This window comes from Equus asinus, chromosome X, assembly GCF_041296235.1.
Source record: "Equus asinus isolate D_3611 breed Donkey chromosome X, EquAss-T2T_v2, whole genome shotgun sequence".
NCBI classification, from domain to species: Eukaryota; Metazoa; Chordata; class Mammalia; order Perissodactyla; family Equidae; genus Equus; species Equus asinus.
This window is the reverse complement of record NC_091820.1, coordinates 37,085,024-37,145,971: the sequence shown is the minus strand read 5'-3', so window position 1 is coordinate 37,145,971 and position 60,948 is coordinate 37,085,024. Positions and strand designations below refer to the sequence as shown.

The following is a 60,948-nucleotide window of genomic DNA, read 5'->3' as shown; positions in this document are numbered from 1 at the left end:
CTGGGTTATAGAGAATGCACATGTTCAGCTTTAAGAGCTAGTACCAAACAGTTTTCCAAAGGGGTGGTACCAGTTTACACTCCCACCAGCATTAGGGGGTTCCTCCGTATCCTCACTAACCCTTGCCACTGTTAGTCGTCTTGGCTATTCTGCTGGACGTCTCATGATATCTCACTGGGATTTTAACGTGCGTGTCCCTGGTGACTGAGGTTGAACAGCTTTTTATTTGTCTGTTGGTCAGTTAGTTGGATGTCCTGTTTTGTGAAGGTCCTGTTCAAATATCTTGCCAATTTTTCATTGCATGGTCTTTTCTTCTTCTTGATTTTGGGAGGTATTACATTCTGTACATAAGGCATTTGTGGGATATACATGTTGCAAATATCTTTCTCCCGTTCTGAGGTTTATCTTTTTGCTCTCTAAATGTGTCTGTTGGTGAACAGAAGTTCTTATTTTGGCAAAGTCCAAATTATCCACGTTTTCCTGTATCGTTAGTACTTTTTGTGTTCTGTTGCCCATATCCTCATCTACTCCAAGGTCATAAAGATATGCTCATACATTATTTTCTATAAGCTTTAACTTCTGGAATTGGTTTTAGTGTAGGCATAATTTTAGGGGTGAAAGTCCCTTTTTTCCCCCATATGGATGGCTATCCAGTTAGTCCGGCTCCACTTATTTAAAAGACTCTCCTTCCCCCGGAGCACTGCAGTGGCACAATTGATGTAAATGAGGTGAGCACGCTTGTGTGAGTCTGAGTACGGGCCTTCTCTTTGTTCTCTTTGTCTATTTGTCCATTCCTGTGCCCACCCCACACTATCTTAATTATTCTAGCGTCATAGTTGGTCTTGCTCTCTGGCTGTAAAAGTCCTGGAAAGTCTTGTTTTGGATGACTGTTCTTCGGCTCTTCTTGGATCTTTGTTATCCATACATAATTCGGACACAGCTGCCCATTTCCATTTTCAAAATCTCTGCTGGGAATTGGATTGGGATTGCATTGAATCCATGGATCATTTTCACGACAAGTCTCTCTTCAGTTCACTCTTGATATATCTCTGATTTACATGGGTCTTCTTCAAGTTCCCCCAGAAACGTTATGTTATGTGCGGGCAGAGGTGTTGGGACTCCTTTGTTAGATTAGTTCCCAGGTGTTTGCTGTTTTCTGATGCCGTAATAAGTGGCATTTTAAAATTTTTCTCTTTGCAATTTTAATGCTAGTATATAGAAATCCAATTGAATTTTGTGATATTGACCATATGTCCAGCAATCATGCTGAATTCATTCATTAACTATAATATCAAATATATACATTCTTTTAGATTATTAATGTAAACAATCTGTTGTGTCTCTTGTATTTTTTGAAGAGCTGAGAAAATGTTCCACAAAGACTCCAGGCAGACACGTATCCATAGCTCATCAACTACAACTGGGGAATGCCCATTCCTAAGCCAGTCACTGGAAGGGTAATGAGATTACCATGACCTGGTTAGTCAACCACACTGCCCTGTATAATCAGGTACGTGGCGTTATGGGCTGCAGTCTTCCTTTATTTTAACCAAATATGTTAATAGTTGGAAATGAAACCTTTGATCAGAAAGGTGAAAATCAGTAGATAGATGATGATGGATTGATACTGGTGGAATCTCTCTCCACGTAAATGAGTTCAAATTGCAATTCTTAAGGTACTTCATTTCCTTTTTTTTAATTGAAGGATAGGTGACGTGCAAGGTACATCATTTCTTAAGCAAAGACTAAGATGTTTAATATTTGAAAATCATCTGTCGATTGCGGAGGAAGAATTAACTCTAAAAATGAGGTAATTCACTTCACACATACCCCTCTGGTGACTATAAAATACAAAATTCTCATAGAAAATCTAACACCTACACATATCAAATTTTTAACAGTAGTTATTGATCACTGACGGGATTGCCCATGATTTAAATTTTGTTTAAACTTTTCTGAACTATCTACATGCTCTACTGCAGGGTTTGCCAACCTGGACGCTACTGATCTTTTGGACCAGATCATTCTTTGTTATAAGACGCTGCCTTGTTCACTCAGGGAGTTTAAGCAGCATCCCTAGCTTTGATCCACTGGATGCCAGTAGCACTTCCCATTTACCCCAGTTGTGACAAACAAAAATGTCTCCAGACTTTGCCAAGTGTCCGCTGGAGGGCAAAATGCCCCTGGATGAGCACCATTGCTCTAGTGAATGAGATTTCAATATACATAGAATGCTAGGTATATAGAAAGATGGATAGATAGATAGATAGATGTACATACACATCAGTATATTATTTTTTATTGGCATAAAATAGCCATTTTCCAATAGCATCAAAAGTTCTTCAAAAACATCCTCTAAAATCTGCTTAAGTTTATCCTATGGACATCCAGTATCCTGCTGGAAATTTAGGTGGTTTCAAATTTTTCAAAATAAATGACATTAAAATAATCATGTTCGATCATGTAACATTGTGGTCATATATATATATATATATAGTATGTGTGCATATACATACATATATATATATAAAATATAATGTATTTCTTTAGAATCAATGCCTACAAGGCGAATTGTAGTGTCAAATGGATTTCGTGTTTATGACTTTTTATGTCTCACCAAATTTCCATCTGGCAAGGTGCTATGAATGTATAACCCCATCCAGCATCACACAAGAGAGCCTGGTTTCTTAAAACAGCTTAAATCATAACTGAACATTAAAAATTAGCTACTTTCCAAACTGCAAATAGCTGTATTTTCCTGAATGTAAGAATACTCTATGTTCATTGAAAACATATAAACCACGAGGCAAACAAAACTTACTCTTCCAGAATTTATTTTCCCCATGAGAATCAGTGATTCCCACTGTGTCCCCAGTCTGCAAGTCTTCCCAATTCCAGCAAGTGGCACCACCATCCACCCAGATACTATGTCCAAAAATCAGAGTCATCACTGATTGCTGTCCTACCCTCACGACCTCACAGCCATTCAAGTTTTGCCAGCTGAGGCCTCAGACAACGACATCCTAGAGCAGAGACAAGCCATCCCCCCTCTGCCTGTCTGAGTTCCAGCTCTACAGGATGCCTGAGCAGGATCAAATGGTCATTGTCCCAAGACACTCGGTTACAGAGTGGTAGATGACTGGAATGCATTCTATCCATTTATTCTTTAAGTATATCCTCTACTTCATCAGTATCTGTTTTCCATATTCCACTCCAGTTCATTTTTATTGTCTACTTCATCCTTCATAACCTTGTATTCTAGATATTTTTTGTGTATTCCATATTTCATTCGAAATTTCATTCCGTTTGTTTCTACTCCATTCCAGTACTTTTAAATCTGTAGTGCAAATTTCATAGCATTGACTTCAGGACATTGCACATTCTGTTCCATTCTATGATTCCTCCCCATTTAATTCTGATTTCCTCCTATTTTCTTTAATATTTTATTTCACTGTATATTCCATTCCATTCCTTTTCTCATGTAACATTACATATATATTTTTTGTTCCACGTGCCATTATTTATTTCCAGTCCCCCTTCCACCCTGTTTTCCCATTCTATTCTATTCAATTTCCATCCCATTCAATCTTCCATTCCATATCCTGTTCAAGTCCGTATTCCACTCCCCATTTCATTGCACTTTCCACTTTAATCAGTCTCCATTGCATTCCACTTCAAATCCCCATACCATTCCATCTTATTTAACACTCCAAATACCGTTCCAGTCTTTTTTGCATTGTGTTTCACTCCAGTTTCTCCTTCAGTCCCGGAAACATTCCATTCCATCCGGCCAAAATGGTTAGAACAATGACTTTCACGAGAACATCTTGCTAATATTTCAGGCAAAGAATTACAAATGTGCAGGGCCTGTACCAAGAATTTCCCCTTCTGGGAATTTATCCAAAACAAGGTCAGATTTGGGGGTATGAACAATTTTTAGCCAAAAGGCTATGTCTCACATTTATGTGTCAGAGACAGTGAAAAGTCAGAAACAATGTTGATCAATATAGCAGTGTTTGAAAGTGTAAGCTTCCTCCATAAAAGGAATGTTTTGCAGTTACACGATGATCTTGTGGAAATTCATTTACTGACACGGAAAGAGTGTTTACTGGACCCAAAAAGGTGGTTAGAAAACAATATGTATGCGTAAATAATTTCATTTTTACATAACAAAAGAACTCTGCATTATTTATGACTGGCCATTGTACCAAAAAATTATTAAACATTTCCAGTACTTGCCTGTGAGAATGTGGGAACTTAGGTTCTAGCTTTCCTGCATTTGCTTTTCTGTTTTGGGCACTAAACATGCAGTAATAATGACATTTGTGACAGTGACTAAAACTCAGTGTCCAAATATTGAACTTCACGCCTGTGCATCACAGCATATTTATAGTCACATCAAAGGCAGAACGGGAACCAAGAATGGAGACTAGGTCAAACGAATTAATGCACATTCATCAATGGACAACTACACAGCTCATACAAATGAGGACGCATATTTAAGGACAGTATCACCCTTATTCCCAGGCAACCCCAGTGTGTATTCAGGGGGCAAGGCAGGGAGACACATCTTACTGGAAAAATTCTAAATCCCCCTCTGGCGCATGGCAGGAGTGGTGAACATTCCGAAGCCCATCCCTTTTCTCACCTTCCGGCCGCCCTCCGACCCTACGGCCGACCAGACCCCGGTGCGGCGTCACCCAGATGCCCCGAGGAGTTCCGGGGCCGTCCCCTCTGGGATCCCACACGGGCCCAGTGTCCTGACCAGATTCCAGGAGGGACACCCGGCTCAGGGTTAGCTCCTGTTGGCCAGCACGGTATTTCTTTCAAGCCATGGCTTGAGGTTGAGCCACCAGATCAGTGCTGACAAGCTAAGCTGATTTGAGGTGACGCAAACGGTTTATATACACAGCCTTCCTGCCCCGGCCTGTGCCTCGAAACACACCCACCCCCACACCCCCACACTCGTAGGAGCCCGGGGAAGGACAGGCCATTCAGACCATTGACCTGGCCAGGCCAACGGCTGGCGGGCAGAGCACACCCTCCAGCTTGGCCCCAGAGGGAGCTGGGTTGGTGCGCTCCGGGAAGACGAGAGTCACGTGGTACCCAGCTCACCAATCAGAGGCGAGGACTCTACCGGGCTGGCCCCGCCCCTCCAGCTCCGGGCTCCACCCAGGCAGCGTCCACGGGCCAAGCTCTGCCGTCTCTGAGGGAAAACTGGGCGTGATGGCCACCCAGTCGTGCTGGGAGAAGGAGCAGAAGCAACAGCAGGGTGAGGAGAACCAGGTCGCCCCTGCCCCTGGCGGCGCCCGCGGGACTGGCAGTCCCCGTGCGTCGGTCCCCACAGTCTGCAGCGACGGGTCTCTGCCGGACGGCGGCGCCCCACGCGGCGGCACAGCAGGTTCCTCCTCCTCCTGCGCCACGGCCGCCGGCGCCATTTCGGTCACTGCTGACGCCCCGTGGCTGCCCTCCATGGACTGTGCGCAGGAGAGGGGGCCTTCTGCCCTCCAGGCCGGCCGTGGTCCCCACGCAGAGCCGAGCCGCGTGGTGCCCGAGACGGGCCGAGGTATCCAGGCCGCGCACGTGGGCAGCGCGGCCACCATGGGGCGGGCCACGAGGGGCGCTGGCCAGGCCCGCGGGCGTCCGACCCACACCACGAGCCCAAGGGACGGCCGTGGGAGGAGGCAGCCCAGCCGCCACCGCGACGAGGCTGCCCGGGCTCCGAAGCCTCCAGAGCGCTGTCTCTTTCCTGGGGCTCCCGGGCCTCAGTGGTCCGAGCCCTTGCCGCCATCTCCTCCCAAGTCGCAGCCCAGCAGCAGCCGCCCTTCTCGGGCTTCTCCGCCGAGTCACGCACCGCCGCCTGGCCCTGCCCTTCCAAGCCAGGCCAAAGCAACCGGCCCCGCTCTGCGCAGCCGCCGCACCCCACCCGGCCCTGCTCTGCGCAGCCCTGCATCTGAGCCACGCGATGCTGTCCTCCGCCGTCGCCCTGCACCCGCGCCAGGCCCTGCAGTCCGCCGTCGCCGTGCACCCTCGCCCGGCCCTGCTGTCCGCCGTCGCCGTGCACCCTCGCCCGGCCCTGCTGTCCGCCGTCGCCCTGCACCCGCGCCCGGCCCTGCTGTCCGCCGTCGCCCTGCACCCGCGCCAGGCCCTGCAGTCCGCCGCCGCCGTGCACCCTCGCCCGGCCCTGCTGTCCGCCGTCGCCCTGCACCCGCGCCAGGCCCTGCTGTCCGCCGTCGCCCTGCACCCGCGCCAGGCCCTGCTGTCCGCCGCCGCCGTGCACCCTCGCCAGGCCCTGCTGTCCGCCGTCTCCGTGCACCCTCGCCCGGCCCTGCTGTCCGCCGTCGCCCTGCACCCGCGCCCGGCCCTGCTGTCCGCCGTCGCCCTGCACCCTCGCCAGGCCCTGCTGTCCGCCGCCGCCGTGCACCCTCGCCCGGCCCTGCTGTCCGCCGCCGCCGTGCATCCTCGCCCGGCCCTGCTGTCCGCCGCCGCCGTGCATCCTCGCCGGGCCCTGCTGTCCGCCGCCGCCCTGCACCCGCGCCAGGCCCTGCTGTCGGCCGCCGTGCACCCTCGCCCGGCCCTGCTGTCCGCCGTCGCCATGCACCCGCGCCAGGCCCTGCTGTCCGCCGCCGCCCTGCACCCGCGCCAGGCCCTGCTGTCCGCCGCCGCCCTGCACCCGCGCCAGGCCCTGCTGTCCACCGTCGCGGTGCACCCTCGGCCGGCCCTGCTGTCCGCCGCCACCGTGCACCCGCGCCCGGCCCTGCTGTCCGCCGTCGACGTGCTCCCACGGCCGGCCCTGCTGTCTGCTGTCGCCGCGCATCTGTGCCTGGCCCTGCTGTCCACCGCCGTGCTCCTGGGCCAGGCCCTCCTCTTCGCAGCCGCGCATCCGGGTCAGGCCCTGCCCTCCAAAGCCGCGCATCCGGGCCAGGCCCTGCCCTCCAAAGCCGCACCGGCCGGCTAGGCCCTGCCCTCCGCAGCAGCAGCACGACTCCAGGCCTTGTCCCTCGGAGCCGCGCCACCCAGAGAAGATCAGCCGCTTGCAGCCGCCCCTCTCTGCCTGGGCCTGCTGGCCAGGGTCCTCCTTCTTCCCCGGGCTTCGCCCTTCGAAGGCCTGCCCTGCACAGCAGCTCAAGCTTTCCTGATGCTGAGGTCCCAAGCCTTGCTCCCCAGCCCCGTTGGCGTGCAGTCCGTATGCGCGCCTCCTCACCCTCACCTCCTGGTAGGTTCTTTCCTTTACCTGCGCAGTGTGGTGAGAGCTCCTCCTCCTCCTCCTCTCCCCCCTCCCCCGCCTCTTCACCTTCCCCCTCTCCCCGTCCTCCTCCCCCCTCCCCCCTCCTCTTCTTCTTCTCCCTCCCTCCCTGGGTCTTCTGGCCAGAGCCCCTCCTCTTCCCTCATTAATTTTTTTTGCCAGAGAGCCTTGTCCTCCTCCTCTAAGGTTTCTGGCCTAGGCTCCATCTCCACCGCTGGCCCTGCTGCCTTAGGCGTGCCTTCATGCCCCAGCTTGATTCCCTGAGCCCTGTCTCTCCAGGAGACCTGTAGAAATAGGGAAACCTCTCGCCCCCCTACACCTCCTGTGAGGTGACCCTCCATGAGCATCCTCCTAAGACCTACGAAAAGGAGTCACCATGTACCCACTGACCTGAACGGGCTGCCTGCTCCCCAGTTACCTCTGAGGTTTCTAAGAGTTCTGTGAGCCAGTGAGCAACATCATGAGCAGTTTTAAATCCACTGTTTGGAGAGGCAGTTTTGAAGCTTCTCTTCCCCATAACCTAGCACTTACCTGCTGTTGGCCCTTGATTCAAGGCCCCATTCTCCCTCAAAAATGCCTGATTTTGCCGCTGAGTTGATATTTCCTTTTTTCCACGTTGCCTTATATCACGAAATTTTTAAATGAATTAAATAAAAATCCTGATTCATTTTAATAATATAGGCTTATTTATTGTCCATAAAAACTGTTCATCCTGTCTTATTTAGAGGATTAAAGAAAACTTAGCATGCTAGGTGACTCATTGGAAGGGAGAGGGAATAAAATACTATCCTAGCAATAATTTATTCCCACTCTCTACAATGGAATTCTGTCCAGGAAATTCCCATTTAAATGCAATATACCATCTTAGCATAGGTGATTTGCAACTTGGACAAGAAAAGGGAGCAGAGTTTAACCCAAAGTGGCTGGAGGAAAGGACCACTGATGGAGATATCCAGGGTCAGGAAAGAGCAGAACATGACCCTGTGAGTGTAGGAGGTACTTCCTGACCAGATGGGAGTAGGGAATGCTGGAAGGAAGACTCAAAATCAGGAATGGAGAGATCAACAGGAGTCAGGAGCCCATGGGGGAAGGGATCAGTTTTTAAAGGAGGAAAAAATGTATATGTTGGGAACAGGGCCTCCTGAAGTCTGTGGTGGGGACGGGAAGGTCTAGGAGGGTGATTCAAGGTTAATGGCTGATGTGAAAATGGTCAGATATTTGGTGAAAAAATGTTATTGGATAATCCTATTTAAAAAAATAATTGACTAAGTTTGTGAGCAGGTATGCAAGGGTGAGTGTGTGTGTGTGTCTGTGTGTGTGTGTCTGTGTAGACATACTTGGAGCGAGCTGGATGGTCATACTCCATGCTGTGGACAGATACATATCCAATTTTTGGAATAACTGGTGATATAGTCTTATCGTCTATGTTCTACATTTTCCACCTTCACTTGTAATGAAACTCAACTCAGCTGTTTTTTAAGATGTTAAGTTGTGGAAGCATGTTGGGAGACCACATTAAAGGAATGAAGTGAACAAAATATAAACCAAACCAGTAAAAGGAACTCCATCTTCCTACTTTACTCATTTCTCTTCTCTTTGCTTTTCTAGTATGTGTCTAGTACTGGCATAGACCTGGTCCAGATGGGCCCTGTGCCTGGACCCCACATTTTAGAGGTTTTGCTCAGGCCCTCTTCCTACTGTATTTAGATCACAGAGCTGGAAGTCCACAGGGACAAAGGAATGTACCTGCCAGGTCCCAACACTCTGCAACTTTTGAAGCAAATGTTTCAGGTTCCTCATTCCCCAAGGCTGCTTCCATGTCCTGTAAGGCCCTGTTTTCAGGGTCCTTCTTATGGAAGGAAAGTCTAGGCCTATGATATCACCAAAGGGTGGCCAAGCAGCCACTGTTTGTAGAAGCGGAGGGTAGACAAAGCTGGGAGGTGTAGGCTGAGGTGTTCTCAGGGTTAGGTGTGAGACGTCTCTTGGTGGAGGACATAGCTGGCTCTGGGAAGAGATCAAGGACAGGGACCAAGGGCCTTCATTTGTACTTTTGTCCCAAACACAGTGCAAATGTTAGCAACTGGCCTGCATGTATAATTAGCTCTGTAGCCCAGCCCCAGAGAGTTACAGACACCCAGGGATATATATCTAGGAAGCCACATCTCGTCCCTGGAGGTGGCTCTGACCACACAACACCTGTCTCATATCTTAGATGTTGAGAGAGGCAATAGTTTAGGTCCTAGGCCTGGTTCATGCACTGAGCCAGCATTCAGCGGCCTGGATCAGAGATGCCACCACTGTACTGCATGCTATTTTAGTCTCCTGGGCATTTGACCTGCTTGGGAGTGGATCTTAATCCAATGTCCTTAACTCAAGCCCACCATACTAAGATCTACAAAGTCCCTATTGACCACAAGCTCTTTTTCCTTCTATTGACCTTTGGTCCTTCTAATACTCCCTCCTTATGAAAGTACCAAATGCTGTCACACAGCACACCTCCATACTGCAGAATCCAATGGATAGTTCTTAGATTTCATCTTACTTGACCTTTTGGCAATGTTTGACACAGTTGATCACTCCTTTTTCCTTGATACCTGTTCTTCCTTAGTCTTTAAAGACTGCTTTCTTTGTGTTCACCCCACATGCTCCTTGACCTTTCTCATTTTCCACACCTCTAAGTGTTGGATTGCCCAAGGCTTCAGTTTTTGGCCTTTTTTTCCATATACACATTTACTTCCTAGGAGATCCCATCTAGTTTCATGTCTTTAAATTTTGGTTTAAGATGGTGAATGAAAATATTGTATATCCACTTCTACCCATTCCCTTGTTCTCCAGTCATGTATATCCAGCTAACTAATTGACTTTTTCACCTGAGATGTCTAAAAGGCATCTCAAACTTCAGTAATATGGAGTTCTGTCCTGTAGAAATATAATGCTAGCCACACATGTAATTTACCATTTTCTAGTAGCCAAATTTAAAAATGCATAAAGAAACACATGACATTAACTTTAATAATGTATTTAATTCCATCTATCCCAAATATTATTTCAACATGTAATCAATATAAAAATTATTAAGGAGATATTTTATATTTTTTCCTACTAAGTCTTCAAAAGCTGGTGTGTAATACACAGTTACAGCATATGTCAATTCTGACTAACCACATTTCAAGTGCTCAGTAGCCACAAGTGTGGACATATGTGTACAGCACAGTTTTAGACCTTCTCATTTCCTTAGTCTCTCTCATTCATTTCCTATTGAATTGTGATTCTGCTTCCAGCAGTTTCTCATAACTGTGGGCTCCTGTCCTAGAAGGGACCCCTAAGGTGTCAGTATTGAGAGTTCACAGGGGCTGTGATGCTCCCAGCACCTTTAGTGCCTCTTGAGCTAGGCCCCTTGCACTCACCTGGTATTGAAAAGGGCAAAAACCCTACCAGTTTCAGCTGCTCTTTCCAGTGAGTTGTCTAGTTTTTGGTTCTCCTATTATCATTAGTCAGATGCTGTGCCGTTACTTCTTTTTTCTCCTGCACAGACACTGGTACCACGTAGGTAATGTGACTATTGGTGGTTTGTCCTCATCTACTTGAATTTGGGGGATATCTTGTAATGTAGATTTCTTAAAAATATTATCCATGCATTTTTGCTTTTGCTCTCTAGTTTCTCTGTTTTTATGTGGCTGTTTTGAGAGACTGAAAAGCTATACATATATATATGTGTGTATATATATATATATATACACATATATATATATGTGCTGCCACCACCATCTTCTCAGAATTTCTACCACCAAGTATCCTTACTCCTTGAAAAATGTGCCACCTGCTTCTTAGGTGTTGCCCTGGTGTCTGCTGATAACAACAGTGTGTGTAGTCAACCCTTTGGCACTTCTTGAAGGAACGCAATGGGATCCATCATCTGTACTAAAATGGAAAAAAATTAAATTCAGAATCAGAACAAAAACATATTAGGCATGCAACTAAAAATCTTTAGAACTAGAGAAAATATTTCTGAGGACATATTTTGAAAACTTTTACTTTATTGGTTCACAAACTGGCCCTGGTACATTAAGGGCAAGGAGAGACCAAAGAAAGAAGCAGACCACTCCAGATTAGTAGGTGGCAGGTTTGATAAGCAAGGGAACTTACACAGGAGGCTTATCTTGGGTGGCCACAAGATGGATAGATCTCCTCACTGCCTACCAGAATCTTAAAAGTTTATGTAGTGGCTGTAACCGGGTTCAGTCACATATACCATCCAGGTGGTTCAGTCACACATACCATACAGATGGTCTCAACAACACATTGCTCTCTAAAGGCTACGTCCTTGGAACAGCTCCCTCTGTGGGGATGGTGAGCAGCACATACATCCCAAGGACACGGGCAAGCCTCCGATGGCCCAGGTCCAGCTCACAGGTCAACTGGCAGTCATGTCCTCTCAAGTGCTTCCTCCAACATACTTATTCTTGAATAATTCTACAAATGTACACAGACAGAACAAGAAGTAGACAATTTTAATGCAGCAAATATCAACCTCCCGATGGCAGAGAGCCTACATTTATTCCCCCTTTATAGATGTGGAAAGTGAGGCTCAGAGCAATTTCGTGGCTTTTGAGATCTCATTGTTAGGAGGGCTTGGTGCTGGAGTCAGAATTCCTGGGTTTGAATTCTGGTTTTCCTGTTGGCTCATTGTGTGTTCCTGGACAAGTTCATTAACCTGGGATCTGAAGTTTCCTTATTTGTCAGTTAGGCACAATAAGAGTGCATGCCTCCTAGATTGTCGTAAAGATTAAAATGGATGGTGCATGTTAAGTGCTTACAAGAGTGTCTGGCACGGTAAAGATGGTTCTTATTCTGATCAGGATGTGATCATGTACCCAGATATTTCTGACCTCAACAGCTAGATTCTTAACACTTTACTGATCTTTTCCAAGCAGCAGTTCTTTAAAATCAAATTAGCCTTTTTGAAAATGGAAATGACAATTTATTATTGTACTTACTTTATAATATGAATGCATTTCCAGACTATTGAGAAAAACAAAAACAAAAAACAAAATACAAGCTCATAGATACAGAGAACAGCTTGGTAGTTGCCAGATGTGGGGGTGAGTGGTGTGAGAAATGGGTGAAGGGCAGCAAGAGGTACAAGCTTCCAGTTATAAAATAAGTCATGGGTATGTAATGTGCAACATGATGACTATAGCTAATAATGCTGTATTGCATATTTGAAAGTTGCCAAGAGAGATTTTGAAATTCTTATCACAAGAAAAAAATTTTTTGTAGCTATGTAAGGTGACAGATGTTAACTATACTTATTGTGGTGACTATTTTGCAATGTATACAAACATCAAATCATTGTGTTGTACCCTTGAAACTAACATAATGCTGTATGGCAGTTGTGCCTCAATTAAAAAATAATTAAACAATATTTAAAGGAAAAAAGAAGAAAAGACAATTCATTATTGTACTTACCTTATAATATGAATGCATTTCCACAGGCTATTGAGCAACATTTTTGCCAACACCAGAAGCCGCTCTATAAAAATGTAAAAAGCAAAGGATTTAGCCTCCAAGGTACAAACTCAAGGAATATAACAAATTCGAACTTGAAGTAGTTATGTATATACTTCTGAGAAGAGTAATTTTCTTCCAGGTGTTATTTGCTTCCTAATTCATTTTAATGGATGGATGGAATGTGCCTGGGATTAATATTATTGACAGCAAGTTGCTTTTACACATTACGTAGCCTGAAGATATAACAGGTAACAATTATGGTATATTTATATGTGTTAAGTACTGTTTTAATGTTTATACATATCCTAACTACTTCATAGAATAATCTTAGTAAATAAGTGTTCCTATTGAGCCCATTTTTAAAGATGAAGAAATGCAGGAACAGAACACAAGTTATATAATATATGAAGGAAACACATTGCGTTGTGGACTCCATTATGGTCTTTTGCAAAGTTATAATCTTCCTTTGCAAAGTCAAGCTGCATGATATGCCCCTGCACAGAGTACTACTGTTCTGCCAAGTGTAAAGGTGATGGTTTGGACACACTGATCTACTGCTGTTTGTTTTGAGGAAAGGTATTATTTTGGTATGTATAAAACTACTCTAACCACTCAAACTTTGTGCAGAAGGTGAAAAATTCTGGCTCAACCACATTAACTCAAAGGCACACATGCAAATGATCATAGCAAGCTGTCAATGAAAATAATCCATAACCAATCTATAAATGAAAATTTGGGTGAGTTTATTCTGAGCTTAAATCTGAGGATTATAACCCAGGGCCTTTCTTCCCGAAGGAACAAAGGGCACCAAAGAAGTGGGGTGCACAGAGTGGTTATATACCCCCAGAGAGGATGTTTCACATAGGATTGAAATGGCGCTTTTACAATAGTCGCGAGACTGCTCTGTCGGCACAGCGATTGATGGAAACAGCAGGTAGGTCTTCTGTCTCAGCGAACACAGCAGGATGACAGTCTGTTGTCTCTAGCTGAGTGGTCACAGGTGAGCTGGGTGGTCAAAGGTGAGTGCAGCAATCAGTTCCTAGCCTAAGGAAAGATGCTTATCCCTAAGGAAATGCCAATGTGGGAGGAAGTTGCACCTTTATCTCAAGGGCCTTTGTTCTGGCCATAGGAAATGTCTAAGCAGAAATACAATGCGTGCTCAATAGCCACAGTCAGGCCCTTTTGGAAAAAACAAAGTCAGGCCAAATTAGGTTTATACCAAATATCTTCCTCATATACTCCAATATATCCTGTTGCTTGCCATTTTTATTTGTCAAAGCGATTATAATTTATTGTGCATGGAAGAGTAATCTACCTAGAATCAGGAGCACGGCATTTAGAATGTGACGGCAACATGACAGGTCTCTTCTTGGGAATTTCTGTGCCCTCTCTATTAGGATGAGAAGACATAGTCTCCTTTTGTGTCCCTGCCATCTACGTGGTGTGCAGTCCCCAGAAACAGCTGTGAACTGGGAAAGAGGAGGTGTGTGGCCTATCTCAGAGGCCGGCATCACTCACTGCTGGACAGAGCTTTCACCCCAGGGTTTCATGGTGGTGAGGGACCAGGAAATAGCAGAAAGACCTTCCACAGTCTTTCCCTGGAAGCTGCCTGCTGATCAACTGCTATAGGGTACAGGGCTGGCGTTAGAGTCATGTGACCTGTGCAGTTGCACTGGCCCTTGCTTAGTTTTATGACGCATGCTGTTGCCATCTTGATATTCGTAAAGATTTTTGAACAAGGGACCCCGTATTTTCATTTTGTACTAGGTCCTGCAAATTATGTAGCCAGTCCTGATACTCTACTTAGTAGAATTTTAAAAATTTCTGGGCACAGTCCCAGGAAATGTAGCTGGTGGCTGTGAGTTAAAACAGATGACATTGTCATAACAGTGACCACAAGGTTGCATTAAGCATATCTTTTTACTCTGATGCTTTGCCATCTTGGGGCCTTGCTGACACTGCAAGAGACTGCCTCCTCCCAGGGTTAGCTCATTCCTAGGGATAGTGCTCTTTCCATATGCAAACCAACCAACCCAAGGCCACACCCAAACAACTTCTTTTATCAGGCTCCCACAGGGCTCTCACACTTGAGCTGCTATTTCCCTGCCCTTATCACCTCAGGGCCAGCTACCAGACAAATAGGGACAGCCTCTATACCTACTGAAATTATTAAAATTAGCCAATCCTAAACCTGCTTAATCTGCCTTGCCTGTTCCTTTCCAAAAAGAGCACAGTAAAGGCTCTTGACCACATTTTCCCCACTCCCTCTGCCTCCTGGCTGACCCTGGGGCTTCACTGTGGACCTGCTTGACATGGTGTGCTCTCTCCTCTTAGGAACTTTGAGTAACAAACTGTCTTTTCAATGGTAATCATCTCTTGATCTGTTGGCCTCACCATACCTGAATGATAATAAAACCTACATTTAGAACAAGGGTAATGTAAACTGCAGAAGGCACTGGGATCCCACAGTCCTAGGTTTGAAAACCAGCCACACTTCTGGCTTATTGTGTGACTTTGAGCAAATTACATAAGCTTTTTGACCCTTGGTCTTCTCATACATAAATTGAAGATGATAAGGGTCTGTACTTCAGAATGCTTCCTCTGAGTTGTACCTATCCTGCTCCTGCCCACTCACCCCTCTGACTGTGATTTAGAATTCTTCCTCTCTCTTCCCAGAGCCCCTTGTTCTTAACCTTGTCAGAGCCTTCATTACACATTTTTAGAAATTATATTTTTGTATAACCATCTTCCTATTAGACTATGAGAACTTTGATAGCTTAAATGGAGACTGGATTTTCTGTGTCCCAGAGCCCAGCAAAGTGCCATTAAGCCTGGTGTCCAGAAAGAATTATCTATTGAATTAATGATGATAGCACAGCAATGTGCTTAATAAGAAATAAAATTAATTTATAAAATATTTCCTTGTTGAAAATAATAAATAAATGTCGACTCAAAATAACCAATAACAATTCTATAGGTAAGAGAAATAAGGTGAGTTTTACTTAAGCCAGACTGAGGATTATAACCCAGGAAGGCCTAAGAAAGTGTTCCAGAGAAGCATGGTTTTCAGTACAGTCTTATTTCTTTTTAGAACTAAGAACATAGCATTAAACACACCCAGGATACATTTTCATGAAAGTTTCAAAGAGGTATTTAGTTACAAATTAGCAAGTCAACATGACCCTGATGTAAGGAAAGGGATTAATTCAGCCTTACCAACAGGGTGTAGGAGGGAAAGTATGCATTCCTAACAGAGTGCATTCTTTAGTTTAATGGTTAAAGTAGATGTACAATGTATTTTTTTTAAAGATTGGCACCTGGGCTAACATCTGTAGCCAATCTTTTTTTTCTTCTTTTTCCCAAAGCCCCCCAGTACGTAGTTGTATATTCTAGTTGTGGGTCCTTCTAGTTGTGCTATTTGGGATGTTGCCTCAGCATGGCTTGACAAGTGGTGCCATGTCTGCGCCCAGGAGCTGAACTGGTGAAACCCTGGGCCACCAAAGCAGAGCCCATGAACTTAACCACTCGGCCATGAGGCTGGCCCCAATGTATGTTTGATAGGCCATTAGTCAGGCTTTTTTAGTTCAAGCCAAATCAGTTTTGAACTCAAGTAGTTACCCTATATAAGTGAAAATCTCTTGTCATTTTCCCCTCTTGATCAATAGTCTTTCAATAGAAAGCATTACTGATCAAAACATCATACCTTGGTGCCAGCATGGTTGCTGCCTGCCCTGGGTCCATCATGACCCTTGGTGCTAGGCTTCTATTTCTTTAATTTCCCAATTATCTACCTTGGGGGGAAATTGTTGGATATAGTGGAGAAGCATAGAAATATGTATTAACAGGAGAAGCATTTCATAGGTTATGTAGTTAGTCAATTATTTTTAGATTATAGCACAAACATTGTACATGTGTTTTTACTTGACTTCCTATAGTTACATTGTTTATAACAATTATATAAGAGGTAATCCAATACTTGAAATGCTTAGCTTAAAAATGAATCCTTAGGCATAGCCTTAATAAGAAAAGGAGATTCATTCAGGGTTGTAAGATTGATCAGTCACCTCAAGTCACTGAGTAATCATTACTCTATCTTGCATGCCAGTCTTACAACACTGAGTAAAGAAAACAGTAATTAGTTTGAATATTATGACTAATATAAGAATTCCAAGGAGTAATAGAAATAGGAATTGCAATCCTGGCCACAAATGGAAGCCAATACTGGAAGGGAGTCAACTAAACAAATCAAGACTGCTGGTGTAGGGCTGCTTAGGGCATTCACCTACTTTTTCATGTGCTTTAACAGAGATTACACATTGGAAGATTCATCAAGTATAAAAACACAGCATTCAATTTGAATGATTACACACATATCACCTTAGGATGCAGTTAAAATATATAAAGCCATTCTATTTTAAAGGGCAACCTTTCTCATTAGATACATTTCAGTGTTTAATAAGGCTATTCCTGCTTGACTATCATTAAAGGCTTTTTGAGTAAATTTAGTCAGGGCTTCTGTATGTGAAATATGACATCTTCTAGCCCCAAAGAGGAGAAAATTTAGCCACCAGGTGGCCATACCAGTGGAACACTGAATGAGTTCATTTGTCTTTAAGGAGAGGAAGATTGGCAAGAGTTGTTACTTCAGGGCAAATCCTTCCCTGCATCCAAGAGAAAGCCAAAGTGTAGCATCCTAGCAATCCAGGCAGTAGCCAAGACCAGAGGTTTACTCCACATAGCCAACAAGTGCCATTAAGAGTCACCCAATAAATGCTTGGCCTTCAAGACCAGTCTGTTCCAAACCAATCACTTTCTTTAAGTCCGATAGTATTAAGAAAATCATAAATGGAACAGTTATAAAATGGTATATCGTTTCAGCATTAAAAGGGTTAAATGAGGAGATATAAGATTGGGAATACAGACCTGGTCTGGAGTCTTCAGACAGCTGTCTACAACAGATGCCATCTTCTTTTCATTCTGTTTGGAGGTATTTGTCTTGGTCAGTTGAAGTCAGGTGTCGGAAACAGGAGTTGAAATCTACTCAGGAGGAGCAATCTTTTTTAATGAGAAATGTGTATCCATGAGTCTATGCCCTTTAATTTTTCAGTGCATGGATTGATTAAAAGTACCTCTAGTTGTTCTTTCCAACTGGGCCACAGAGAGTCCTTTATTTGATGTCTCTTCCAATAAATAAATTCTCTAGGTTATAGTCCCTAATCCTTAAGGTCTTCATCTTCTGAGAGCTCTTTGTGAAAGAAATCAGCTACCAACCTTTCATTTCTTTCAAGCACCTCAATGAGATCCTGGCAACAGCGTGATATATCTCCTTTAAGCAAAGTTCGTTCATACATTTCCTCATCTAATTGCATAGGTTGTCCTGTTATTGTTTCAAAAGGAGACAGCTGGTTTACCAAAAGGTGTAGATCAAAGATTAAAGAGTACTAGCTGAAGAACTTTTGGCTATGAGAGATTAAATGCTTCTGAAAGCTTTCCCAATTTAGTTTTGATTGTACCATTAGTTAAAATGTTGCATTATTGGTCAAATGTTGCAAATAGATTTAATCATTTGTCTGTTGGGATGAGCTCCCCAGACACTGAATAACTTTCGCTGAATATCTCAATAGGAATTCCCAAAATAGGAGTTATCCTTTCCAATAATTTATCTACTACTAAAGTTGTTGCTCTTTTGCAAGGAAAGGCCTCAGTCCAATGTGAGAACCCAAAGGTCATTACTAAGATGTTTATATCCTTGAGATGGTGGCATTTGAATAAAGTTCAATTGCCATACCTTAAAGGGTCCCATAGGAAGGGGAACGTGACCTTGTGACCCATGATGTGTTTTCCCAGGATTATATTTAGGATGTATAGTACAACAAGCATATGCTTTTTGAGACACTGTGGAAGTTTCCAAAAATATTGTTTTCCCCACAAAATCATCTTTTCAGGTGCCCAGTGGGTAATCAATGCATATACTGGAGCGGTGTCAATTGTGCTCCAATAGGTACTATGGTTGGTTATCAGGCCAGAACCACATCTGCATGGTGGTGTCAAAAATTCCCCCTCTTTGTTGCTACCTTTGTTTCTCTTTCTCCGTGTCAATTTCTTGAGCCTGTAGAAGGAAATCTTTTACTGGCTTAGCAGAGTTAATAGAAAGTAATGGGCATTCTTGACGTTGGACAGCATATCCAACTTGATAACGTCCTTGCTTATCCTCTGATTAAGATGCATCTGTAAACCAAATTAGATAATAGAAGGCAGTCATGATTGTTTTCCTCCTCTGGTGCTCAAAGCAAGGTAGCAGAGTTAAGGTAGTGAATAGTATTTACCTATGCAATATCACTTAAGAAGGTTTATCATCATCTACTTGACAATGCTTCCCATGCAATTAGCATACCAAACAAACCTAATTAGTTTAATATCTTCTTCTTTATAGGGAGAAAAATTTCTTTGGGAAATCCCAAGAGCCCTCTGAAAACTCTCAAAGAAAAGAAAACTTTTTTCAGGTCAAAAGAAAGATTTTGTTTAGGATGTGAATTTTAGGGTAAGCTTGTAAAAAATATCAAAAGGTTTAAAAACACTTGGTAAAATAGGAAACAATGCTCACTGTGAAACAGTGTTCAGTTATCCATTTAACCAAAGTGAGATTCACTCAAAAGTAAAGAAAATCTTTTATAATCTCTTATGAAGAGCAGACTAAAAGTTTAGGAAAATTAGCCTTGTAAGAGAAATTAAAACAAACTGTAATTTTGCATCAGCTTACCTTTGATATTAAAGCTCATTTACTTGTTCAGCATCATGGTGGAGTGTGCTCTCTCAGTGAACTCTCCCCTCCACGATAAAATGAAAAGGACATTTATAATCCAACAGAGGACATCCACACAACACAAAAGACGTGTGAGAGATGCATGCAGCCATATATCGGAAAGTGGAGGTACTGGAGCCCCCCTGGGAGGAGGTGGAATGTAGTAAGAGAAAGCTTCACTCCCTCCCCAAAAGACTGAAATTCAGGGTTTGTGCATGGCCTCCAAGAGAGAAGGAAGTGGGGAGGGGGTGCCCCTTTGTGGGAAAATCATAGATCCCTAAAGTCACTCACAGCATAAATATGTCAATGTAAACAAGACCTACTGCAAGGCATATAGTAGTGAAACTGGCAAAAAGTTAATGACAAAGAAAATATGCTAAGGGCAGCAAGGCAGAAAAAAAAAACAACTTATAAAGGAATCCCTATCAGACTATCAGCAGATTTCTCAACAGAAGCCATACAGGCTAGCAGGGACTGGAATGATATATTCAAATCTTTGAAGGACAAAAATTTTCAGCCAAGAATATTCTATCCAAGCAAAAATATGTTTCAGATTTGATGGAGAAATAAAAACTTTCCCAGATAAACAGAAGCTAAGGGAGTTTGTAGCCACAAGATCCCCTCTACAAGAAATCCTCATGGAGGCCCTCAACACCCCCCCCAAAAAAGGGAGAAAGGGGTTACAAAGCCCAGAGTAAGGAGATAAATATGTATACAATATAAGAAAATTGGAGCTATACATCAGAACAGCTTAGCAAATGGTCAAGTATAACATTAAAGATAAAGGGAAGGAAAACACCAAAAACAAAGATAATCTTGTCATTTTAACCACAAACTCAGAACACAAGATGGAATAAGATATGACAAAAACAACATAGGAGGGGAAGAGGGAGGGGACTGAATTTGTTTAGTCTAAGGAAATAAGAGGCCATCAGAAAATGGGCTATCTTATCTATGATATTTTGCATGCAAACTTCATGGTAACCACTAAACAAAAAAGCTGAACAGATTCACAAACAATAAATAAAGGAGAAAAATAAGAAACCCAGCATAAAACCTACATAACCCAATTGATAGGCCAAAAGACACGGGACAAGAAACAAAGGAAATGCAGGAGAACCAGAAAACAAATGATAAAATGGCAGCATTAAGCCCTAATACATCAATAATCACCCTAAATGTAAATGGATTGAATTCTCCAATAAAAAGACACAGCATGACAAGATGGATTAAAGAACAAGACCCAACAATATGCTGCCTACAGGAAACACATCTCAGCTCCAACAACAAACACAGACTCAGAGTGAAGGGATGGAAGATGATACTCCAAGCTACTGGCAAGCAAAAGAAAATATATGTTGCAATACTCATAGCAGACAAAGTAGACTTCAAGATAAGACAGGTAAAGAGAGACAAAGAGGGGCAGTATATAATGATCAAAGGGACACTCCACCAAGAATACATAACACTTATAAATATCTATGCACCCAACACAGGAGCACGAAAGTACATAAAGCAACTATTAACAAGCCCAAAAGAAGATACTACCAATAGCAAAATAATAGTAGATGAACTCAACACTCCACTCACATCAATGGATAGATCATCCAGACAGAAAGTCAACAAGGAAACGGTGGAATTAAATGAAAAGCTAAACCAGTTGGACTTAATAGACATAGAACACTCCATCCAAAAACAGCAGAATACACATTCTTCTCAAGTGCTCATGGAACATTCTCAAGGATAGACCATATGTTGGGAAACAAGGCAACCCTCATTAAATTTAAGAAAATTGAAATAATAACAAGCATCTTTTCCAATCACAATGCTATAAAGCTAGAAATTAATTACAAGAAAAAAGCTGAGAAAGGGACAAAGATGTGGAGACTAAACAATATGCTATTGAACAGCCAATGGATCATGGAAGAAATTAAATCAGAAATCAAAAAATATCTGGAGACAAATGAAAATGAAAATATACCATACCAACTTATGAGGCATGCAGCAAAAACAGTACTGAGGAATTCATCACAATACATACTCACCTTAACAAACAAGAAACATCCCAAATAAGCAATCTCAAACTACATCTAATTGAATTAGAAAAAGAAGAACAAACAAAGCCCAAATTCAACAGAAGGAGAAAATAATAAAAATCAAAGCAGAAATAAATGCAATTGAAACAAAAACAGCAGTAGAGAGGATCAATGAAACAAAGAGCTGGTTCTTCAAAAAGATGAACAAAATTGACAAACCCCTAGCCAAACTTACAAAGAAAAAGAGAGAGAAAGCTCAGATAAAAAAATTAGAAATGAAAGAGGAGAAATTACAATGGATACCACAGAAATACAAAGTATTATAAGAGGACACTATGCAAAGCTATATGCCAATAAAATGGACATTCCAGAAGAAACAGATGAATTCTTAGACTCTTACAACCTCCCAAAGTTGAATCAAGAAGAGATAGATAATCTGAATATATCAATCAGAAGTAAAGAGATTGAAAGAGTAATCAAAAACATCCCTCCAAAATAAAAGTCCAGGACCAGACAGCTTCCCTGGAGAATTCTACCAAACTGTCAAGGAGGATTTAATACCTATCCTTCTCTAGCTATTCCAAAAAATTAGGGAATACAGAATGCTTCCTAACACATTCTATGAGGCCAACATTACTCTGAATACCAAAGCCTGACAGGGACAACACAAAAAAAGGAAAACTACAAGCCAATATTGCTAAAAACATAGATACAAAAATCCTCAACAAAATATTGGCAAACCGAATACAACAATATGTCAAAAAATTCACACATCATGATCAGGTGGGATTTATACTAGGGACATAAGGATGGCTCAACATCTGCAAATCAATCAGTGTGGTACACCACATTAACAAAATGAGGAATAGAAACCACATGATCATCTCAGTAGATGCAGAAAAAGCATTTCACATGACCCAACAGTCTTTTCTGAGAAAAACTCTCTTAACAAAATGGGGATAGAAGGAAATTACCTCAACATAATAAAGGCCATAAATGACAAACCCACAGTCAACATCATACTCAACGGGCAATAACTGAAGGCCATCCCTCTGAGAACAGGAAAAAGACAAGGGTGCCCACTCTCACCACTCCTATTCAACATAGTACTGGAGGATTTAGAGAGAGCAATTGGGCAACAGAAAGGAATAAAAGGAATCCAAATAGAAAATGAAGAAGTGAAACTCGCTGTTTGCAGACGACATGATCTTATACATAGAAAACCGTAAAGAATCTATCATAAAACTAATAGAAATAATTAACAACTACAGTAAAGTTGCAGGGTAAAAAATCAACTTACAAAAATCACTTGCATTTCTATACTCTAATAACGAACTTACAGAAAGAGAACTCAAGAATACAATCACATTTACAATTGCAACAAAAATAATAAAATATCTAGGAATAAATTTAACCAAGGAGGTGAAGGACTTATACAATGAAAACTATAAGACATTGTTGAAAGAGATCGATCATTACATAAAGAAATAGTAAGGTATTCCATGCACATGGATCAGAAGAATCAACATTGTTAAAATGGCCATACTACTTAAAGCAATCTACAGATTCAATGCGATCCCAATCAGAATCTCAATGATATTCTTCATGGAAATAGAACAAAGAATCCTAAAATTCATATGGGGCAACCAAAGACTCCAAATAGCTAAAGCAATCCTGAGAAAAAAGAACAAAGCTGGAGGCATCACAATGCCTGACTTCAAAATGTACTACAAAGCCATAGTTATCAAAACAGTAATCAAAACAGTGCTGGTGAAAAAACAGGCACACAGAACAATGGAACAGAACTGAAGGCCCAGACATACAAACCACACATCTACAGACAGCTAATCTTTGACACAGTTGCCAAGAATGTTCATACAATGGAGAAAAGATAGTCTCTTCAATAAATGGTGCTGGGAAAGCTGGACAGCCACTTGCAAAAGAATGAAAGTAGACCATTCTCTCACACCATACACAAAAATAAATTCAAAATGGATCAAAGACTTGAAGGTAAGACCTGCAACCATAAAACTGCTAGAAGAAAGTATAGGTAGTACACTCTTTGATGTCAAAATACAAAGGATCTTTTCAAATACCATTTCCTCTCAGACATGGGAAACAAAAGAAAAAATAAGCAAGTGGGACTTCATCAGACTAAAGAGCTTCTGCAAGGCAAGGAAACTAAGATCAAAACAAAAAGACAACCCACAAATTGGGAGAAAATATTTGCAAATCATATATCCAACAAGGGTTTAATCTCCATAATATATAAAGAACTCACACAACTGAACAACAAAAAACAAACAGCCAGATCAAAAAATGGGCAGAGGATATGAACAGATATTTTTCCAGAGAATGTATACAGATGGCCAAAAAGCACATGAAAAGATGTTAAACATCACTAATCATCAGGGAAATGCAAATCAAAACTACACTAAGATACCACCTTATGCCTGTTAGAATGAGTATAATCACTAAGACTAAAAATTACAAATGTTGGAGAGGATGTGGAGAAAAGGGAACCCTCATGCACTGCTGGTGGGAATGCAACCTGGTGCAGCCACTATGGAAAACAGTATAGAGGTTCCTCATAAAGCTAAAAATAGAAATACTGTATGACCCAGCTATCTCACTACTGAGTGTCTATCCAAACAACTTGATATCAACAATCCAAAGCGACCTATGTACCCCTATGTTCATTGCAGCGCTATTCACAACAGCCAAGACATGAAAGCAATCCAAATGTCCATCGACCAAAGCTTGGATAAAGAAGGTGTGGTATATATACACACACACACACGCACACACAATGGAATACTACTCAGCCATAAAAAAGACAAAATCACCCCTTTTGCAACAACATTATCTTAAGCAAAATAAACCAGGCTGAGAAAGACAAATACTGTGTGATTTCACGCATATGTGGAGGATAAACAAACACATGGACAAAGAGAACAGTTCAGTGGTTACCAGGGGAAGGGGGCTAGGGGTGAGCATAGGGGTGAAGGGGAGCACTTATATGGTGACAGACAAGAAATAACGTATGACTGAAATGCACAATGATGTAAACTATTGTGAACTCAATAAAAAAAAATCTCACTTACTTAAATTTATTCCAGTCTTACCCAGCTTGACCATGCATGAAACTCTTCTCTCAACGTTCCTTTTTCACAAACCTTCTATAACTTTCATTTTGCATTCAGAATTTGTCCCATGCCTTCCTTTTTGTTCTAGTACTTTAGAACAAATTTATCTTTCTTAACAAAACAAACAAAAATATTTCCATTCTTTATACTTTCTTTACTGAGAATATACATCTTGCTTTCCTTGAATACAAAGACGTTTTCCTTACTAGTCTTTAGCAGCTTTAATGGCATATATTAATTAGAATTCTTAACCCTTACAGACCTTAATTTTTAGTGAAAACTAAGAAGTAAGCAATCATAAACTGTCTTTTACGTTAGCATTCTGTGGCTTGGCAAATTCATAAACACTTTTTATAATTTCTAGAAACATGCTACCTCATAGTAAAATCTCTTAATAAAATATAAGATATGTTTACTAATAGATCCAAACATCTTTTAGTTTCTCTGTAGTAAGAAGCCAAAAGTAGATAAACGTGTATTTTGTAATTAATATCTAATATTTTATCTTATGTGGAAATGACCTAGATACTCAATAAATTTTTATCATTTAACTTAATTTAACAAAATTCTAAGGTTTCAAGTCATCAAAAGTTTTTGAAGTTATGTACACCATAACATATAATTATTGTTAAAAAGTTCTCCCAAAAACATTTATCTTTCACATCTATTTAATTTACTTGTTTCTGATAATTACATTTAGATGGCCTACAAAATTTCATGGGACATTAGATAAAATCAGCTATCATTCTAAGCTATTTTGCTGACAAATTTTGTAACAGAGATACGTGAACTTATTTGACTAATAAGCCCAAACCGCATATCTGCATCATATCCAGTGCTGATAATTTGGAGGGCATGCCTATTTCAATCAAACCAACAAATCTAAACAAGATTTGGTTTACCACAGATTATTTCGTATCATGTTAACTTAAAAGACATTTGGGTCTATCTTTTCCTTTCTTCCTTCCTCCTTCCCTTCTGTCAGTCCCCTTCCCTTCCCCTCCCCCTTTTTCCCTTCCCTGCCCTTTCCTTCCCTTCCCTTTTTTAGGTTTTTTTTATACCTTAATTGAGGTATAATTGGGACAAAATAAATGAACATATTTAATGTATAACATGTATGATTTGATAAGTTTTCATATCAAACTTATCAAGTATATTCCCTTGAAATCATCACCACAGTCAAGTTAATAAACAAATGTTACCCCCAAAAGTTCCCTCATGTCCTTCCTCACCTGGTCCTATCCATGGGCAATCACTGACCTGCTTTCTGTCATTTTATACTGCTTTGCATTTTCTGGAGAGTTTTATATAAATCAAAATACATAATGTATACTCCTGTCTGATCTCTTTTACTCAACATAATTATTTTAAGATTCATCCATGTTGTGTGTATCAATAATTATTTTTATTGCTGAGTGGTAGTCCGTTGTATGGATAAACCACAATTTGTTTATTCAAACATGTGTTGATATATATTTGAATTGTTTTCATGTTTTGGTATTACAAATAAAGCTTCTGTAAACATTTGTGTACAACTCTTTGTTTAGGCATACTTTCTTTTCTCTTGGGTAAATATCTAATAGTGAAATGGCTGGGTCATATGATAAATATGTGTTTAATGTTTTAAGAAGCTGTGAAATTGTTCTTCAACAGTTTATACAATTTTACATTCTCACTGGCAGTGAGAGTTCAATTCCTTTGCATCCTTGCCAACATTTGGTAGGGTTAAGACATTTAAATTTTAGACATTCTAATAGGTGTGTAGTGGTATTTTGTTGTGTTTTTAATATACATTTCCGTAATGACCAATGATGTTGAACATCATTTGATGTGCTGATTTGTCAAAACTTTTGGTATTTATTTATTGTGGTGTTTGTTTAATTACTTTGAGTTTTGAGAGTTCTGTGTATATTCTGGATACAAGTCTTCTGTCAGATACGTAATTTGCAAATATCTTCTCTCACTCTATGGCTTGTCTTCTTCTCTTGATAGTGTCTTTTTTTTTTTTAAAGATTTTATTTTTTCCTTTTTCTCCCCAAAGCCCCCCAGTACACAGTTGTATATTCTTCGTTGTGGGTCCTTCTAGTTGTGGCATGTGGGATGCTGCCTCAGCGTGGTTTGATGAGCAGTGCCATGTCCGCGCCCAGGATTCAAACCAAGGAAACACTGGGCCGCCTGCAGCGGAGTGCGCGAACTTAACCGCTCAGCCACGGGGCCAGCCCCTCTTGATAGTGTCTTTTGAAGAGCAGAAATTCTTAATTTTATTGAAGTCCAGTTTATCAATTTCTTCTTTTATGGATCATGTTTTTGGTATCATATCTATGAAATTGTTCCCTAACTTAAAATCACAAAGATTTTCACCAATTTTTTTCTAGACATTTTGTACATTTAGCTTTTGCTTTTAGTTTTATGATCTATTTTGAGTTAATTTTTGGATATTGTTCAAGATATAGATCGACATTCACTTTTTATATTTGGACATGGATAACGATTGTTTCCAGGACCGTTTTTTGAAAAGACTAACCTTTTCCCACTGAATTTCCTTTATACTTTCATTGAAAATCAATTGACCATGTATGTGTTGATCTATATCTGGACTCTTTCCTATTCCATTGAATATCCAAAAGCCAATACCACACTATCTTGATTACTGTTACTTTACAATAAGTTTTAAAGATAGTTTCTTCTTCTTCAGAGTTGTTTTGACTATTCTAGCTCTTTAATAATTTTATATGAATTTTAGAATCAATTTATCAATTTCTACAGAAAACCCCTCAGCTTTATTGAAGTGTAATTTGAGATACAATAAACTGCATATATGTTTTGACATAAGTATATGCCTAAAGACCATCACCAGAATCAAAATTTTCCTCCTACTTAATTATAATCCCTCCCTCCTTTCTTCATCTTCTCACCCTGTCCCTAGGCAATCAATCATCTGCAGTCTGTCACTACAGATTAGTTTGCGTTTTCTAAAATTTTATATAAATGGAATCATATAGTATGTACATTTTTTTGGTCTGGCTTCTTTCACTTGGCATAATTATTTTGAGATTCACCCTTGTTGTTACGTGAGTCAATATTTAGTACCTTTTCATTGATGAGTAGTCTTAAATGTATATACCAAAATGTATCTATTTACCTACTGAAGGACATTTGAGTTCTTTCCAATTTTTGTCTATTACAGGTAAAGCTACTATGAATATTTTTGTATGTCTTTAGATGGACATATGCTTTCATTTTTCATCGGTGAATACTTAGGAGGTGAATCACTGGGTCATATGGTAGGCATATGTTCAACTTTGTAGGAAACTGTCAAAATAATTTGCAAAGTGGTGGTATCATTTGGTGTTTCCACCACCAGTCTATGAGGTTTCCATTTCCCTTATATTCTTGCCAACACTTGGTGTGGTTAGTCTTTAAATTTTCATATTCTAGTAGCTGTGTAGTAGTATCTAATTGTGACTCTAGTATGCATTTCCCTAATGACTGATGATATTTATCATTTTTTTCAATTGCTTATTTGTCATTAACATATTTTCATTTGTGAAGTACCTGCAGCACTTTGCTCATTTTTGTGGGTGATTATTTTCTTATTGTTGAGTTGTGAGAATTCGCTGTATGTTCAGAATAGAAACTCATTATCAAATATGTGATTTTCAGATACCTTCTCCCAGTTTGTGGCATGGTTTTTGATTGTCTTTACAGTGTCCGTCAAAGAGTAGTTTTTAATTATGATTAAAGCTTATTTATCAAAATTTTCCTTTATTGGTCATGCTTTTGGTATTTTATCTAATGAATATTGTCACGAAGATCTCTCACATTTCTTCTAGATGTTTTATACTTATAGGTTTTACATTTAGATCTAAGATCCATTTTTGTATAGGCTATAAGGGTTGAAGTTGTTTCTTTTCTTTTTTTTTGCATATAGATATTCAATTGTTCCAGTACCATTAGTTGAAGTCTATCCTTTCTCCACTGAATTCAATTTGAATCTTGTTGAAAATCAATTGACTGCAAACATGTTAGTATATTCCTGGACTTTCAATTGTACTCTGTTGTTCTAGCTTGAAGCCAATAGTATACCTTCTTGGTTACTATAGCTATAAAATGAGTCCTGAAGTCAGATAGTATAATTCTCCCAAGTTTTTTCATATTTTCAAAATTATTTTGGCTAGTCAAAGACCTTTACATTTCCACGTGAATGTAAAGAATTTTTAATGGAATTATGATTAGTTATGATTAATCTATAGATCAATTTGGAAAATATTGACATCTTAACAATGTCTTTCAATCCATATGCACTTTCCTGTTTACTTAAGTCTTTAATTTCTTTCAGCAATGTTTTATAGTTTTTTTTTTAAGATTTTATTTTTTCCTTTTTCTCCCCAAAGCCCCCCGGTATATAGTTGTACATTCTTAGTTGTGGGTCCTTCTAGTTGTGGCATGTGGGACGCCGCCTCAGCGTGGCTTGATGAGCGGTGCCATGTCCGCGCCCAGGATTCGAACCTACGAAACACTGGGCCGCCTGCAGTGGAGTGCGCGAACTTAACCACTCAGCCACAGGGACAGCCCCCTGTTTCATAGTTTTTGCTGTACAGATATGTCCTACATGTCTTCTGCTGTAGTTCTTTCCAGGTATTCCACATGTTTTTAAAGTCTACTATAATCTGAATTTTTATTTCATTTTTTGATTTTTCTGTTACTAGAATATAGAAATACAATTGAATTGTGTATGTTGACCTTGCATCTCTTGAACTTCCTAATAAATTCACTGATTTGTTCTAGTAATTTTATTTTGTTGATTCATTGGGATTGTCTGTTTAAATGATAATGCCATCCTTCAATAGTGTTTTAATTCTTTATTTGCAATGTGGATAGCTTTTATTCCTTTTTCCTACCTGTGTGGGCTGGCTAGAACCTCTAGTACAAAGCTGAACGGAAGTGGTGAGAGCAGACATCCTTGTACTCTTCCTGATTTTAGGGATAAAACATTCAGATTTTCGCTATAAACTATAATATTAGCTGTTTGTTTTTGCATAGGCTCTTTATGAGTTTGAAGAAGTTCTTCTCTACTCCTAGTTTTCAGAGAGCTTTTCTTGGGAAAATTTGTTGGAGTTTTGTCAGATGTTTCCCATCTCTATATTTTGATGAGCATATTACTTTTATGTTTTAATATGTTAATTTGGTAAATTATATTAACTGATTTTTAAATGTTAAAATTAGCTTGATAACCTGGGATAAACTTAACTAGGTCATCATATGTAATCCTGTTTGAATTATTACTTTATTCGATTTTTAAAAATTTCTACATCTATATCATGATGGATATGTGTCTGCAGTTTTCTTTTTTAATATCTTTGATTTTGTATAAGAGCAATACTGGCATCAGGAAATGTGTTGTGAAGTATTATTTCCTATTGAATTTTATGGAAGAATTTAGTAGAGTTGGTATTATTTCTTACTTAAATATTTGGTAAATCACAACATTAAAATCATCTGGTCCTGGAGTTTCTTTGTGGGAAGGTGTTTAACTACAAAGTCAGTTTTAAAAATAAATACAATGATGTTCAGATTATGTATTTCTTCTTGAGTGAACTTTGATAGTTTAAGACTTTCAAAGGATTTGCACATTTTTTATAAGTTGTCTAATTTATTGGCATTGAGTTTTTCTTATTATTCCCTTATCATCATCTTAATATCTGTAGAATCTGTGATGTTTCCCCTACCATTCCAAATATTAATAATTTGTGTTTTCTTTCTTTTTCCTGATAATTCTGACAAGAGAATTATCTATTTTTTTCTGATCTTCTCAGAGAATCCATTTTTACTGTTTTATTGTAAAAAAGATTTTACTGTAAAAAAATATTTTACCTCTGCTGTTTTACTACATTTTATTTCATTGATTTTTGCTGAATCTTTTTTTCTCCCAGCTCTATTGAGATATAACTGACTTATAACATTGTGTAAGTTTAAGGTGTACAATGTAATGATTTGATATCCTTATATATTGCAAAATGATCACAACAGCAATGTTACTTGACACATCCATCACCTCACATAATTGCCAATTTTTGTTGTGATGGTGGTGAGAACATTAAAGATCTACTTTCTTAGCAACTTTCGAGTATACAATACATATTGCTAACTAATGTCCCATGCTGTAAATTAGATCCACAGAACTTGCTAATGTTATAACTGAAAGTTTGTACCCTTTGATCAACATCTGCCCATTTCCCTCATCCCTCTAGCTCCTGACAACCACCATTCTACTCTCTGTTTCTAAGAGTTCTATGTTTTTAGATAACACATATAAGTGAGATCATTCAGTATTTGTCTTTCTTTGTCTGAATTATTTCACTTAGCATAATACCTTCAAGGTCCATCCATGTTGTAGCAAATGGCAGGATTTCCTTATTTTTCATGGCTGAATAATATTCCATTGTACATATGTGCCACATTTTCTTTATCCGATCATCCAACAGTGGACACTTATGTTGTTGCTGTCTCTGGGCTAATGTGAATAATGCTGCAATAAACGTGGGACTGCTGCTATCTCTTTGAGACAGTAATTTTATTTCCTTTGGAGATATACCCAGAACTGAGATTGTTGAATCATATTGTAGTTTTATTTTTAAGTTTTTGAGGAACCTCCATACTGATTTCCATAGTGGCCGTACCACTTTACATGTTCACCAACAGTGCAACATGGTTCCCTTTTCCCTACATCCTCGCCACCATTTGTTATCTGTTGGCTTTTTGATAATAGCCATTCCAATAGGTGTGACGTGATATCTCATTGTGACTTTGATTTTCATTTTCCAGACGATTATTGATTTGAGCACCTTTTTCTGAACTTGTTGCTCATTTGTATGTCTTCTTTGGAGAAATGTTTACTCAGGTCCTTTGCCCATTTTCAAAATTGAGTTATTTACTTTTTGCTATTGAGTAATATGAGTTCCTTACATATTTTGGATATTAACCCCTTAACAGATATATAGTTTGCAAACACTTTCTCACATTCCATAGATTGTCTTTTCATTTTTTTGATTGTTTCTTTGGCTGTTCAGAAGCATTTTAGTTTCATGTAGTCCCACTTGTTGATATTTGTTTTCGTTGCTCATGCTTTTTGTGTCATATCCAAAAAATCATTGCCAAGACCAATGTCACGGAGATTTTGCTCTATGTTTTCTTCTAGGAGTTTTATGGTTTCAGGTCTTATATTTAAGTTCTTAAAAAATTTTGAGTTAATTTTTGTTACTGGTGTAAGATACGGATCCCATTTCTTTCTTCTGCATGTTATTATCCAGTTTTTCCAACACCATTTATTGAAGAGACTATCTTTTCCCCATTGAGTATTCCTAACTTCTTCATCAAGTATTAGTTGACCCTATATGTGTGGGTTTATCTCTGGGCTCTCAATTCAGTGCCATTAGTCTATGTGTCTATTTTTATGTCAGTTTCATAGTATTCGATTACTATAGCTTTGTAATATAGTTTGAAATCAAGAAGTGTCATGCCTCCAACTTTGTTCATTCTTAACATATCTTTGGCTATTTAGGGTATTTTGTGATTCCATAAAAATTTTAGGATTTTTTTTTCTATCTCTGTGAAAAATACTACTGGACTTTTGATACATATTGCATTGGTTTTGGGTAGTATAAATATTTTTACAATATTAAATTTTCTGATTCATGAACATGACATATTTTTCCATTTCTTTGTGTTTCCCTCAATTTCTTTCATCAATGTCTTATATTTTCAGAGTACCACTCTTTTACTTCCTTGGTTGAATTTATTCCTAAATATTTTATTCTTTTTATTGCTATTGTAAATGAGATTGCTTTATTTCTTTTTCAGGAAGTTCATTGTTTGTGTATAGAAATGCAACTGATTTTTGCATCTTGATTTTGTATCTTTAAACTTTACTGAATTTGTTGATTAGTTCTACCAGTTTTTTGGTGGAGTCCTTTGTTTTCTATACATCAAATTATGTTGTCTGCAAACAGAGACAATTTTAGTCCTTCCTTTCCAATTGGGATGCCTTTAATTTCTTTTCCTTGCCTTTTTGCTCTGGGTAGGACCTTCAGTACTATGTTGAATAGGAGTGGTGAGTGGATACCCTTGTGTTGTTTAGAGTAAAAGAGTAAAATCTTAGAGTAAAAGCTTTCAAACTTTCATCATTGAGTATGATGTTAGCTGTAGATTTGTCATATATGACCTTTATTATGTTTAGGTACATTTCTTCTATACCCACTCTGTGAGAGTTATCACAAAAGGATGTTGAGTTTGTCAAATGCTTCTTCTGCATCTATTGAGATGATCTTATGAGTTTTATCTTTCATTCCATTAGTGTAGTGTATCATATTTATTGATATGCATATGTTGAATCATTCCTGTATCCCAGGAATAAATCCCACTTGATTGTGATGTAGGAAACTTTAAATGTGCTGTTGAATTTGGTTTGGTAATATTTTCCTGAGAATTTTTGTATCTATAATAATCAGGGATATTGGCCTGTAGTTTTCTTTATTTTTAGTGTCCTTATCTGGCTTTAATATCAGGGTAATGCTGACCTTGTAAATTCAGTTTGGAAGTGTTCCTTTCTCCTCATTTTTGGGAAGAATATGAGAAGGATTGGCATTAATTTTTCTTTAAATTGTTGGTAGAATTCATCAGTGAAACCACCTGGTCCTGGGCTTTTCTTTGTTGAAAGGTTTTTGATTGCTGATTCAATCTCCTTACTTGTTATTGTTCTTTTCAGATTTTGTGTTTCTTCCTGATTAAGTTCTGGTAAGTTGTATGTTTCTAGGAATTTATACATTTCTTCTAGGTTATCCAATTTGTTGCTGTATAATTGTTCACTATTGCCTCATTGTTTTTGTATTTCTGTGGTAGCAGTTGTAATGTCTTCTCTTTTATTTATAATTTTATTTATTTTAGTTCTTTCTCCTTTTTTCTTCGTAAGTCTACCTCAAAGTGTCAATTTTGTTTATCTTTTTTTAAAAAACAATTCTTAGTTTCATTGATATTTTCTACGGTTTTCATATTCTTTATTTCATTTGTTTTTTCTCTGGCCTTTGCTATCTCTTTCCTCATGCTAACTTTGGGCTTAGATTGTTCTTTTTATAGTTCCTTGATGTGTGGTTTATTTGATATCTTTCTTTTTTCTTATTATAAGTGTTTATCTCTTTGCCAAAACAAGACCAAGAGCAGATTGTGGTACTGACCACAAACTGTTCATATCGAATATAAGAGTAAAGCTAATGAAAAACACTAAAAGAATTGTAGTGACAATATAATGTAAACAGCATTCCTGACAAGTTTAAATTCTGCATAAAAAACTTAATTGACTGAGAACCAGAAGAACTGTGGATTGAAACCAGAAATATTATTAAGGAAGAATGTGAAAAGACAATGCCTAAAGAAAGACGAAAGGAAAATCAAGATGGATGACAGAAGAAACACTAAAAACTGTCAAGGAAAAGTGAGAAGCAAAAGTAAGAAGTAAAAAAGTAGGGTCAGAATCCTGAATGCAGGTTTTCAGTGACTATTACATAGAGATAAAGAGAACTACTACAATGACCAATACAAAGAGATAGAAGAAAACAACAAAAAGGAAAACAATAAAAAAGGAAGAACAAGATGTCTCTTCCAGAAGATTCAGAAATCAAAAGGAAATTTAAACCTAGATTAGGAATGCTAAATGACCAACAGAGAAGCACACTATCTGATCAGGAGAAAATAAAGAGAAGTTGGAAACAGCATACTGAAGATCTAGACAGAAGTGACAAAAGGATGACAAATTCCTTTGAAGGAGATCCCTATGAGGCAGAACCCATAATCACAGAAAGTGAAGTGAAAGCTGCTCTCAAAGTGCTGGGAAGAAATAAGTCACTAGGGGTAGATGGGATATCAAAAGAATTATTTCATGCCATAGAGACTGAATCTGTCAAAATTCTAACAAGAATATGTAAACAAATATGTAAAACAAAACAATGGCCTACAGACTGGAAAAGTTCAATGTACATCCCAATCCCCAAGAAAGGAGATGCCAAGGAGTGCAGTAACTATAGGACCATTACTCTAATTTCCCACACAAGTGAAGTAATGCTCAAGGTGCTGCAACAAAGGCTTTTAGCTTATATGGAGCAAGAAATGCCTGATATGCAAGCTGGATTTCGATAAGGGAGAGGCACACAAGATCTAATTGTGTATATTCATTGGCTACTGGAGTGCTCCAAAGAATTCCAGAAGAAGGTGAGTCTGTTTTATACACTACAGTAAAGCCTTTGGCTATGTTGGATCATGAAGAGCTATGGGCTGCTCTGAAAGAAATGGGCATACCTCATCACTTGATTGTTCTGATGTGTAACCTATATTTTGGACAAAAAGCCACTTTCAGGACAGAATATGGAGAGGCAGAATGGTTTCCTATAGGCAAAATTGTCAGACAACTCTTCTCCCTATCTATTTAATCCAAATACAGAACATATCGTACAAAAAACTGGGGTACACTCAGCTGAAAGAATGAGAATTGGTGTAAGACATGTCAACAATTTAAGATATACTGATGACACCATCTTACTGGTAGAAAGCAGCAATGACTTGAGACGACTTCTGGCAAAAGTGAAAGAAGACAGTGCCAAAGCAGGACTGCATTTTAACATCAAGAAGACAAAAATTGTGACTACAGAATAACTACACAACTTTAACACAGACAATAAAAACATTGAAATTGTTAAAGATTTTGTTTATCTTGATTCAGTCATCAATTTAAATGGAGACTGCAGTCAAGAAATCAAGAGAAGACTGAGACTTGGAAGGGCAGCAATGAAAGAATTAGGAAAGATCATCTAGTGTAAGGAAGTATCACTAGAGACTAAGGCCAAGATTATCCACACTCTCATATTCCCAATTACTATGTACAAGTGTGAAAGCTGGACAATGAAGAAGGCTTCCAGGGAAAAAATAGACTCATTTTTAATATGGTGTTGGAGGAGCACTCTACAGATATCCTAGAGTGCCAGGAAGACAAACAAATGGGTCCTAGAGCAAATTAAGCCTGAGTTATTGCTGGAGGCAAAAATGATAAAACCGAGGTTGTCCTACTTTGGACACATCATGAGAAGGCAGAATTTTTTGGAAAAGACAATAATGCTTGGCACAGTAGAAGGCAGCAAGAAAAGAGAAAGACTAAATATGAGAGGAATTGACTCCATAAAGGAAGCCATAGGTATGAGTCTACAGAAGCTGCATAGGGCTGTTGAGGACAGAACGTTGTGGACATCACTCATTTATAGGGTCATGGGGAGCTGGAGTTGACTTGACAGCACGTAACAAGATGTTTATAACTATAAACTTCCTTCTTAGATTTGCTTTTGCTGCACCCCATATGTTTTGGTATGCTGTGTTTCCATTGTTGTTTTTTTCAAGATATTTTTTATTTCCTTTTTAGTTTCTTCTTTAACCCATTGGTTGTTCAGAAGGGTATTGTTTAATTTTCACCTATATATGACTTTCTTATTTTCCTTGTGTTATGATTTCTAGCTTCATCATACTTTTGCTGTCAGAAAAGATATTTAGTATGATTTCAATCTTTTTAAATTTTCTAAGACATATTGTGACTTATCACATGATCTACCCTGGAGAATGCTCCATGTGCACTTGAGAAGAATGTGTATTCTGCTGTTGTTAGATGGAAAGTTCTGTATATGTCTAATAGGTTCATTTGGCCTAAAATATGGTTCAAGTACAATGTTTCGTTATTGACTTTCTGTCTGGATGATCTATCCGTTGTTGAAAGTGGAGTATCAAAGTCCCCCACTATTATTGTATTGTTGTCTATTTCAGATTTGTATTTCTTTAACATATTTAGGTGCTCTAATGATAAGTGCATATATATTTACAATTGTTATATCCTCTTGATTAATTGACCCCTTTATTGTTATATAAAGACCTTCTTTGTCTTGTGTTAGCATTCTTGGATTAAAGTCTATTTTGTCTTTTATAAGTATAGCTACCTCTGGCCTCTTTTGGTTTCCATTTGCGTGGAATATCTTTTTCTGTCCCTTTATTTTAATCTATATGTGTCCTTAAAGCTGAAGTGAGTCTCTTGTAGGAAGCATATAGTTGTATTTAGTTATTTATTCATTCAGCCAGTATATGCCTTTTTTTTTAGGAAGATTAGCCCTGAGCTAATATCTGCTGCCAATCCTCCTCTTTTTGCTGAGGAAGACTGGCCCTGAGCTAACATCCATGCCCATCTTCCTCTACTTTATACGTGGGACGCCTGCCACAGCATGGCTTGCCAAGCGGTGCCATGGCCGCACCCAGGATCTGAACCAGCGAACCCCAGGCCACCGAAGTGGAACATGCAAACTTAACTACTGTGCCACTTGGCCAGCCCACAGTATATGCCTTTTGATTAGAGAATTTAGTCCATTTACATTTGAAGTAATTATTGATAGATAAGGACTTACTAATGCCATATGAATGATTGTTTTCTGGTTGCTTCATAGTTCCTTTCTTCCTCTTTTTTTCCTTACTTTGTGAATTGAATATTTTTTTTTGTAGTGGTATGCTTTGATTCCCTTCTCTTTATCTTTGTGCATCTAACAGATTTTTTCTTTCTGGTTACCATGAAGCTTACATAAAACATCTTATAGATATAAGTATATTTTAAGCTGTTAACACTTTGCATATAAAAACAATATCCCTTTACACCCCTTCATTTCATGTTTTTGATGTCACAATTTATATCTTTTTATATTGCTTATCCATCAAAAATTATTGTAAGTATAGTTATTTTTAGTATCTGTCCTTTAGCCTTTATACTAGAGTTAAGTAATTAAGGCAACACCATATTACAGTATTGGAGTATTCTAATTTTGACTATGTACTTACCCTTACCAGTGTGTTTTATATTTTCATATGTTTTCATGTTAGTAATTAGTGTACTTTTATATCATCTGGAAGAGTTCATTTCAGCATTTCTTGTAAGGGAGGTCTACTGATGATGAACTCCTTCAGCCTTTGTTTGTCTAGGAAATTCTTTTATCTCTCCTCCATTCATAAAGGACAACTTTCCTGAGGAAAGTATTCTTGGTTGACTTTTTTTTTTGTCTTTCCCACATTTTTTTTATTAAGGTTATAAAAGTTAACATCCTTGTGAAATTACAGTTGTACATCATTATTAGTCATGTTGTAGATACACCACTTCACACCTAGTGCCCTCCCCACACCCCCAGTTCCCCTGGCAACCACCGATCAGTTCTCTTTGTCCATATGTTAACTACCACCTATGAGTGGAGACATACAGAGTTCGTCTTTCTCTGTCTGGCTTATTTCACTCAACATAATACTCTCAAGGTCTGTCCATGTTGTTGTGAATGGGACGACTTTGTCATTTTTTATGGCTGAGTAGTATTCCCTTGTATATATATACCACATCTTTTTTTATCCAATCATCAGTTGCTGGGCACTTAGGTTGGTTCCATGACTTGGCTATTGTGAATAATGCTGCAATGAAATTAGGGGTGCATGGAACTTCTGGAATTGCTGATTTCAGGTTCTTAGGATAGATACCCAGCAGTGGGATGGCTGGGTCATAAGGTATTTCTATTCTTAACTTTTTGAGGAATCTCCATACTGTTTTCCATAGTGGCTGCACCAGTTTGCATTCCCACCAACAGTGTATGAGGGTTCCCTTTTCTCCATGGCCTCTCCAACGTTTGTCACTCTTGGTTTTGGATATTTTTGCCATTCTAACAGGTGTAAGGTGATATCTTAATGTAGTTTTGATTTGCGTTTCCCTGATGATCAGTGATGATGAGCATCTTTTCATGCGTCTATTGGCCATCCGTATATCTTCTTTGGAGAAATGTCTGTTCATGTCCCCTGCCCATTTTGTCATTGGGTTGTTTGATTTTTTATTGTTGAGTTGTGTGAGTTCTTTGTATATTATGGAGATTAACCCTTTGTCGGATAAATAACTTGTGAATATTTTTTCCCAATTAGTGGGCTGTTTTTTTGTTTCAATCCTGTTTTCCCTTGCCTTGAAGAAGCTCTTTAGCCTGATGAAGTCCCATTTGTTTATTCTTTCTATTGTTTCCCTCATGTGAGGGCTTATGGTGTCCGAAAAGATTATTTTGAAGCTGATGTCAAAGAGTGTGCTGCCGATATTCTCTTCTAGAAGACTTATTGTTTCAGGCCTAATCTTTAGGTCTTTGATCCATTTTGAGTTTATTTTAGTAAATGGTGAAAAAGAATGGTTGATTTTCATTCTTCTACATGTGGCTGTCCAGTTTTCCCAGCACCATTTGTTGAAGAGACATTCTTTCCTCCATTGTAGGCCCTCAGCTCCTTTGTCAAAGATTAGCTGTCCATAGATGTGTGGTTTTATTTCTGGGCTTTCAATTCTGTTCCATTGATCTGTGCATCTGTTTTTGTACCAGTACCTTGCTGTTTTGATCACTGTGGCTTTGTAGTATGTTTTGAAGTCAGGGATTGTGATGCCTCCAGCTTTGTTCTTCTTTCTGAGGATTGCTTTAGCAATTTGGGGTCTTTTGTTGCCCCATATGAATTTTAGGATTCTTTGTTCAATTTCTGTAAAGAATGACATTGGAATTCTGATTGGGATAGCATTGAATCTGTAGATTGCTTTAGGTAGTATGGACATTTTAACTATGTTTATTCTTCTAATCCATGTGCATGGAATGTCTTTCCATCTCTTTATGTTGTCATTGATTTCTTTCAAGAAGGTCTTGTAGTTTTCATTGTATAGATCTTTCACTTCCTTGGTTAAATTTATCCCAAGGTATTTTATTCTTTTTGTTGCGATCGTGAATGGGATTGAGTTCTTGAGATCTTTTTCTGTTAGTTCATTGTCAGCATATAGAAATGCTACTGATTTATGTATGTTGATTTTATACCCTGCAACTTTGCTGTAGTTGTTGATTGTTTCTAATAGTTTTTCTATGGATTCTTTGGGGTTTTCTATATATAAGATCATGTCATCTGCAAACAGTGAGAGTTTTACTTCTTCGTTGCCTATTTGGATTCCTTTTATTTCTTTTTCCTGCCAAATAGCTCTGGCCAAAACCTCCAGTACTATGTTGAATAACAGTGGTGAAAGTGGGCACCCTTGTCTTGTTCCTGTTCTGAGAGGGATGGGTTTCAGTTTTTGTCCATTGAGTATGATGTTGGCTGTGGGTTTGTCATATGTGGCCTTTATTATGTTGAGGTAGTTTCCTTCTCTACCTATTTTATTGAGGGTTTTTATCATAAATGGATGTTGGATCTTGTCGAATGCTTTCTCTGCATCTATTGAGATGATCATGTGGTTTTTGTTTCTCATTTTGTTAATGTAGTGAATCACGTTGATTGACTTGCAGATGTTGAACCATCCCTGTGTCCCTGGTATAAATCCCACTTGATCATGGTGTATAATCTTTTTGATATATTGCTGTATTCGGTTTGCCAAAATTTTGTTGAGGATTTTTGCATCTATGTTCATCAGTGATATTGGCCTGTAGTTTTCCTTCTTTGTGTTGTCCTTGTCAGGTTTGGGGATCAGAGTGATGTTGGCTTCATAGAATGTATTAGGGAGTACTCTATCTTCCTCTATTTTCTGGAACAGTTTGAGAAGGATAGGTATTAAATCTTCTTTGAATGTTTGGTAGAATTCTCCAGAGAAGCCGTCTGGTCCTGGACTCTTATTTTTGGAGAGGTTTTTGATTACTGTTTCTATTTCTTTACTTGTGATTGGTCTATTCAGATTCTCTATTTCTTCCTGATTCAGTTTGGGTAGGTTGTATGAGTCTAGGAGTTTATCCATTTCTTCTAGGTTGTTCAATTTGTTGGCATATAGTTTTTCATAGTATTCTCTTATGATCCTTTGGATTTCTTTGGTATCTGTTGTGATTTCTCCTCTATCGTTTCTAATTTTATTTATTTGAGACTTCTCTCTTCTTTTTAGTGATTCTGGCTAAGGGTTTGTCGATTATGTTAATTTTTTCAAAGAACCAACTCTTTGTTTCATTGATCCGTTCTACTGTCTTTTTTGTTTCAATATCATTTATTTCTGCTCTAATTTTTATTATTTACCCCCTTCTACTGACTTTGGGCTTTGTTTGTTCTTCTTTTTCTAATTCCGTTAGGTGTCCTTTGAGGTTGTTTATGTAAGATTTTTCTTGCTTATTGAGGTGAGCCTGTATTGCAATGAATTTCCCTCTTAGGACTGCCTTTGCTGCATCCCAAATAATTTGGTACAGTGTTTTTTCATTTTCATTTGTCTCCACATAATATTTGATTTCTTCTTTAATTTCCTCAATAATCCATTGTTTGTTCAATAGCATGTTGTTTAGTCTCCACATTTTTGGCCCTTTCCCAGCTTTATTCTGGTAGTTAATTTCTAATTTCATAGCATTGTGATCAGAAAAGATGCTTGATATTATTTCAACCCTCTTGAACTTATTGATGCTTGCTTTGTTTCCCAAGATATGGTCTATCCTTGAGAATGTTCCATGTGCGCTTGAGAAGAATGTGTAACCTGCTGTTTTTGGATGAAGTGTCCTATGTATATCTATTAGGTCCATCTGATCTAATTTTTCATTTAATTCTATAATTTCCTTGTTGATTTTTCCGTCTGGATGATCTGTCCATTGGTGTTAATGGGGTGTTGAGGTCCCCTACTATTATTGTGTTGCTGTTGATATCTCCTTTTAGTTTTGTTAATAATTTCTTTACGAATTTTGGTGCTCCTGTGTTCGGTGCGTATATATTTATAAGTGTCACGTCATCTTGGTGGAGCGTCCCTTTTATCATTATATACTGCCCCTCTTTGTCTTTCTTTATCTGTTTTGCTTTGAAGTCTACTTTGTCTGATAAAAGTATGGCAACATCTGCTTTCTTTTGTTCATTATTAGCTTGGAGTATTGTCTTCCATCCCCTTCACTTTGAGTCTGTGTTTGTCTTTGGGGCTGAGGTGTGTTTCCTGGAGGCATCATATTGTTGGATCTTGTTCTTTGATCCATCCTGCCACTCTGTGGCTTTTGATTGGAGAGCTCAATCCATTCACATTTAGTGTGATTATTGAAACGTGGGGGTCTACTGTTGCAATTTTATCACTTGTTTTCCGGTTCTTTTTCCATTTTGTCCTGATGGAGAGCTGTTACTTTGTGTTATTGTCCTTCTGCTTATCTCCTTTGTTCTGGATTTTGTAACTCCTTTCCTTTTTTTGATTTTTCAGGAATGAGTTTCTTCCTGAGCAATTCTTGAAGAGGAGGTTTTGTGGTGATGAACTCCCTTAACTTTTGTTTATCTGGGAAAGTTTTTATTTCTCCATCATATTTGAAGGATATTTTCACTGGGTGGAGTATTCTTGGCTGCAGGTTTTTGTCCTTCAGAGTTTTGAATATTTCATTCCAATCTCTTCTAGCCTGTAAGGTCTCTCCTGAGAAATCTGCTGATAGCCTTATGGGGTTTCCTTTGTAAGTTATTTTCTTCTGCCTGGCTGCCCTTAGTATTTTCTCTTTGTCGTTGACTTTTGCTAGTTTCACTACTATATGCCTTGGGGTTGGTCTTCTTGCGTTAATAAAGTTTGGAGATCTATTGGCTTCTGTCACATGAAGTTCCATCTCTCTTCCCAAGTTTGGAAAGTTGTCAGCTATTATTTCTTTGAACAGGCCTTCTGCCCCCTTCTCCTTCTCTTCTCCCTCTGGGATACCTATAATTCTTATGTTGCATCTCCTAAGTGAGTTGGATAATTCTCAGAGAGTTTCTTCATTTCTTTTTAGTCTTAGTTCTCTCTCCTCCTCTGCCTGCAGCATTTCTGTATTCCTATCCTCCAAATTGCTAATTCTGTCCTCCATATTATCGACCCTCCTGTTCAGAGAGTCCAGATTTTTCTTAATCTCCTCCATTGTGTTCTTCATCTCCAATATTTCTAATTGGTTCTTCTTTACAGTGTCAAGCTCTTATGTGACATAGGTCCTGAACTCATTGAGTTGTCTATCTGAATTCTCTTTTAACTCGTTGAGTTATTTTTCATAATGGCAGTTTTGAAATCATCATCATTTAGGTTATAGATTTCATTGTCTTTGGGATTGTTTTCTGGGTGCTTATCATTTTCCTTCTGTTCTGGTGATTTAATATATTTTTTCATACTGCTTGATGGCGTGTATTTGTGCCTCCGCATAGAGATAGAGTTTAGTCGCTGCTTCCGCTTGTTGCAACTGGTGTGTGTGTGGGGGGGGGGCAGCTGTTTAGACTGCACCAACCAGGAACCCTGTCAGCTGTTACTGACTGGGCCTGGACCCCTCCTCATAGTCACAGTGGTCCTGTGGGGTCCCTCGTCGGTTGTGGGGGCAATCGCAAGGGGGCCTCAGGCTGCTGGTGCCTACTGCTGCAGCCCACTTAGACGCGCTCCCTCCTTGTGGTCTGCAGCGGTGTTGTGGACTTTCCCATCAGCCAGGAGCAGGATCACCTATAATCGCCAATTTGTCCCTAACAGAGCCCACCAGATCACACTTGTCCACTATAGGTCCCAGCAGAGCTATGGGTATCTTCTGCAGTCTGTCGTTAGCTCACCTAGCTGTGCTGCTTTTGCCCCAGGGCCTTCCCACCTTGTGATTGCCAGTCGGGACCTCTCCACTAGTGCTGTGCAGAGGCTTTCGCTGAGGCTGCTATAGGAACCTGGTGTTCCCCCCTGGGCTACGTAGCCATTTCACCGGAGCTCTACTCTGCCCCACTCCACTCTCATGGGATCTCTGGGAGCCCCTTGCCTCGTCTTGGACATGGCCAGAGTCTGTGGGCCTGGCGGTGGCTTGTAAGCTGCTGCCTTGTGGGGAATTCTGCTCTAGTGAGCTTCCTGGTGTTCTGAATGCTGGGCGGGGCCTCCCTGCCAATGGCGAGCAGAGGCCCTCCCTGCTGGGGGGTGTGGGACCCTGGAGCAAACCCCAGGGCCGCAGAGCCGGGTGTTGAAGCTCCACCCAGTCCCCAAGCATGTCCACGGGAAGTCCGGGCACCCCCTGCACCGACCCGTGCACTGGAGACCGTGAGCCCAGCAGCAGCTTACAGTCTGGTGCCGTGCCGGGGAATCCACCCACGGGGAGCTTCCCTTTGTCCTGGATTCTGGGCGTGGCCTCCCTGCTAATGGCAGCAGAGGCTTTCCCTGCTGGGGAGGTGAGGGACCCCAGAGCCTTCCCCTGCGCCACAGAGCCAGGTGCTGGAGCTCCAACTGTGTCCCCAAGCACGTCTATGGGAAGACTGGGTGCCCCCTGCACCAAGCCGTGTGCCGGAGACCATGAGCCCAGCGGCAGCTTGTGGTCTGGAGCTGCGCCAGGGGATCCGCCCACCGGGAGCTTCCCTTTGTCCTGGATTCTGGGCGTGGCCTCCCTGCTAACGGTGAGCAGAGGCTTTCCCTGCCAGGGAGGTGCGAGACCCTGAAGCCTTCCCTCGTGCCACAGAGCCAGGCACTGGAGCTCCAACCGTGTCCCCAAGCACATCTACGGGAAGTCCAGGCACCCCCTGCACCGAGCCGTGTGCCAGAGACCGTGAGCCCAGCAGCAGCTTGCGGTCTGGTGCCATGCCGGGCCCACCAGGAGCTTCTCTTTGTTCTGGCTTCTGGTTGGGGCCTTCCTACTAATGGCGAATGGATGCCTTTCCTGCCAGTGGGTGCAGGACCCTGGGGATTCCCCCTGGGCTTAGGCGTGATCACGGGGGGCTTGGGTAGGGCTGTTGTCACCAGTTTCCACTGTCGCTCCACTGGTGAGTGCACACTCCTGCCCTTGGTGTGTGGCGATGCTATGGGGGCGTCCGCTGGAAGAGAGCCTCCTGCAGGAACTAGGCTGTCCAGGGGTCGGGGGTTGGGGGTCGGAGAGTTTTCATCTGTTTCCACCTCCTCCCAGGGGGAAGTCCATCCGCCTTCTGATGTGTAGTAGCACGAGACTTTTAGGCGTCTTGAGATGCTATCTGGATATCCTTTGTTAATTGGTGAATGTCTAATTAGTTGTAGATTTGATGGGGGAGAGACAAAGAAGACCACTCACTCCGCCATCTTGGTTTACTTTTTTTTCAGCACTTTGAATATATCACCCACTCTTTCCTGACCTACAAGCTTTCTGCTGAGAAATCAGCTGATAATCTTATGGGGATTCCCATGTAAATGACAAGCTTCTTTCCTCTTATTGCTTTCAAGATTCTCTCTTTACTTTGATTTTAGACAGTTTTATTATAATGTATCTTGGAGAAGATCTCTTTGGGTTGAATTTGTTGGAGATCTGTGAGTTTCATGAACTTGATTGTCCAAATCTCTCCCCGGATTTGGGGAGATCTCAGGATTATTTCTTTACATAAGCTTTCTGTCCCTTTCTCTCTCTCTTCTCCTTTTGGAATTCCAATATTGCATAGATTGTTTCTCTTAATGATTTCCCATAAGTCCCATAGCTTTCTTTACTCTTTTTCTTTTTCCTTTTTTTGCTCCTCTGACTGGATAATTTCAAATGATTTGTCTTAAAGTTAACTGATTCTTTCTTTTGCTTCATCAAGTCTTCTGTTAAAGCCCTCTACTGAATTCCTTAGTTCAGTCATTTTATTCTTCAGCCAAGATTTCTATTTGGTTCTTTTTTATGTTTTCTATCTCTTTGTTGAACTTCTAATTTTGTTTTGTATTATTTTTCTAATTTCATTAAAGTGTTTATCTCTGTTGTCTGTAGCTGAGAGCTTTAGAATAATTATTTTGATTCTTTGTCAGGCAATTTATGGATCTCCATTTTTTGGGGTTCAGTTAATTTAAGTTATTTTATCCCTTTGGTGTTGCCATGTTTCCCTGCTTCTTCATGATCCCTGTAGCTTTTGTATAGGTGTCTGCACACTTGAAGAAACATACCTTTTCCAGACTTTATGCACTGACTTCAATAAGGAAAGACCTTCACCTGTGGGTGAGGGAATATGAAGCATACTATGACCTTGGGATTAGTGGCACAAAATTCCAAATGTTGGGGTATGTGGCAGCTCTCAGTCCAGGGGAGCACAGTGTCTCATTGGTTAAGGCACCTGTCATCCACAACATCAGCTTCTGCGTGGTCCTTGGCAAGAGCTGTGGGGAGTCCACAGTGGCTTCCTGGGCACCTCAGTGGCACCTCCAAGTCCAGAAGTTAGGGATTAGGGCAGGTGGTAGTGGTGGCTGGAACCTGTGGTGTGCACATACTTGGCTGTGGGGGCTGGCTACAGATGCCTGCATGGTGTCAGGAGCTGGTTGGCTGCAGACATATGTGCATTAGTGATGGCCATGCCCAGCAGCAGGAGCTGGAGCCAACCATGGGTACACAAGCAGCTGGAAGGGACCTGGCTGTTTACATGTACATGAGTGACTGCAGACACATGCATGGTGGTGAGGGCCAGTGATGGGAATCAGGACTGGTGGTGTGCAGGTGGACACCTGCAGGGGGTAGCAGCCGGTGAGCATAGCGCTGTAAACCAGTGATAGGAGTCAAGCCTGTAGGCAAATGAGAGGATCTGGGCTTAAAAGCAGCTGTGGGGTCCTTGGCTATTGGCTATTGGCATACACTCCTGCTATTGCAGAGGCTAGTCATGGATGTGTGCATGGTGGTGAGGGTTAGAGGTGGGGCCTATGATGGTGTCTTGCATGTGTGCAGCTCTGCATAGGCAGAGGCTGGCTGCCAGTGCAGATTGCAAGCTCTGGTGGGGAGATGGGAGGCCAGAGAGGGAGGGACTCAGGAAGCTGGCTTTCATGAACAGGAAAAGCCGTGGGGCAAAAATCTCAGCAGCAAAATCTGTAGAGTGTCTTCAGTGGATATGCTGGCCATTGGTTTCCTGAGCAGCAAATTGGCCACAGTCCTCTGCAGAGCAGTCTGCTGGGGTCCACAACAAGGTCCTCAATGATGAAAGCTGAGAGTCTGTAGCATCTGCAGAAGCTGTTGAAGTCTGTAGCAGGGAAGGCTCCTGGGATCCTCTGCACAGCAGGCCACTGGGAACTGTGGTCGCTCCCACCACATGGCTCATATCAGTAGCCTCTGCCCTTCTTCCTTCTTCCTAACCATCTCTACATATCTCAGCTCTGCCGGTCTCTGTGTGGGGTGAAACTGGGGAACCTGGTAACTTAGCCCACTCTCCTTTTCCCAGGGAGAGGAATTCTCTCAGGCCAAGGAGTTCCCTCTTGGTTCTGAGAATTGCCAGTCTGGGGGATGGGATAATGCAGGCAAAATTAAACTGTTCTTCCTAATCTTTTGTGCAGTGATTCTCATATTTTTTGCTTCTCTGTGTTGCTGAAGCTTCTTAAGTGGATTCCTGAGCTCTCTCAGAGCTACTTTTGTTCACCGATAGCTGTCTAATTATTGTTTTTTGTGGGAGGCTGGAGGCTGGTTAATTTATTTTGCAGCTCTCATATGTAGTGCATACATATTTAGGATTTATGTCCTATTAATGAGGGACCATTTTCTTGTGAAGTGACCCTCATTATTATTGCTCTGAAATACTTTATTGATTAATAGTATAGCCACTCCAGCTTTTCTTTGATGAGTCTATCTTTTCCAAACTTTTCTCTTTAAGCTATTTGTGGTTTTATATTTAAAATAGTTTTTGTATACACCATATATAATTGTGCCTTGCTTTCTTTCCCCCCAATCTGACAACCTCTACTTATTAACTGGGGTGATTAGGTCATTTACAACTACGTTTAATGTGATTACTGATATGATTAGATTTAAGTCTACCATTTTGGTATTTTTTAATCTTTTAATGTAATCCATTATTTTTCCCTCTTTCTATCTGTCTCTGATTTCTTTTGGATCAAAGCTTTTTTTTTTCCTTTTTTTGAGATAAATTCTCATAATATAATGTTCCCCCTCTTAGAGTTATAATTCAGCGTTTTTTGTTATATTCACCATGCACTGGACCTGGGGACAAGAACCTAATGTTCTGAGAATAACCCTCCAACTCTACAAGTGGCCACCAGGGGAGGATGGCAGCCCCTGGTCTTCTTGGCTTGCCCCTCCAGCCATCGAACCTTTGCTCTATAGAGGAACACAGGGAGCTGGGGCAGAGGCAATCAGCGTTCCAGTATTCTTAGCCTACTGCATCTGGGTTTAGAGCTTCCACTCTATAAATAGGGACTGGATGAAAGAAGGGAACTCCAGTCCTCTCCACAGCTACTGCCTGGAATAGAGCTTGTCTCATGTGGCTGGGAGAGAGTAATAACACTGGCAGCCTGCCCTTCTTGGGGTGAAACTGCAGCCCCAGACTGTCAGCTGGAGAAGGAGGGAGACCTAGTGTTTTTGGTTGCACATGCTTGGAGTAGAGCTTCCATAATTTGGAGTTGGAGGCAAGGAGTAATGACACAGACTCTCACTCTTCTTAGCAAGATTTAATAGATTTTCTTGAATGAATGCTTCTACATTTGTATGTGTCCTTAGGTTAATTTCTAGAGACTCAATAATTTCTTTTTTTAAATAATTTTCACCATTTTAATTTTTGTTTTGCTGGGTAGAGGGTCCTCTGATCTCCTTCCTCCATCTTTCAAGAAGTCTCACCTTAGTAATTACTTCTTTAAATATTTTTTCTGCACCAAACACTTTCTTCTTTTTTTCAACATCTTGAAAGACACAAATCTTAGACTTTGAATATTGCCCCACAAAATACTAAGGTTCTGTTCATTATTTTATTTATTCTATCATTTCTTGTTCTTCAATTTGGATAATTTCCATTGATCTTTCTTCAAGTTCACTGATTCTTTCCTTTGTCATATACATTCTGCTATTGGGTCCACCCAGTGAATGCTTTATATACGTTAATATATGTTTCTGTTCTAAACTTTCCATTTAAAAAATGGTTCTATTACTCTGCAGAGAACATTTATTTTTTGTTTATTTCCAATGTGTTTATTTTTACCTCATAGAGTGTAGATGTACCAGCTACTTTAAAGTCTTTGTGTGATAATTCCAACATTTTGGTCATCTTAAAATTGACATCTACTTGATTGTCTATTCCCTTGAGAACTGATCATATTTTTCTGTTCCTTTATGTGTGGTGTAATTTTGGATAATAACCTTAGAATTTTGAGTATTATGTTGTGAGCCACTGAGTCTGTTAAAATAGTCTGGAAAATGTTGATTTTTTTTGGTTTGTTTCTTTTAGGAATCACTCAATCTAGTTCAGTTCAGATTGCATGTTCTGTCTCACCTTTTATGGCTGAGAATTCCAATGTTACTTCTGTTTTCAAAGGGTTTATTGTGCTTTTTTAGGTCTGTCCTGCATGTTTGCAGCTCATGGGTGAGCTCAGTTTATCAATTTTATTTGTCTTCTCAAAAGTGCAGCTTTTGGGGCTGGCCTGGTGGTGCAGCAGTTAAGTTCGCACATTCCGCTTCGGCAGCCCGGGGTTCGCCGGTTCGGATCCCTGGTGCAGACGTGGCACTGCTTGGCAAGCCATGCTGTGACAGGCATCCCACATATAAAGTAGAGGGAGATGGGTGCAGATGTTAGCTCAGGGCCAGTCTTCCTCAGCAAAAAGAGGAAGATTGGCAGCAGATGTTAGCGCAGGGCTAATCTTCCTCAAAAAAAAGAAGTGCAGCTTTTGTTTTCAATCTTTTTGTCATAGTTTTTTGGTATCCAACTTCATTGATTTTTTTTAATTTTTTTGTGATGAGGAAGATTGACCCCGAGCTAGCATCTGTTGCCAATCTTCCTCTTTGTGCTTGAGGAAGATTGTTGCTGAGCTAACATCAGTGCCAATCTTCCTCTACTTTGTTATGTTGGACGTGGCCACAGCATGGCTCGATGAGCAGTGTGTAGGTCCACAGCCAGGATATGAACAGGCAAACCCCAGGCTGCCAAAGTGGAGCACGTGAACTTAACCACCATGCCACTGGGGTGGCCTCTGATTTTTTAAAATATTTTTTCCTTCCTTCTTCTTTCTTTGGATCTCTTTCTCTTCTTTTGCCAGCCTCTTAATGTGGAAAGTTAGACTATTGATTTGACGCCTTTCTTATTTTTTAATATGATGATTTAATGCCATACATTTTCCAGTAAGTACTGCTTTAACTACATTCCACAAATGTTAATATGTTACAGTTATGTTTTTATCCAAATTCAAATATTTTCTAATTGTTCCTTGGACTTCATGTTTGATCCACCTGTTATTTAGAAGGCTGTTGTTTTATTTCCAAGTACTTAAACATATTCTAGAAATCTTTCTGTTACTGATTTCTAATTTAATCCTAGTATTATAAAGAAGCACACTATGTTTGATTTAAATTCTTATAAATTGCTTAAGCTTTTAAAAATGACCAAGGATATGGTACATCTTAGGAAATGTTCTATGTGCACTCAAAAAGATAATTTATTGTGTTATTTCTAAATGGAGTATCCTATAAAGTTATACAGTTTTAGGACACGTTTAACTAATGAATAGATTTGTATTACCACCTGCACAATCAAGATACAGAAAAGTTCCATAACTCAAAAAAACTCCCTTGTGCTTCTGTTGTAGCCATCTTTCATCCCACTCCTTGGCAACCACTGATCTGTTCTCTATCACTATAGTACTTTTTTTTCTCAAGAAGGTAATATAAATGGAATCATTCAGTACGTAACCTTGGCAGACATATTTCTTTCACTCAGTATACTGCCTTTAAGATTTATCAAGATTGTTGCATGCATCAATAATTCATTCCTTTAATATTGCTCAGTAGGACTCCATTGTATGCATGTACTACAGTTTGTTTATCGATGTACTTATTGAAAGGCATTTTGACTTTTTCCAATTTTTGGCAACTAAAAATAAAGGTGATAAAATTGTTTATGTACATGTATAAGTTTTTGTTTTTGTGAACATACGTTTCGTTTTTCTTCGGTAAATATTCAGGAGTGGAATCACTGGGTCATATGGTATTTGTGTGATTAAATTCATGAGAAGCAGATGAACTCTATTCCAGGGTTCTATACCATTTAATATTCCCACAAGCATTATATGAAACTTCTATTGTTGGAAATTCTCTCTAGTTAGAGTAATCTTAGTGTCTTCTTTATTTTAATCATTTAAATAGGTAGGTAGTCATATGTCATGGTTTTATATTTCATTTCTCTAATGGATAATGATGATGAATATCTTTTCATGTGCTTATTTGCCATCCTAATGTCATCTTTGTCAAAGTGTCTCAAGGATCTTCCCTATTTTTCACCTGGTTGGTTTGTTTTCTGATTGTTGCATTTTGACAGTTTTTTATACATTCTGAATATAAATCATTTGTTAGATATATGATTTGAAAAATATATTCTCCCTGTATGTAGCTTGTATTTTCATTCATTTAATAATGAGTTTTTAAAAGAAAGGTTTTTAATCTTGATTAAGTCCAATTTTTCAGTTTTGTCTCTTATGGATTATGTGTTTAGTGTAATATATGAGAATTCTTCATCTAACACTAATTCTCAGTGATTTTCCCCTATATTTTCTTGTAAAAGTATTATTGTTTTATCTTGTACTTTTAGATCTATCATGTATTTTGACAAATTTTTTTCTTTTTGTCTTTTGAGGAAGATTGGCCCTGAGCTAACATCTGTGCCCATCTCCCTCCACTTTATATGTGGGATGCCTGCCACAGCATGGCTTGCTAAGGAGTGTGTAGGTCCACACCTGGGATCCAAACCAGAGAACCCTGGGCCGCCAAAGTGGAGTGCATGAACTTAACCATTATGTCACTAGGCCAGGCCCTATTTTGACTTAAATTTTGTAGAAAGTTTGAGATTAGGTTGAAGTTGCATATAGATGCTTGATTGTTTCAACGTATTTTTTGAAAACATTATTTCATTTGCATTTCTTTTGCAACTTTCTCAAAAATAACATGGCTATATTTGTGGGAGACAAGTTTTACATTCTCCATTCTGTTCCATTGGTCTATGTGTCCATCACTTAGCTATTAACACTGTCTTGATTTCTGTAGCTTTATAGTAATTCTTAAAAGCAGTATAAGTTTATTATACTTTTTAAAAAGTGCTTCATCTTTTCCTTTTTTTTTGCTCTTCTATACTTTTCTGTATACATGTTGGAGTCAATTTGTCTATATGTATAAGAAAATTCTGCTGGAGTTTTTATTCATATTGCATTAAATAAATAGATCAATTTTGGGAGAATCACTGTCCTAAAAATCTGTGTGCTCTGCCTATTCATCGCTCCTTCTCCCCCAACCCGTGGCAACCACTGATCCTTAGACTGTCTTCCTGGTTCTAGCTTTTCCAGAATGTCCTATAGAGGGAATCATACAGTATGTAGCCTTTTCAGATTGGCTTATTTCACTTAGTAATGTGCATATATGGTTCTTCCACGTCTTTTTGTGGCTTGATAGCTCATTTCTTTTTAATACTGAATAATATTCCACTGTCTCCTTGTATCACAGTTTACTTATCCATTTACCTCCTGAAGGACATCTTGGTTGCTTCTAAGTTTTGGCAATTATGAATAAAGTTGCTATAAACATCCATGTCCAGGTTTTTGTGTAGACATAAGTTTTCAATTCATTTGGGTAAATACCAACGAATGCTATTGCTGTATCAAGTGTTAAGACTACCTTTAGTTTTGTAAGAAACTGTCAAACTGTCTTCCTAGGTGGCTGTCCCATTTTACGTTCCCACCAACAGTGAATAATAGTTCCTATTACTCCGCATTCTCACTAGAATTTGGTGTTGTCAGTGTTTGAATTTTGGCCATTCTAATAGGTGTGTAGTGGTATCTCATTATTGCTTTAATTTGCAATTCCCTAATGACATATGATGTTGGACATCTTTTTAAATACTTTTTGCCATCTGTAATTATTCTTTTGTGAGGTGTCTCTTCAGGTCCTTTCCCAATTTTTTAAATCAAGTTGATCAAGTTGTTTCATTATTGCTGAGTTTTAAGAGTTCTTGGTATATTTTGAATAATAGTCCTTTATCATATGTATCTTTTGCAAATCTTTTCTCCCTGTCTGTGGCTTATCTTCTCATTCTCTTGACACTGTCTTTCACAGATTAGAAGTTTTTAATTTTAACAAAGCCCATCTAACCAATTAATTATTTCATGGATCCTGCCTTTGGTGTTGTATCTAAAAAGTCATTGCCATACCCAAGGTCAGACATGTTTTCTTCTATGTTATCTTTTACAAGTTTTATTGTTTCGCATTTTACATTTAGTTCTATGATCCAATTTGAGTTAATTTTTGTAAAAGGTGTAAGATCTGTGTCTAGATTGATTTTTTTGTACATAAATGGTCAGTTGATCCAGCACCACTTGCTGATAAGACTATTTTTGCTCCATTGTATTGCCTTTGCCCCTTGTCAAAGAACAGTTGACTATATTTATATGGGCATATTTCTGGGCTCTCAATTCTGTTGCATTGATCTATTTGTCTATTCTTTCACCAATGCCACACTGTCTTCATTACTGTAGCTTTATAGTAAGTCTCAAAGGAGGGTAGTGCCAAACCTCCTGTTTTGTCCTTCTCTTTCAATATCCAGTTGGCTATTCTGGATTTTTTCCTCTCCATATAAACTTTAGAATCATTTTCTTAATAACTACAAAATAAATTACTAGAGTTTTGATTGGGATTGCATTGAATCTATAGATCAAGTTGAGGAGAACTGACATCTTGACAATATTGACTCTTCCTATCCATGAGCATGGAATATCTTTCCTTTTATTTTAATCTTCTTTGATATCTTCCATCGGACTGTTGTAGTTTTCCTCATACAGATCTTGTACATATTATGTTAGATTTCTAAATAAGTATTTTATTTTGGGGGTGCTAATGTAAATGGTAATGTGTTTTTAATTTCAATTTCCACTGGTATACAGGAAAGGAATTGACTTTTGTGTATTAACCTTGTACCCTACAACTTTCTTATAATCAGTTATCAGTTCTGGGAGTTTTTTGGTCAATTCTTTTGGATTTTCTACATAAATGATCATATCATCTGCAAACAAAGTCAGTTTGATTTCTTCCTTCCAAATTTGTATTGCTTCTTTTTCTTTTTCTTGTCTTATCACATCAGGTGATTTTAGTGGGAAAGCTTTGACTTTCTCACCATTAAATATGATCTTAGCTGTAGGTTTTGCATATGTTTTTTTTTAATCAAGTTGAGGAAGTTACCCTCTATTCTCAATTTGCTGAGAGATTTCTATCATGAATGGATATTGAATTTGGTCAAATGCTTTTTGTGCATTCATTGGCATGTTCGTGTAATTTTTCTTTTTTAGCTTGTTCATATGATTGATTATATTGTTTTTGAATCCAGACAGCCTTGCATGTCTGGATAAACCCCACTTGCTTGTGGTGTACAATTCTTTTTATATATTATTGGATACAATTTGCTAATATTTTGTTGAGGATTTCTGCCTCTATGTTCTTGAGAGATATTGGTCTGTAGTTTCCTTTTAATGTAGTATTTTATTTTGTATTAGGGTAATGCTGGCCTCATAGAATTGAGTTAGGAAATATCCCCTCAGTTTCTATCTTCTGGAAGAGATTGTAGACAATTGGTATAATATCTTCCTTAAATGTTTGGTAGAATTCAACATTGAACTCAAGTAGGGCTATTGCCTTCTATTTTGGAAGGTTACTAATTATTTATTCAATTTCTTTAATAAATATATGCCTATTCAGATTGTCTATTTCTTCTTGTGCGAATTTTGGCAGATTGTGTCATGGAATTAGCCTATTTCATCTAGGTTATCAAATTTGTGGGCTTAAGTTATTTATAATATTTCCTTATTATTCTTTTAATATCTCTTTCTTGCCCTTGTTCTTTGTTTCAATTTTAGTCTTCCACTTTTTCTGCCTTTTGTGGTTTTAACCAAGTATTTTACATTATCCCATTTTCCCTCCTTTCTTAGAATACCAATTATGCTTTTTTTTACTTTTATTTAGTGGTTGCCTTGGAGTTTTCAATATACATTTACAACTAATCCAAGACTATTTTCAAATACTACTATATCACTTCATTGGTAGTGTAAACACCTTATAATAACAAACTATTCCTAATTCCACCCTCCCATTCCTTGTATCATTGATGCCATTCATTTCACTTATACATAAGTGAAGCATACATAATCAAATATATTGTTGCTATTATTATTTTGATAAAACTGATGTCTGTTAGATCAACTAAGAATAAGAAAAATAAAAGTTTTTATTTTACCTTCACTTTTTCATTCGCTGATTCTCTTCCCTTCTTTATGTAGATCCAAATTTCCGACTTATATCATTTCTTGTCTCTCTTAAAAACTTCTTGTAACATTTCTTGCAAGGCAGTTTTTTTTAGTTTTTTACTTGTTGTTAGGATGCAGCAGCATCTTCTAAGCTCCTCACATGCCACAATGGAAACTGGAAGTGAATTTTCTTTTCAACTTCAGTTTACAATTGTGCATTCCTTGTGTGTAGCATTACAATTGATCTTTTGGAATTAATATTATATCCTACCATCCTGCCAAACTGACTTACTAGTTCTAGAACTTTTTATATTTAATTTGTTGTAGCTTCTTTGAGATTTTCCACTGAGACAGTGATAATACCTGAAAATAGGGATGGTTTTATTTGTTCCTTCCAATGTGTAAGAATTTTATTTCATTTTTCTTAGATTATTGCCAGGTAAGATTCCCAATAAAAGGTCATATAGGAGTAATGAGAGTGGACATCTTTGACGTATTCTCAATCTTATTGGAAACTCATTCAGTCCATAAACATTAAGTATTATGTTAGTTGTATATTTTTTGTAGATGCCCTTTATCTGATTAAGGAAGTTTCCTTCTATTAATAGTTTGCTGAGAGATTTTAACATGAATAGATGTATTTTTTCAAATGCTTTATTTTACATCTATTGATAGATAATGTGTTTTTCATTAATCTGTATATATGGTGATTGTATTGGTTAATTTTCAAATCTTGAACCAGCCTTTCATTCCCAGGATAAACTCCACTTGGTTATGCAATTTAATTCTTTTATACACCAATGGATTCAATTTGCTAAAATGTTACTATGTGTTTTTGCATTTTATTCATGAGGGGTATCAGTTTGAAGTTCTCTTTCTTTGTAGAATCTTTGTATGGCGTAGTATCAGGTTAAATATGGCCTTATAAAGTGAATTCAGAAGTGTTCCATATTTTTCCTATTTTGCAGAACAATTTGTCTAGAGCTAGAATTCTTTCTCTTTTTTTCAATTATTTCATTGAGGTCATAATGGTTTAATGAAATCATTTGGGATTGGAAATTTCTATTTCAGAAGGTTTAAACTACAAATTCAATTTTATCTTCAGTGTTGTTTTGTAGTTTTTGGTATGCAAGTTATTAGTCTCCTTCATGTATGTTTATTTTGCCATTATTTTGCCTTACTCAAGATTCTGTTAATGTGGAGAAGTAGCTACATGGAGGGCATGGTCAAAAACATTTAAGGGCAAACAAACCAGCCTCTGCAGCCTGGGGCAAAAGATGTCTGTTGGAGTAACCAATAGATTTGCCAAAAGGCCAGGGAAGAAAATAAAAAGGCAAACTCCAAAATGGGAGAAATATTTGCAAACCATGTATTGGATAAGGGATTAATATCCAAAATATATAAAGAACTCATACAATTCAATAGCTAAAAAAAAAGACAAACCAAATAATCCAATTGACAAATGTGCAGAGGAACTGAATAGACATTTTCTGAAGAAGATATCCAAATGGCAAGCAGATACATGAAAAGATGCATCACTAATGGTCAGGGAATGCAAATAAAAATCATAATGAGCTGTCACCTCACACCTATTAGAATAGCTATCATCAAGATGACAAAAGATAACAAGTGTTGGTGGGGATGTGGAGAGAAAGGAAACCTGTGCACTGCTGGTGGGAACATAAATTGGTGCAGCCACTGTGGAAAACAGTATGGAGGTTCCTCAAAAACTTAAAAATAGAATTACCATATGTTCCAGCAATCCCACTTATGGGTATATACCCAAAAGAATTGAAAATGGGAATGGGAAGTTATTGTTTAATGGGGACAGAGTTTCAGGTTGGGACTAGGAAAAAGTTCTGGAGATGGATGGTGGTGATGATTGCACAACAATGTGAACATACTTAATGCCACTGAACTACATATACTTAAAAATGGCAAGAATGTTAAATTTTATGTTTTCTATATTTTACCACACTAAAAATACTTAAGTCCACCTCAGACTTCCCCACAGCAACTGTCAACATCAAATGTTCTGAGAGAACCAAGATGAACTTCAAGTATAAAAGCAATACAGAATTCTTAAGCATGCAACAACACCTACAAGGCTTTTGACAAAAACTACTGGATTATTTAAATGCAACTAAGAGATGAGTCAAGGTGACTAAGGAGTGGTAAAAGGACTGGTGATGAGCTTTGAGTTCATGTAAATATATTGATAGGATGAAAGGGCTATGAAAATTATCTTTGGTAAAATGCTATGTAGATGTTTTATACTTTGATAAAATAAGTGACAATAATAAACCTAGAAAATTAGAACTTAACAAGAAAAGAAGAAGAAGAAAGCATAAGTATGCTACTTATCTTTCACAAGGAAGAGTAAATGGACACCACCAATAGTTGAAATGTACCTTTAAAAATTGGAAAACATCAGGGCCAGCCCAGTGGCGCAGCGGTTAAGTGTGCATGTCCCGCGTCAGTGGCCCAGGGTTCGCAGGTTTGCTGGCCCGTATCCCAGGTGCAGACATGACACCACTTGGCAAGCCAGGCTGTGGCAGGCGTCCCACATATAAAGTAGAGGAAGATGGGCACGGATGTTAGCTCAGGGCCAGTCTTCCTCAGCAAAAAGAGGAGGATTGGCAGCAGATGTTAGCTCCGGGCTAATCTTCCCCACAAAAAAAAAAAAATTGGAACACGTCAAACTTTTACTGTTTTTTTATGCCTGTTTAAAGGGATCTTTTAGAAACTAACATATACTGGTTTTTTTTTTTGAAATTTTAAATTTATTTATTTATTTTTAATTTTTATTTTTTCAGATGTACATCATATTTCAAATTCTGTATACATTACATCATGTTCACCACCCGAACACTAATTATAGTGCATCCCCTCACATGTGACCCTAATCAGCCCTTTTGCTCTCCCCCCTCCCCCCTTCCCCAATGGTAACCACCAGTCCAATCTCCAATGCTATGTGTTTTTTTTTTGTCGTTTTTATCTTCTACTTATAGTGAGATCATATGGTATTTGACTTTCTCCCTCTGACTTATTTCACTTGGCATAATACCCTCAAGGTCCATCCATGTTGTCAGAAATGGCCGGATTTCATCATTTCTTATGGCTGAGTAGTAGTCCATCGTGTATAAATACCACATCTTCTTTATCCATTCGTCCCCTGATGGGCACCTAGGTTGCTTCCAAGTCTTGGCTATTGTGTATAATGCTGCAGTGAACATAGGGGTGCAAGTATCTTTATGCCTTTGTGTTTTCAAGTTCTTTGGGTAAATACCCAGCAGTGGAATAGCTGGATCATATGGTAGATCTATCCTTAATTTTCTGAGGATACTCCAAACTGCTTTCCATAGTGGCTGCACTAGTTTGCACTGCCACCAGCAGTGAACAGGGTTCCCTTCTCTCCACACCCTCTCCAACGTTTGTTGTTTCCTGTCTTGTTAATTATAGCCATTCTGACGGGAGTGAGGTGATACCTCATTGTAGTTTTGATTTGCATTTCCCTGATAGCTAATGATGTTTAGCATCTTTTCATATGCCTGTTAGCCATCTGTATATCTTCTTTGGAGAAATCTCTGTTCAGATCTTTTGCCCATTTTCTAATTGGATTGTTGGTTTTTTTGTTGTTGAGCTGTATTAGTTCTTTGTATATTTTGGATATTAACCCCTTATCTGATATGTGGTTTGCAAATATCTTCTCCCAATTGTTAGGCTGTCTTTTCGTTTTGTTGATGGTTTCCTTTGCTGGAGGTATCACACTCCCCGATTTCAAATTATACTACAAAGCGATAGTAACCAAAACAGCATGGTACTGGCACAAAAACAGACACACAGATAAATGGAACAAAATTGAGAGCCCAGAAGTAAACCCACACGTTTATGGACAGCTAATAGTCGACAAGGGAGCCAAGAGCATACGATGGAGGAAGGAGAGTCTCTTCAATAAATGGTGTTGGGAAAACTGGACAGCCACATGCAAAAGAATGAAAGTAGACCATTCCCTTAAACTATGCACAAAAATCAACTCAAAATGGATTAAAGACTTGAATGTAAGACTCGAAACCATGAAACTTCTAGAAGAAAACATAGGCAGTACGCTCTATGACATTGGTCTGAGCAGCATATTTTCAAGTCCCATGTCTGACTGGGCAAGGGAAACAAAAGGAAAAATGAACAAATGGGACTACATCAAACTAAAAAGCTTCTGCACGTATACTGTTTTGAGAAAAAAGAAAACATGCCTTTCTGTACAAAGAAAAACATAACAAATTTGGATAATATTTTATTACTCTGCGTAATTTAGAACATGAAAGCATGTAATTGGTATTTTAAAAGTTACTATTTTTTGCTTTACTTATTCTTTGACAGCATTGATTTGATTTTCATTAAGTATAACATAAAATTTATTTAGCTATATTTATATGTGGAAAAGTTCTTATTTTAAAAATACGAACACCAAAGTTACAGCATTCAATTTTATCAGAGATTGCATTATTTTAAAAAACTTAATTTGTGGAATAGAAAACTATTTAAATTACATTGTATGTTGATTTTATCCTTGTTATTAGCCTGTAGAATATTTTTACATAGCCTAAGAGTTGTATGTAGAATGATATCCCCACCCTTACTCTTCTCACATACTGGGTTTTCCCTCAAACTTCCTAGGAGTATGAGAATTTCCAGAAGACTATTATAAACCTTACTCAGAAAAAACAAAGTTTCTTAATAGAAAATGAATTAAAGTGATCAAAGAAGTTAGTTGAGTGACACAAAATACATATCAATAACATTTAGGAGATATGATATAGTCTTGTCTCCCTAACAATCAGGAATGATCTTTCGATTCCCAATACCTGTTTTAAAAAGTGCGCTTTTCCTTTTCCTAATTTCTGACATGGATGGGAGAATATAGTGTTCCAGAAAATATACCTATGTATTTTAGATGGCATTCCTAATTCCAAGTAAATATCAAGGCAAATATATGGGTTCTTAATACAACACCTGAAAAAGTCTATCAAGACAAACTGTCATCCACAATCTTTTAAAAGAGATTGCTCAGGTGTCCTAACAGTTTGAAAAGTCTGTAACAGCTGAATATTAAACAAACTAACTTACTCAATTGGGATGTAACATGAAATAGATAATCTGGACATCCCTGTGACTAACAATGATATCAAATTTGTAGTTTAAAATCTTCCAAAAAGAAATTTCTAGATAGAGATAGCTTCATTGGAAAATTCTACAAAATGTTTAAAGAAATAACAAAATTCTACATAATCAACTCAAGAACACAGAAGCAGAGCGAACATTTTCAACCTCATTTTAACAACCTGAACAGAGGTAAATTTTCTCAACAAAATAATAGTAAATAGAATCTAGCAATATATAAAAATCATTACACACTATGAACAACCGTGGTTTATTCCAGGCATGCAAGGATGGTTAGTATTAGAAGCTCAATCAATGTGATGCATCATATTGGTGCATCTTCTTTTGCAAGAAGAAAGTCAGATGATAAGATCTAGTGATGCATATAAAAATTTTGAAAAAATCTAATACTCATTTGTCATGAAAAATCTCAGAAAACAATGAATAGAAGGGAATTCCTTCAACCTGATAAAGAGCATTTACCCAAACCCTACAACTAATCTCATGCTAAATTACAAAAGACTGAATACTTTTCCTCTAAAATCAGGAAAAAGGAAGGACATCCTCACTCACTACTCCTATTTGACATAGTACTGAAAGTCCTAGCCAGAGCAATAAGGCAAGAAAAGGAAATAAAAAGCATACAAATTAGCAAGGAAGAAATGAAATTACCCACAGTTAAGAAGAGAAGATTTTCTACAGAAAAGTCCTAAGGAAACTTAAAAGTAAAAAACTGCTACACTAATTAGTGAGATTAGTAAAGTCATGGGATGCAAGATAAGTAGGAAAAAATCAATATTCTGTTAGTGACCTTAAAAAAGTAGGCCTTGCCACTTTGTGAGAATGAATAT

General features: G+C 38.9%; 1 protein-coding gene across 2 annotated transcripts; it reads left to right on the top strand.

Annotated features, from left to right (window-relative positions):
* Nucleotides 1-1,068: 1,068 nt before the first annotated feature.
* On the top strand, nucleotides 1,069-19,885 carry EZHIP (EZH inhibitory protein). 2 transcript variants are annotated; one of them, XR_011499786.1, is made up of 4 exons: nucleotides 1,069-7,216; nucleotides 12,897-13,005; nucleotides 13,553-13,691; nucleotides 19,191-19,885. XR_011499786.1 is itself a non-coding variant. In XM_070502674.1 (2 exons), the coding sequence occupies exons 1-2, from the start codon at nucleotides 5,227-5,229 to the stop codon at nucleotides 12,950-12,952; spliced, it is 2,046 nt and encodes a 681-aa protein (XP_070358775.1). In that variant the 5' UTR covers nucleotides 1,069-5,226; the 3' UTR covers nucleotides 12,953-13,006. The 2 variants fall into 2 exon arrangements, 1 of the variants encoding a protein (XP_070358775.1); XM_070502674.1 differs by lacking the exons at nucleotides 13,553-13,691; nucleotides 19,191-19,885 and having other exon boundaries at nucleotides 12,897-13,006.
* Nucleotides 19,886-60,948: the final 41,063 nt, after the last annotated feature.

Excerpts from the sequence above, each read along its gene's own strand:
- EZHIP (XM_070502674.1), top strand. The coding sequence starts at position 5,227 with ATGGCCACCCAGTCGTGCTGGGAGAAGGAGCAGAAGCAACAGCAGGGT. Across the intron at positions 7,217-12,896 it reads CTCCTCACCCTCACCTCCTG|GTGTTATTTGCTTCCTAATT; the intron begins GTAGGTTCTTTC and ends ATTTTCTTCCAG.